The 72089-nt window shown below is 37.3% G+C and overlaps 3 protein-coding genes across 4 annotated transcripts; 1 reads left to right on the top strand and 2 right to left on the bottom strand.

Moving 5' to 3' along the window:
* Positions 1-13886: 13886 nt before the first annotated feature.
* On the bottom strand, positions 13887-18791 carry LOC127804430 (uncharacterized). The gene is made up of 11 exons (XM_052341292.1): positions 18623-18791; positions 18249-18548; positions 17959-18143; positions 17733-17850; positions 17403-17647; positions 17013-17225; positions 16818-16910; positions 16637-16735; positions 16263-16556; positions 16128-16184; positions 13887-14081 (listed from the first exon to the last, which is right to left on the bottom strand). The coding sequence occupies exons 1-10, from the start codon at positions 18789-18791 to the stop codon at positions 16167-16169; spliced, it is 1734 nt and encodes a 577-aa protein (XP_052197252.1). The 3' UTR covers positions 13887-14081; positions 16128-16166.
* A 169-nt stretch (positions 18792-18960) lies between these two features.
* LOC127804429 (uncharacterized) lies at positions 18961-22519 on the bottom strand. Its single transcript, XM_052341291.1, has 3 exons — positions 19914-22519; positions 19733-19820; positions 18961-19644 (listed from the first exon to the last, which is right to left on the bottom strand). The coding sequence occupies exons 1-3, from the start codon at positions 22517-22519 to the stop codon at positions 18961-18963; spliced, it is 3378 nt and encodes a 1125-aa protein (XP_052197251.1).
* Positions 22520-32012: 9493 nt separating this feature from the next.
* Positions 32013-61585, top strand: LOC127803314 (autophagy-related protein 13b). Of its 2 annotated transcripts, none has more exons than XM_052339440.1 (4): positions 32013-32280; positions 32526-33925; positions 34008-34189; positions 60853-61585. In XM_052339440.1, the coding sequence occupies exons 2-4, from the start codon at positions 32552-32554 to the stop codon at positions 61196-61198; spliced, it is 1902 nt and encodes a 633-aa protein (XP_052195400.1). In that variant the 5' UTR covers positions 32013-32280; positions 32526-32551; the 3' UTR covers positions 61199-61585. The 2 variants fall into 2 exon arrangements, with proteins under 2 accessions (XP_052195400.1, XP_052195399.1); XM_052339439.1 differs by having other exon boundaries at positions 32014-32280; positions 32453-33925.
* The last annotated feature ends 10504 nt before the right edge of the window (positions 61586-72089 follow it).

Genomic DNA, 72089 nt, shown 5'->3' with positions numbered 1-72089 from the left:
CCAGAACCATGAGGAAAACTACCATTCGGACTTTGATGCATATCACCTTAATTCACACTTTCATCCAAATTTCTCATGGGAAAATGATTTTGTAGCCCAACCACATGAGCACTTCCTTTCCCAGCCTCAATCATTTCAAACGAATGAAGGGTCTACATTCGATGCATATCAACCCCCTCATGGGAGTTCATTAGAAGATACCTTCAATCTATTTATGCAAGGCCAAATGGAAATTTTTACACAAATGTCCAAATGTCAAGAACATACCATTAGAGTTACAGAGGACATTAGGAACCAATTGACACAGCTAACACAGACTTTGAGCATGTCAGAGCCTGTCCATCCCAACTCACTTCAAATCCCATTAATAAAACCTATCATTAAAAGTGAAAGTCAGGAGCAGGACATAGGAGTGACTGTCTTAAGGAATGGAGAAATAATTGAGAAACTTGATGCCCCTAGGACAGTACACCCTTTGGTGCAAGAAGAGAGAGTGGTTGATCACAGTGAGGTAGATGTCAATGAAGCCTTGGAGGAAGAAAAAGACCAAAATGATGTAAGAAAAGAAGAAACCTGGGAGGAAGAAGAGGATAAAATTCGAGAGCCAAAATATGAAAAAATCATAAGTTTATCCACATTTACCCCTCAATTTCTATCTTTTAGGTTAGTCGATATTATTGAGGATCAAATTAAACCAAACACGTGTGAGATGTTTGTGCAAATTAATGTGCCATACGCGGATATAATAAAACCAACACCTCCAGACGATATATTTTCAAAATATATATGTGCATTCATGAGAAAAATCAATTTATATAATTTTGAAAATAACTTTAAAAGTGGTGTAGTGTGTAACATCCCGTTCGAGCGATAGGAAGAACCGGAACAACTTATCCTGATGGGCCTACACGAACTTCCCAGGGGGGTCACCCATCTCTGGATTACCCCAGGTCAAGCACGCTTAACTTGGGAGTTCTTTGCCAACATTCAGCCCAAAAGGTATCCAGCTGGTGTTGTTTCCTTTCTTACACTATCCTCGATATATTCTAACTTCTCTGGGCCCTCGGGGTATTACATTCTCCCCCCCTTAAGCACATGACGTCCTCGTCATGCGACCTTACAACTGGTCCCAGACCTTCTCCCCTTGGGGGCTGCCATCCTAGAAGCCTGCCAGAAGCCGCTCCTTGTACAGGCCCTTGAGCCCCGGCGCCACTCCCCGCCCTCATCGGACCGCTTTCGCCAAGGGTCGGCTCTGATACCACCTGTAACATCCCGATCGAGCGATAGGAAGGACCGGAACAACTTACCCTGATGGGCCTACACGAACTTCCCAGGGGGGTCACCCATCATTGGATTGCCCCAGGTCAAGCACGCTCAACTTGGGAGTTCTTTGCCAACATTCAGCCCAAAAGGTATCCAGCTGGTGTTGTTTCTTTTTTTACACTATCCTCGATATATTCTAACTTCTCTGGGCCCTCGGGGTATTACATTCTCCCCCCCTTAAGCACATGACGTCCTCGTCATGCGACCTTACAACTGGTCCCAGACCTTCTCCCCTTGGGGGCTGCCATCCTAGAAGCCTGCCAGAAGCCGCTCCTTGTACAGGCCCTCGAGCCCCGGCGCCACTCCCCGCCCTCATCGGACCGCTTTCGCCAAGGGTCGGCTCTGATACCACCTGTAACATCCCGCATCGAGCGATAGGAAGAACCGGAACAACTTACCCTGATGGGCCTACACGAACTTCCCAGGGGGGTCACCCATCATTGGATTGCCCCAGGTCAAGCACGCTTAACTTGGGAGTTCTTTGCCAACATTCAGCCCAAAAGGTATCCAGCTGGTGTTGTTTCTTTTTTTACACTGTCCTCGATATATTCTAACTTCTCTGGGCCCTCGGGGTATTACATAGTGAATGGGAGATATTATACGATTAGGTGGGCAACCACTCATTTGATCCTTAATTGGAAGAAAAGAAAAAAAAATTCTAAAAAATAATAAATAAATAAAAATATAATAAAATAATTTTATATATATATATACATATAAGTTGTTCCTTTTCTTCATTACTTAACTAGTGTTTCTCTATGTGCAGTCTAAATAAAATTTCTCCATACGAGTTTATGTATTGAAGACCGCCAGGTATGCCTATCTTCTATCCTTTTATTGCCAATTGAGGACAATACGCAATTTAAGTTGGGGGGTAAGGTGTCTACAAAATTTTACCTAAAAAAAAAAAAAATTAAAACCAAATTAATTAAAAAAAATTGAATTGAGAGAGACAGAATTGACGCTGGTGGTAGCCATCTTTTCTTGGGCAGTGCAATCACACTGCCCCATAAAGAAAGAAGGCACACTGCCAAATGTTGAAAACAGAGGCGCCGAGCGTTGAAAAAAAAAAAAAGGCACACTGCCAAATGTTGAAAAATGAGACGCTAAACGACGTCAAGTCTGACGGTGCAATTATGGCATGCCTCGAGTCGAGTGTAGAATAGTGATGCCCATTGCTCTATAAGAGACTCCATATCTGTATGAGGCAAGTCACCCCTCTTGAGCTCAATCTTCTCTCCTTTGTGTTATTCTCCGATCAGGTACTTTCATCCCTTTTGTAAAGTTTATAGTTCTTTACTTTCTTCTTAGTATAATTTTTTTTTTTTAAAAAAAAAAAATGGATCTTTATCTCTCAAAAATTCACAAGTACTATCCATCTCTCCCGCAGAATGATTTGAAAAAAATTTATGTTGCTAGGTGTGAAAGACTTAGGTTGTTGATGCTTAATAACATCCCTGAAGATATTCGTTGGCTGATCGAAGCAAAAGTTCGATTAGCTGGTGAAACTTCACCTAGTTTTAAGCATTTTTCAGGCTTAGGGAAGAGTAGTTTTGCAAAGAAAAGAAGAGCGAAAAGAGTGAATGGTTGTTACAAATGTGCTCGATGGACCTGTAACACACGATGCAAATCTGTGGGGTTTACGTCCATAAATCGAGAAGATAAAATTAGTTTCATAAAGGATGGACTGAGTAAGGAGTCTTTGGATGATATCCGATTGACTCTTGAGACGTATCCATGTGGAATAGTGCAAAGAGAACTTCTTGCTTTATGGACCCAGTTCAGAAGTGACCACCAACGCTATAGTCTTGGGAATCTGACTAAAAACGACCCTGTTTGCCAATCTATAAGAAAATTGGATGGGAAGCTTATCCCCGCTTCATAGAAAGTGTTTAAGCCGTTTCTGGACGTAAAACCAGAGGAAGATGTGAGCCACAATCACAACTACTTATACATACGCATGATTTTTGTTTGTATTTATTTCTTGTTGAATTGTTGTATAGCTACTTTTGATCGCCAAACTTCTTTTCAGGACATACAAAAGGAACAAACATGGAAGGCCAGTTAGTTCGTCGAATCAATACCATATGCGTACTTTGTGGCTCTCAACTTGGGAGCGATATTTGTTACGCACTTGCAGCGAACGAACTTGGTAAAAAATTAGGAGAGAAAAAAATTAATTTGGTATATGGAGGGGGAAGTCGTGGATTGAATGGTTATGTTTCACAAGCTGTACATCTTGGAAATTCATCTGTGGTAGGTATAATGCCAATCCCTTTAGCTGAACCACATATTTTCGGGATTACACGCGGTCAACTTATAGAAACGACTTCTATGTCTGAGCGCATGGCTTGTAAGATTTATCAGTCAGATGCCTTCATTGCTTTACCAGGAGGTTTTGGAACACTTGAAGAAATCTTTTGTATAATCTCCTGGGCCAAGAGTAATCTCCATACCAAACCCATTGGACTTTTAAATGTTAACCATTTTTTCGATGGGTTACTCTCTTTTCTTGATCAGGCTGTGGACCAACAGTTCATTTCTCGTTCAGCAAGAAAGATTCTCATTTCTGCATCCACCATTGATAAGCTGCTAGAGAAATTACATGCTTATATTCCACAGTACGATCCTCATGAGCCTCAGATAGACTGGTCTAAGGCAATTAGTAACAAGCGCCAAAGGGGTCCGATTAATTTAGATTTATCACTGTGAGAAATGCTCTTTATTAAGATGGCTGAGTAAGGAGTATTTTTTGTACTCTTGAGACGCATCTAGTTATTGTACACCTTGCAGGATTTTTCTTGGTTGTGTTCTTTAAAAAAAAAAAAAAACAAAACTGTGGAATGTTGTTAGCAAAGTCTTTGATAAGGTGGCTGAGTAAGGAGTACTTTTTGTACTCTTGAGACGCATTTTGCTTATCTTATGACTTGCATGAAATTTTTATTTTGGTGTGAAAATATAAATATATATATATGGTGTGCTCATTTGTTGTTTAAGTTTTAGCAGTTCACAGCAAATCTATGGACTTGTGGAGTTACAGGTATTCTTAACAACCCTAATTTATTACTGCAATTCAAGTTGGGGGGTGTAAGATTTAGTTATGAATTATTTGGTTCATATTTAACTGTGAGTTTGCTATTGCTAGTTTGTTGTCTTGTGTGAATTGATTATCTTTATCTGCTCTTATTAAAAAAAAAAATTGTGTTTTAAATAATGCTATTCCTAAAGTTTTGAAGTTATGCACTGATAGCCGGTTAAGTTTGCAATACGAAACATGGATGCATTGATTTCTTATTTGAAAACGTATGTGCATTAGAATAAGTAATTTGCATTCATCGGGGATTCAAAATTTAAAAATTGGTTATCGGTCATAAAGTCAAAGGTAACAGTAATTAGCTGATTAGTACATTGTATGATCCCTCAACAGAAGTGGAGACTATTACCCAAGTAAGTGTTTGAGCCTAATAACCATTAATTCTGAGTGAAATAACACTTACTCTAAATATGCTCTCTTGTTTATCTTATCTTTTCAATGGCTTCAAAATATCAATTCGTTTTGAATGTCTAGTATGATAATGGATAAGTTTGACTGGTTTCAAACTCTGAATTAGATGACTGAGTATCATCGTTTTGTAGAAGCATGATAGAGGGATCAATTTCTTTCATTTTGAGCTTATTAAACCTTTTTCTTTCTTTAAATTAACCTCATTTGCTATCCCATTTGAGCTATGTGTAGTACAATTTCTTTCGTTACCCTCGTTTGGTGTGATTTTGGGAATTAGTCTGTTTATCTATTTTCATATTTAAAGAGAAAAAAAAAAGAAAAAAACGAAAAAAAAGAAAAAAAAAAGAAGAAAAAAAAAGTGAAAAAAAGGGAGAAAATTCTCTTAGCTATTCAGCATAACTGTTTCAAAAGAAATGGTAAAAAAAAAAAAAAAAAAATCCCGACACACCCTTTGCACATTCTACCTTTTCTTTGACAACCCGTATTAACCTTATAGCCCCATTACAACCCATTCTGGTCCCTTTTTGATGCTATAAATCATGTGATCTCAGAATTCGAGTTTGGAGTAGGGAATCATGTTTAAATTCAGAAGTTACTCATCTAGAGCATTATTCCAATCATGAAGCTATGTCAATTTCTTTGTTCTTTCATGAAAATACGTTCCTTGTATTTGGGATGGCACCGAGTTTTGAACTTGTTCTGCATTTACTCTTATAACGGTGCACCCCTTGTGTGTACACCTGAGGAATCATTTTTATTGGAGAGAAAATCCATAGTGAGATTTGAAGTCAAAACTTCGAGAGAGTAAGTCTGTGTGTTGGTTATCCTAATTGCTATTCCTGAGATTGTATGACCTTTAACCAAAAATCTGATTTAGAATGCTAAATTACTTATTCGATTTTATGCATTTTGGTTTCGAATTTGAAATTTTTACATTCATATAGTTATTGTGAATAAAGTTTGGCAGGTGTATAATCTGATTGCTAAGGGACTAGCAATGTTTAAGTTGGGGGGTATGATTAGTGGTTAATTTTGTAAAAATTTTGTAATAATTATACCCTTCTTTCGATCTTAAAAATGGTTTAAATTAGATATTAATATATATTTTATGATTATATGCAAGTTTAAATTGAAAAATGAATAAAATGAAATTTTAAAGTAAAATTTAATAATAATAATAATAATATATAAAATTATATATAATACATATACATCATTATATGCATGCATGTAATATATATATATATATAATATAATCTAATATATATATGTTCCATGTGTAATACATATATATAATATATAATTTATTAATAACATTAAATTATTATTTTTTTTTTAGGCATGAAGAATTCAAGCCCCATGAAGAAATCAAGTCCATGAAGAAATCAAACCTATGAAGAAATCAAGCCTATGAAAAATTAAAGTCCATGAAAAATTCAAGCCCATGAAGAATTAAGGCCCAATTTGAGCAACCCATGGAAGATATTATTTGGAGAAGGCCCAAGGATTATTTTTAATCCTAATAAAGATTAAAAACTAATTTATAGAAATCTATTTTTATTTTTTATGTGAGAGCTTTATTAGGTGTGTTTTTTAACTAAAATCCATTTAACTATTAGGTGGATATTATAGCAAAATCCATTTAACTTTATGAGTGCTTTATTAGGTATGTATTTTAGTTAAAATCCATTTAATATTAGGTGTGTATTATAGCTAAAATCTATTTAACTTTAAGTGTGTGAGTGCCCATTAGATATAATTATGTCTAGTTGAATAATTGAAATTGTGTGGTTTGTATTGCATCTTGTGGCCTATAAATAGATCACTTGATTGCATTTGTAAGAGTGATTATTATTCTTGAATAAAAGTTTAGTTGTTTCCTTATAATTCTCTCTTTGAGAATTGTTCTTGTTCTTTCTCATTTTCTTTAGTACTTTCTCTTATAATCTTACTTTTTTTCTTTCTTCTTTTAAATTCTTATGTCATTTATTATTACTTTATTATTCACCGCCTAAATGACCGGTTAATTTGTGCCTTTAAATTTCTGCAATTTTAATTCTTGTCATTTAATTATTCACCGTCTAAATGGCCGGTTAGTTTATGCCTTTAAATTCTTGCAATTTTCATTCTTATCATTTAATTGTTCACCGCCTAAATGGACGGTTAGTTTATGCCTTTAAATTCTTGCAATTTTAATTCTTGTATTTTAATTATCTACCGCCTAAATGGCTGGTTAGTTTCTTCTATTTTAATTCCTGTCATTTAAATTCTGTTATTTAAATTATGTCATTTAAATTTCTGTCAATTAACTTTCAAATAAAAATGAGTAGTTAAATCTAATCTTGGGTTAAGGCAAGGACAGTGTCCAACGCCAATGATTCCCAAAGAAAGCTGCGTTTTAAATAAGTAACATTAATTTAAATTTCAGTATGAGTGTGTATTAATTATTGAAAAATCACTAGGTTTGGATTGGAGCGTAAGCCTAACTTAGAGCTTTCATGCCATGTATGAGAGTTACTAGAACTGGAAACGCTATCATACCCAAACCCAGATGATTAATTTAGTTGTTTTGTATATTAATTGTAATTGGATTTATGGTAGTTGCTTAAATTAGAATCCCGCATATCATGTATGGGGATTGCTTAACCTAGAACTATCATCATCTCTAATTGCATTTAATAACAAACCCTCATATCTAAAATTAAATTAATGTTGCTAATCTTTTATGCTAAAATTTGGGAATCAACGGGTTGGTACTGAAATTGTCTTAACTCAAGCACTATCCAAATTCATATTTTTACGTTTAATGTTTATTTCAATTTTTGCCTTACTTTATTTTCTAGTATCTGTTGTCTAAAAACAAAACCATAAAAAATCTTGTTGTCAATTTGTCCAAATGCGTGTGCGTGTGTGTGACATTCTTTTTCTTTTGCCATAAATAAATCTCTCAGTGGACGACCTGGATTCATCTAGAAAATATAAATATAAATTTGGACTACAACTGCACTCGTACACTGGCGAGTATAAACCTTTCACTAAAATAAAAAAAATATAAAAGTTTTATTATGATTTGTTTTTTTGTGTTTTAATTGCAGGGTGAGAGTGCAGCCACTTATGAGAGGGTACGATCTTGAAATGTCTAAGTACGCATGATGATCATGATGTGAACATTTCTAATAAAGAAGCATATATAATATATCTACTTGAAACTTTCATAAGCATTGTATGGTATTTATATTTGCGCACTTATTATTTTGCGCGACAGCTGTGGTCCGTGGGGTGAGAAAATGATATTCTAAAGGAGTGTCTGACGTGAGTTAAAGGGGCCATAAGCCCAATAGACAATGCTCAAGCCAAATGAATGGCTGATTGATCTTTCTCTCTCTCTCTCTCTCTCTATATATATATATATATTTATGCATGCATGTGAATGGAAGGCCTCGTGTGCCGATGTGAAGCATGTGAATGGAAGGCCTTGTGGGCCAATGTAAAGCATGTGACTGGAAGGCCTTAGGGCCGATGTGATGCATGAGAATCTATGTATTCATGAGAACTGAAATGTTGCATAAAATCCATAATGATGACGGCATAGGAATGATAATAATGATGGGGAACTAATAAGTGGTTCTTATTTGTATACGAGGAGTTAGGTGTACTCAAATTTTGGTCTATTTATGCCTTGATTCCATTGCTTCATTTGTTGTATTATATACTCGCTGAGCTTTGTGACTCACCTTACTTATTCTTGTCATTTTAGGTAAAGGAAAGGTAATTGTTGAGGGCGAGTCCAGTGAGACTATAGCCCGAGTTTAGTTGTGTATAGAGACGTCTCAGCCAAAAGGTCCTTAGAAGAGTTTTGTTATGAGGGCATGTAGTGAAGCTCATTTTGTAATTGAAATTCGCCCTTATATTTTGATTTCTATAGCCATTGAGCCCAGAGGATTATGTAAGTTAATTTGTGGTCGCGATGTATATTATGGCTCTTGATATTCAATGAGTAAGAAAAAAAAATGGGTGTTTCATCTGATTTATTTTTTGCTGTATCCATTTTTGTGACGACCTTTTAGATTTTGTATGTTAGCAGGATTATCCAAGAGAGGGCCGCTACAAGCATGCTCTGGCAACTATCAACCCAGGATATAACGGTCTACTCTAATGAACAACGACCACGATCAGCCGGATCTAGCAGAACTTGAGATGGGACTTACTTTCTGTGATAGAATATACACCAGGGAAAACTGAATATACGATGAAATTCTAAAAAATGGCGATGAGAATAGCGAGGCTCGACCAATCTTTTATATCTGGATCGAGGGCATCAAACAACAGCTGCCTTTAAAGCATCATTGATCGTCGGAGTAAAGGCCGACGCTTGGAGCAACTGAAGCGGTCTAAAAAAATTAATGGACATCTGTTTGGAATCTTGTTGGAAACCAGACCGTCGCTAGTGAAGAAGGAAAATAAAAATAAAAATAAAATAAAATAATTTTGTTTTTCTTTATATAATATATATATATAAATCAACCTGACATGATTGATTGGACGGCGAAGGCATGCAAAGGCAAAATGGTTCACCTACTCACAAAATCTAGGTGCCCCTTAGGGCCCAAACACAAGTGAAATGAAGGAGTATAAATACCATTTCCCACCTCTTTACACAACCAATGTAGGAAACACACCCACACTCACACTTATACTTGCACACAAACCCACAACAAAAAACACAACTAATTTCAAGGATTCTCTATTGCAAACTAGATTAGTTTCAAAACCAAAGAGCACAATTACATATTCTCATTACTGTTTCTTTACGTCAATTAGTTCTGTAAAAATTTTTAGAAAGGTAATTTTTTTTTTGTATTTTATTAAATAGCTCTTTAAATTTCTGTAAAAAAAACTTACAAGACCTCGCTGTTACTAATAGTATTAAATTAACTTATTATACACTCTCTAAATTTTGACATCTTAGCTTGAATACCTATTGAACTTTATTTTTTTACCAAATTTGTAACGACCCGTTGGTGGGTCTAGGAATTATTAATATTTTATTTATGAGCATTGAGAATTTTACTCTTATCAAATTAAATGTGAGAAATATTTTATGTGGCAAATGTATGTAAGTAAATTATGTGTTAAATTAATGGATTGGGTTGCCCATTTGAGGCCTAAGCCCATGTATTAGTGGGTTGTGTTTTAATTAAATGGGATTGATATTAATTGGGACCTAGGATGGAAATGGGTCACTTGGAATTTGACCATTGAAATGGGCTTTGAGCCCATGTGTTTGAAGTGGTATGTATTAATGAGTAATGAAATAAATGGGAATGATATGGATTGGGCTTTGAAAATTAGTTAGGCCCATGTAAAATTTTGTTGTATTAAATGAAGTTATAAAATTGGCCCATTGGGCCGAGTATGTGTTGAATTATTGATTTGGGTTATCCCAATTGCAAATTGTGTTTTAAATTAAATGAAAATGAGAATTGTATTAATTGTCAAAAATGGGCTTGCTTTGTGAATAAATGTGAGGGTAAAATGGAGATTGACATAATTGGTTTAACAAAGAAATTGAGAAAGAAATAAGAAAAATGCAAAATGACCAAATTGGGCATGAGATATTTTGTGTTGTGTGTGTGTGAGAGGGTATTTTGATAATTTTTGAGGGGAGAGTGGTTGCGGCCCACTTCTCCCTATCTTCCTCTCCATGCCTTCTTGTCATTCTTCATTTCCAATCTCTCTCTCTCTCTCTCTCTCGTGGCTCTCATTCTCTTTTTTCTTCTTCAATCTTCTTCTTATTGCCAAAGGTTTGAAGGATGCACTTGGAGGAGGTTTCTTCTTCTTTATCTCTTTGGTTTTCATCATCAAAGGCAAGTTCTACTTGCACTTAAATTTTATTTTGTGCAAGTTTCTTTTCCTCTCTCTTTGTTCCCATTTGATGCAAGATGTTGTCTTTTCCATTGTGTTGAAATCATTCTCGGTAAAATGGCTTCTCTCATTTGGTTGTAAATATTGTATTAATTTCTTAGCTTGTGGGTTTTTCACTTAAGATGGTTTTGGGTCTCTTTGAGAGTCTCCATGGGGTATATTTAATCCCATATTTCATTCATGGAATGGCATTTGTGGGTTAGGAAGTTAGAATGGGAGTTTTTGGGTGTTTAGTGTCCATTTTGTGTGTTTTTTTATGGATTTTTGGCCATTTTTCTTTCTTCTTTGCCAAGTCAACTCGTCTAGGAGGTCAAGTTGACTTGGGATGAGTCAACTCGGATTTGTCCCAAGTTGACTCAGTCGCTACTTGACTATACTGCGCATACTTTGCTATTTTGGCCATAACTTTTGATATAGAACTCGGAATTGCTATCTGTTTGAAGTTTCATAAACTAGACTTTGAGGGCTTCGATTTTATATATAGTAGCACATATTTTGGATATGATTTGAGGTGGTTAAGAATTTTCTTAATCCAAATTAAGTAAGTGTGTTAAAGTAAATTATTTTTAAATGCTTCCTTTGATATCTCTCAATCCTCTAAAATGATAAGATGTGATTGAAGACATATGTATGTATATACATGGGGTTCTTGAGATAAAAATGTAATTTAGTTGCATGAGGAAGCATGATGATAATTATTTGAGAAGTTAATAAGAAATGTTCTTGGTTGGCATGTCCATGGTAACTCAGGTATGATGCATGCCTACCATTATATGAATAATTTTCCTTAATTGATGTGGTAAAATCTAATCAATGTAAATTGTGTGGAAGAGCCAAGAGCTTTAATGGGCAAAAATTGAGGGTATGTGATCGTCACTTGTCATGGCATTGTTGTGGATGTATTGCATGATATTGTGTGCTATTTTATCTTATATTATGATGATAGGTCATGATTTGTATGTGATGGGTGCATTAAGCATGGCATGGTAGCTATTATGCATGCCCTTCTTCATAGTTTAAAGAAGGGCATGCATTTATTATGCATATAGCCATGGGTATACACTGTGTAAAGGGATTACATGTACTATGATAATTAGCATATGCATGCTTGATATTATAATTTGAGCTACTATTATTATTTTTACACGGCAGCTAAGTCTGCGTGTGTGGAAGAGGGTACCCTATGAGAGCCTGATGCGGGTGAGGTGGCCATATACCCGATAGGCGTTTCTCAAACCAAGAGTGACTATTGGAATTTTGGTATTTGTGTGTATATATATTTATACATCTGCATGGATGATTGGCTATTTGAGTTGTTGTGATGCATGGAAAAGTCATCCCTTTGTAAATTGAGGCATTAGCTATGCAATGATTCTTTAAAGGCATGTCCATTCAATTGAATGATGAGTATCCTTCATATTATATGCATGTATGCATAGTAGTGGCAACCTTGGGAGCCACGTGGGTTTCTCTATTATGGTTTTATGTGCATGATGATAGCAATAATGCATGGCATGCATGATGTCCATGGCATGGGAAAAAGGAGTTTGATACTCATGTGAAATGCATGTTATGATGCATATAGTTAGAGGAACCTTGTATGCCAATTGTTGTGCACGGGTATGCATACCTTATGAAAATTTAAAATGGGTTTTGTTAAAATATAAAGAAATGGTTGCCTCTGAGGAGGTTATTGTTAAGTGTAGAAGGCACGAATCCAATGGTTGTCTAGATGTTGGATAGTGATCTTCTTTTGGCTTTGAGTTATTCATGCCTTCGTATACTACTTTATTGATGCTCCCATTTGCTTTATATTTGCTGAGCTTTGTGGCTCACCCTTGTTTTTTTGTCATCCCAGGGAAAGAGGAAAATTATTATTATTTGGGACGAGTTCTGGATAGATGTGTACAGAGATATCCCACCCTAAAAAATCCATGGGTGTAATTTTGAGGGAATGAGTAAAGGGCTTCATGATGTATCTAAAGTTAGTACCCTTGTATATTTTAAAATGAATGGGTTGTAAACCTGAGCTTATGATGTAAATAAAGATGTATAATGTTGATTTTGGCTCCTATTGATAGTGAGTAAATATGGAAATGAAAAGAATTTTTGGCAGATTTTTTTTTATAGATGTCTTGTGTTTTGTATATGTATCCATCTTGAATGAGCCTTCTCATGGATTTCCTATGCTAGCGGGTAATCCGGGAGCAAGCCCTAACAACTTGGTATCAAAGCAAAGGTTGGGACGAGATGAGTCTCTGTACACATAAGAATGTCGAGTAGAGTTAGGACTGTGTTTAGTAGTCTGAAATCGAGAAGTCAAATTAAAGTGATAATTATAAATAATTGGTTATATAGTAAATGGGTGTTTGTAAAAGGCCATCGAATTGAGGCCGAGGAAATAGTACCCTATTACTTGCATTGTTGCCCCGTGGAAACTTACTAGGGATGTATGTTAGGACGATGAGCGAGTTGAGAAGCAACTCGAAAAGATGGTGGGAGAAGTCCCGATGGAGGTCTATTGGTCGGAAGGTAAATTATGTTGAGTTTTGGAAGGCGTTTGAATAGAGACCATTCACTACAAAAAAAAAGAGTTTTAACGATGGGAAAAGTGGTCGTTAAAAGTCAATTTCCCTTCGTTAAAGAGTTTTAACGACGGGAAAAATCCCGTCGTCGCCCTTCGTTAAAGCTTCCGCCGTTAAAAGTATTAACGATGAAAAAAAAATATCGTCGTTAATATAAATAATGAGGGGCATAAGTCCCGTCGTTAAAACTCATAATAACGACGAATATTCCCGTCGCTATAACAATGTGTGTGATGGTTGATAATAATATATAACGATAGATATTCCCGTCGTTATTGCAATATTTACCAATCACTAAATATAATATCAACGATGGATATTCCCGTCGTTATTGCAATGTTTACCGGTCACTAAATATAATATCAACGATAAACATTCCCGTCGTTATTACAATATTTACCAGTCATTAAATATAATATCAACGATGAATATTCTCGTCGTTATTACAATATTCACTCGTCACTAAACATAATATCAACAATGAATAGTCCCATTAGTAGAAAACAAGTTATATACAAAAAATGATCATCATTTACATTCATTATGTATTGATTACAATCATCATAAAAGCTTCTATACCCTCCACAATCATAAAAAATGAGAAAAAAAAAAACTATGAGTTTCATATTATTCTAAAATCTCCCTATAATGAAAATCAAAAAATTATTACAAGTATGGCTAGAATTCACGTATTATTCACAACTAATACCAAGAGTTCTTGCTCGACTTGTATATTCAAATACCTGCAAATTGCAAAGAAAAAAAAATTATATTACTCGCCATTCTCCATCATTGTATGATGATCTAAATTACATAAATCTCATAAGTCATAATGTAATCAAATATAAAAGCAAAAACAAAATAGACTTCAATTCAAAAGCTAATATTTAACAACTTATAATGCATCAGCTCTAAGAATAGAGATGTCTGTATGTTTGTTGCTATATGGTTTCACTACCAATAACATAGTCTAACCAAACATAAAATAAAAAAATAAAAAATAAAAACATTTCTATTTCATAATATTTAGGCCTTTAAATTGGAATACATCTGAAAGTGATTCCTAGAAAGAGTAAATGGACATCCCAATTTAATGACAATATATATATATATGCTAGAGGCCATAACAAATTGTCTTGGTTCCGTCCTGCCACAGCTGGACTCAAAAGTGAAAGTGTTCTATGTAAACTCAATCAACCAAACTATTTCAGCATATATCAACACATATATACCATTATCATAAAACTGTTCCAACTCATTCAAAATTCCGACATACTTTCAAGTGCAATATTGAGTTCAGAAGCATGCTGACATGGATATGTGGACATTTAAGAGCACAGGAACCAACAGGAACCAGTAGAAGCAAAGTAATTACCTAGTTTAGCCACCACCAAATGTACAAGCATGCTAATAACTCCATTAATGGGGAAACAAGAATAGAAGTAAAGTTTCTTTTGTTGACTAACTTACATAGCCCTATAATTATAAGCACATCTAGAACTTCAAAGGTTAACCGCTTTCCTGAATTAAATTCAGAAATCATCAACTACAGTGTATTTTTTTCAACTTTTTTTCTCACAAACTTAGTCTTTGTCAAGGTTAAATGATGTTGGCACTTTTGAGTCTCGACTCTTATATGGTAAGGTAAAAAGGGAGGAACTTTGAAGTCTCAACTCTCAGGTCAAGCTACAGTCCAAGAGGTAAAGCCTAAATATTGATCACAAAGAGTTGAACACAAATAAACAGGTGGAGCATTTTTCATATTATTTTGAAACTCAAAACTTCTTCTACTATTCTTAAACCAACACTAAGGTGAAAGCACTGTGTTTCATCTTTCATGTGTTGAAAATCAGCTTCCGGGTGTGAAGAGTAAGCCAAACTGACCTGGTCCAATAAGCTTTAATTGATTCTGTTCCATAGTAGTAACCAATTAAAATTATAGCTTTCTAAGATAAAGCTTCAACATATGCACTCTGTCCTCAAGAAACAAGGTTCAAACAACTGTACAAACATATTGGCAAATCCCAGCTAAAAGCATATTTAATTACCAATTCAAAAAAATTTACTGTCTGCACAAATAGGCCACTAGAATATTCCCCCTAAAAAAACTAATTTATTTCCAGTCAGATCAGAAACTCTCACTAAAATACATCAGTACTTCAAGAAGACTGATGGATCTTGATAATATGCTTGTCACTTTAACTAACAGAAATCCACACCATTCTCTAAGTCCAACTCCTAAGAGTCTGTCATACACTTTGAATCTGTTACTGTAGCAATATTTTCTATCTTAATGAGTTTCAAAATTTGACAAACCCATTGATTTACATGATTCTGACTAGAAAGTGAACAGCTATTTAATGTTGAAAAGCACACATAGAATTAAGCATCTGGTATTCTTTTTGGTATTGCTTCCATGCCCCGTCCTCCCCTCTCATCCATATATCTTATTATTCCCATAAACTCCACTAACTTCAAACAAATGTTTCATATAGGAGAGGGGGATAAATAGAAAAGAAAACAATGCAAAGGAAAATATAAATATAAATAAGAATAAGAAGAAACAAAGCGCATACCTGTACATGAGTCTTTCTATAAAATCCTCTTCCTTCATCCTTAGAAGAGATAGCCTGGTTTCTTCTCCAAGTGCTGACCAAAAATCTACCAATGTATCAACAGAAAGTCTGGCAGTGTGCAGGGCACATGTTTCCCTTGTGCCATGCTCTCTGCCATAACCAGAGAATGTAATACACAAAAACTAGATATTAGAAGGTTTAAGAATGTAATACCTGTTTTGTAAAAAGTTACAGAAAAAGCTGTCATATGGTTTAGCTTTGAACATTTTCCTGCAAAAAAGTTTAAATCAATTAGTTAAAAAAAAAAAAAAAAAAACTTTAGGATCAAAACTATTAAGTGAAAAGAACCTCCTGAACATTTTCGTCAAGAGTAGATGGTTTTTGCATAAAAGATTCAAGCCTTTGCAATCTGTCTTCAAACTCTATAATGCGCCTCTTTAGGATGAGATTTTCTTCATCCTTATCATTAAGTTTAGTTTGAAGCTCTTCCATCTTCTTTTTGCTAGGATCTTTAAAGTTTTTTCGTTTGATTCCACCGCCATACCCAAACACATGGCTGTGACGTTGCACTCCAAAACATTTTTCAACTACCTCAATATTAGAAATTGTTGGATCTGCTTGAATGGTCTCTAAAATTTGATCCTGCAAAATTTAAAGACTTACAATTGAATGGGAAAATAGTACTCAAAGAAACTTTAATAAAAGTTAATAGTAGAACATACATATTTTTCTTCAGTTTCAGGCTCAACCAACTTTCCATTCTTCTTTCGAGTTTCAAAAAAGATCTTTCCCATATCAGGTGGATTACCTTTTTTTCCTCCCTTTTGGAAATTATATAGAAAATTATCAAAAAAATTATATTGGACATTGAACATTGTAAATAGATAAATTGGTATTTATTACCATTTCATAAATGATTTCTCTATGAGGCTTACTACCCGTGCGATGAGGCATTGAAGATTTAGCTTTATTTTGAGAGGCTTGAGAGCTTATTTTCTATATGAGAACCAAAAAATAATTATCATTAGAGACATGTAACAGTAAAGCATCACAACATAAAGCCATTTTGCATTTGTTTTATTTAAAATTAGATCATACCTGAAAATCCTCAGTTAAAAAGTGTTTAGTTAGAAGCCATTCCCAATCCTCCTTATCCATACTTTGTGGCTTATTTTTCAAAGCCTCAGCTACAGTTTTGCAAGGTTTAACATACATAGTATTTAAACTTGATCTCCAATTCGACCACAAAACATTCATATGCTCCAATGTGTGGTCACGATACAACTCTATGTCAGGGTTCTCAAATTTTTCCTATTAAAAATGATGTATAATTAGTAAAATTGTTAGGACATCGAAGACTATCTTAATATGATATTAAATTTCTTTACATCTAATAAGACTCTAAGGCTTCTATAAATCCCTCAAAAGGATGACAATGTTTTAAGTAAACAAATAAAAATAAAAGATAGAGTAAAAAGAATAATTTACCTTAATCGCTTCCCACATGTGATTTTTTTCATTTTCCCCAATCTCTTTCCAAGCTTTCACTCGTACAGGACAAATGGTTCGATCACGCACAACTCTTCCCAAGTGCCTTGACCAAAATTGATGGTTCTCCCCCACTGCTCGATTGTTATAGAAAATAATTGGAAGTTTTTCCCCAGATTTGAGCCCAGCCACTTTCTTGTTTTGGTTTTTTCCTCGAACTTTCTTGTTTTGAGTATTAATTTCACCTTTTAGAATTTGGAAAATAAAGAAAGATTAAAATAATTATAATTAAATATAAACCAAATTAAGACTTGAATACCATATACTTACTCTCAACAACTTTTTCTGAGGTAGCAAACACTGGTTCACCTGATTTACCATCATAAGTCATAGGAGTATACTTTGCAACAATGTAATTGCCAACAACTCCTACTGGTAATAGGAATTCCTAAAGAATTTTGCAAAACCATTCAATATTATAAATCAAAATCACAAGTCAAAATCTGCACAACAAATTAATTTGAAATCAAAAAAAGTAGTATTGCATAATACATGCCTTTTCAGTGCTAGACATGCTGATCTCTTCAAGACCATCCTGAATATCTAATTGTGTAGTAGAGGTTTTATACCATTGAACTACACTAGCAACTTCAGCCCCTCCAATAACAGTGCCAGTAATGATTATTTTATTATTTACCTTGAGATCACCTTGTATCTTCAAATTTGTTGCCTTTGGAGGTTCTAGTAATTATGAAATGCATAAACAATCAATAAACATTTGATAAAATTAAAGAACATGGTAAATATAATGGTAGAATGTAGAGAATAATGTAGAAAGATATATACCAGGACTTGCATAATCATATGGCAGTCTAAAAGGGACAACATCCAATTCTCTATCTTCCTCAACATAGACATGGATGTCACTTATACCTTTGTGGTCATTAAACATAGCATAGACATCAGCATCCCCATTTAGTTGCTTCCCATCTCCATAGAAGATTTTCACACCAACTGAGTATATGTCCAAGAATTTTCCGCATATACTTAAAATGTCAATGAAGGAGCTATAATCTTGTTGGAAGTCATTGTTTATATAATGTAGTTCACCAAAGTGAACAAAAAGACGATGGGATGTGAGTTCACCTAAAAACAACAAATCCAATGCAATCATTAGAAGTTTAACAATTTAGAGAAATTAGAAGCTGCATAATATTTACCTGAACTAGCACCACTTGAACCTCCTCTTAGCAAATCTGTAGCACCATTTATATCTCTTCTTGGCTTTAATTGTTTTAATCCATGAACTTGTCCCTTAGCTAATGCACCTAGGGCTATAAACTTGTTTGCCTTGGATGGCAACCTTTTTCCAGCTCTGATCTTTTGCATCTTTTACTTAAACCTGGAATAAGACAAAAAAAAAAATACATTTTGATTTAAAAATAATACACAGAACAGATTAAAGTGCTAGAAAAAAAATAAGACTTTAGAGGACATTTTCACATATATATATATATATATATAATAGCTTACCTTTATGAAAGACAAAATGAATTTTCTAACATCTTCTTTTTCTTTTCTTTCTTTTAGTTGCCACTTCAACGGCCATTGGCTCCACATTTTCCCTTGCCCAATTGATTTCATTGTCTATTGTAGTTGAAATGGGATTTGCCTCTTTATAATTGAATGATTCCCCTTGTTGATATGCTTCACTAATATTATCCATTTCATCACAAATGTCATCCATTTGTAAAGGCAAGTCATAAGAATCACGTGGTTGTGTTTTCACAACAACCTGCCAACCTTTGTTGATAGTGTCAATGGCATAAAACACTTGGAATGCTTGGTATGCCAAGACAAATGGCTCATTTGTCTTTAACAAGCGATCACAATTTATAGTGGTGAAACCATACTCATCTACTTTGGCCCCCTTTTCCTTATCATGCACATCAAACCATTTACAACGAAACAGTACCACCCTTCTACCACCAAGATACTGCAACTCAATAATCTCAGTTAAGATTCCATAGTAATCTATATTTCCCATTTCAGACCCAATGTCACCACTCACAACCACCCCACAATTTTGTGTTCTAAATCCTTTGTCATGACATTCTACACGAAACCTATACCCATTCACAACATAACCATTGAAGCAACAAACTGATTGGGAGGGACCACGTGACAAAGAGAGCAATTCCTCTGTAATTTTATGATTGTCATGTTTATGTAGCGCTGCAACCTACAAATCACAAAATAAAGTACTATTTTAATTTCAATATATGCTTATTTTGAGTATTATAAATATGTTGAAACATGAATTTACTTACTCTAATTTTAAACCAATTAATAAACCTTCTATCACTTTGCTTATTGGACATTTGTAATGCTGCTCTAGCTTGGAGTTGCAAATACTCCCTATATCATATAAAGAATAAGATGCAAAAATATTAACAATATTAGCACAAAAGAATGTTCATAAAAGAAATTATTTTATTGATGATGACATACTCTAAAAAAGGTTGAACTGCATCACAATTCTTTAGAACAAAAAGATGAGCTTGTTCCCACTCATCCATGCGAAGATCCCGAGTCATGCCAGATCCCAATGCACGTCCAAGTTGTGAAAATATTAATAAATCACTTTTGTGTTCTTGACTTCTAGCATCATGATTTCGATTAAGGCGATTGAACTTTGTCTCAATGTTAGTGAAGTATCTTGAGCAAAGTGTCATACATTCTTTTGCAATGTAACCCTCTGCAATTGAGCCCTCAGGACAAGCTAAGTTACGAATGAGTTGTTTTAACTCATATAACTCTCGCTCAATAGGGTACATCCATCGATATTGGATAGGTCCGGCAATTTTGGCTTCAAGGGCTAAATGAATAGGCAAATGGACCATCACATCAAAAAATGAAGGGGGAAAGTTCATTTCCAATTTACAAAGAGTTGTGGCAATTTGAGATTCAATTTGCTCCAACTCCTCCACCCGTAAAGTCTTTGCACCCAAAATTTTGAAAAACAAAGACAATTCAAATAATGGTTCACATACTGATTTGGGAAGAAGACCACGTAATGCAAGAGGAAGTAAGTGTTGTAGGAGAACATGACAATCATGACTCTTCAAACCTGAAATCTTATGTTCTTTAATACTAACATAATGTGAAATGTTAGATGAAAACCCATCTGGCACTTTTAATTGCTTTAAAAACATACAAAATGTATGCTTTTCTTCATGAGTTAATGTGTAAGTAGCAGCTGGCAACACAAACTTGTCTCCTTTTTGTATTGGGTGCAACTCTGGTCTAATATTCATTGCTTCCAAATCAAGACGAGACTTAACAGTATCTTTGGTCTTCCCTTTAATGTTCATAATTGTTCCAAGCACATTATCACATATGTTCTTCTCGATATGCATCACATCCAAATTATGCCGCAACAAAAGACTACTCCAGTATGGAAGTTTGAAAAAAATGCTTTTCTTATTCCAATTATCCCTTCTATTATCATGTGAGACTTTGGTCTTTTTACTAGCATCTTTAGATAAAATGACTCCTTCAAGATCTTTCACCTGATCTAGAATGTCCTGACCAGTAAGATGTTTTGGTGGTAATCCATACTCTGTCGTGCCATCAAATGATTTCTTGTCAATGCGCCATTTGTGATTTATTGGAAGATAACGACGATGGCGCATGAAACATTGCTTTCTGCTATTGTTTAACCTCATAGAAAAGGCATCCTTGTTACAACAAGGACAAGCTAATTTACCCTTAGTGCTCCAACCTGACAAGTTTCCATATGCAGGAAAATCATTAATGGTCCATAGTAAAGCTGCATGCATCTTGAAATTCTGGAGAATTGATGCATCAAATGTTTCAACTCCTACTTCCCACAGCTCTTGTAATTCTTCTATTAAAGGTTGGAGATAGACATCAATAGCATCCCCTGGTCCCTCAGGACCCGGTATGATCATTGACAGAATGAAATTAGAGTCTTTCATGCACATCCAAGGAGGTAAATTGTATGGAATAAGAAATACTGGCCAAATACTATATGAAGTTTTGGAATGTGCAAATGGTTGGAACCCATCACTTGCAAGACCAAGTCTCACATTACGAGGCTCTGAAGCAAAATTTTCATGCATTTCATCAAAAGATTTCCACTGTAAAGAATCAGCTGGATGCCTCATTACTCCATCATCTACTCTTTTGTCATGGTGCCATCTCATAAAGGACGCTATCTTACTGGACATGAATAGCCTTTGAAGCCTCGGCTTTAAAGGGAAGTACCGCAATATTTTTACGGGTTTTCTTTTGCCATTCCTTCCAACTTTGATTTCTCCATTACAATTATCATTTTTCCATCTTGAAGCTCCACATATACTACAAAAGTCAGACTTCTCATCTTTCTTCCAATATAACATACAATTATTGACACATGCATCTATCTTCTTGTACGAGAGTCCAAGATCTTGGATAATCTTCTTTGCCTCATAATATGAATTTGGCAAAGTCGAACCATCAGGGAGTAATTCATCTTGTAATATTTGTAATAACATAGTAAATGACTCATTACTCCAGCGACCAAGGCTCTTGATATGTAATAGCTTGATTATAGTAGATAATTTTGAACTCTTAGAACCTTCATATAATGGTTGCTCCAAATCTGTCAATAGCCTATAAAATTTCTTTGCTTCATCATTAGGATCCTCTTTTTGCACATTATGGCTTGAGCCACCAAAATCTGCTCTATTTTTGTTCAAAGCATCTAAAGTAGGAAAGAAGTCCCTCATAATCCCATGAATCTCTTCCTCTCCTATGGTTTCTAATACATCATCTTCTTCACCCTCGCATTCAGATTCAGATTCAGATTCACCTTTCCTTTCTCCATGATGATACCAAAATGTATAATTTTGGACTATGCCATAAACTGTTATATGGGTTTCAACCACTTCATGACTTCTTTCATAAGTGTTATTACACTTGACACATGGACATCGAATTTCACAATCTCCCAACTTTTTTGAAGCATATCTTAAAAATTCCTTAATGCCAAACTGATATGTTTCACTTAGTCGATCATTAACAAGATTCATCCACTGCTTATCGGGTGCCATTGCAAATATCAACAATGATAGTAAACTGAGAGTTCCAACATCAAACAAAAACATAATGAGTTTTAATATATCAATAAGAATCAAATGTGTATATAAGTATGTCTAATTCAAATCTGCCAGCAATCTAAAAAAATAGTGTTTTCACTAATTTATATTCAATTCCAGAAAGCAGAAACCTTTTAGTATGGGAATGTACGTACATACGGGCACATGGTTATAGATGCATAAAGAAAGAAAGAAAGGGACAGGTGGAGATGATCATGATTCATGCTCGGTTCAAATTGAAAATTTTCTACTGTAACGCTGCTTTCATTCATTTATTCACATTCAATGCCCCAAAACTATTTAAAAACGTATATCACACTAATATTTTATATTATTATTAATAGCAATATATATATGCCATAGTATAGTATCATGCATGTAATATTCAGAATATTAACAAACAAACAGTAGATATTAATGTCAACACTATAATGTTCATTATGATAATCTATCTAATAAAAGGTTAAAATTAAAAACACAAAAGGAAATTAAAGAGCTAAAACAGAATGTTACAATATTGGCATTAGACTAACATTTTGAGCCTTACACCTAACAACAAAATCCTTCGGATTGTCCGCCATCTCTAGCTTCTTTTTTTTTACCAATATTTTATAACATATTATAGCAACCAACTTCTCTTTCACCCATCATCATCTTACATTATATATATATATATATTATTGTGTATGAGTACATTACTGGGTTGCACATGGAACGGCAGGAAAGAAAAATGGAGAAAGAGGCTCTATCATTACAATATATTATATATATTCTAGACACTTCTCAGCCTCCATCTTCCCTTTACTTACATTCACATACAAATATCTTATTCCATATATGTATTTATTAAAGCAATAAAATCCAATATTATATATATATATATATTGCATTCGGCAATCCTCACTCACCCACTTTTCCATTCCAATTGCAATTCCTCTGCAATGCTATTTATTTATTTATATATATATATATAATATCGGCAATGTTATTTATTTGTACATGAAACAAAAACATTCTGCACATACAACATAGCACTTTGACACGATACATACATTTTTTCCTTTAATATTCACACCATTTGCGGCGCTATATATGCAATTTAAACCATTCAAAAATGCAACGAAGATGAAATAAACGAAAGTAAATATATATATATATATATAAATACCTCTATTATTTTTCAAAACTTTTGTTTCCTTTTAAAAAAAACAGAAAATAAATAGCCAACATTCTTTATCATTTCCATAATTTTGAAACAAAAAATAGAAACTAAAATCAAAGGTGCAACCAAATACCCTTCTCGACACTTAAATTATACCGCTTCAGACCTACGGGTAGAGTAATCAAGACTCGCAAAGTCTTTATCCAACTGCAGAACAAATGTTATCATTGTCAACCTCACAAGCAAGTTAAAGAATATTACTACGAACTGAAAGCAAGCACCTGTTAAAGCATAAAGCTTAAAGGCAAAGAGAATGGCCTCATCACCCCAAATCTGCTTCAATTACTGTAAAATTGAAGATACGTCGAATAGCTGTGTAGAACAGGGAAAAACTATGTCCATGGCTGACGAACTCTATGGTCAAAAGCAAGCTAAAACTGAAAAATAAGTTTAGTTTCTCAGGATCTAAAATTAACAGAGTGCAGAACAGTATAGACTTTAGGTATCTTATTTTCCCAGCAACCAAACAGAGAGCATAGGAAGTGAAAGCAACAGAGAGCGGAAATGAAACTTCTTATGATGAAGTCGCCAAATATGGAAATAAATCAAAACGAATCCAGGAAGCAATATATATTTCTGGATCCAACGGATAGCCCCGCCAAAAAAAAAAAAAATCTCGAAATCACCTTCAATCGAAACCTCCAAAACAGGAAAACTTTTCTCAAATTCTTCAAGAACAAAAACACACTAGAGATCCACTATTAAACACAAATCTAATAACAAATCTTAGTTATTATGCTCTTATGATATAAATACTTCAAAAGTAAATCACGAAACGTGATTACAAATGCAATCCGATTGACGTTAACCACAGGAGAGTTCAATACATCCAAAACAATTTTAAATTTCTCAAATGCAAGACTTCAGATTATAATAGAACAGCATTGAACCTTAGGTCAAGAAGAATTCATAAAAATATATAAATATGCATTGATGTATATAAACAGCTCGAAATGTACCTACCTGGAAGAGAAAAGAGTTCAACCCTTCGCCTTCGATTTGAATATTTGTCAAAATTTCTGTGTCTCCGTAAATACGAGAGAGTGGCTGTTGAATCGCTGGCCTGGTAGTAGTTTGAAGCTCAAAGAAATAGGAAAATTTGGATTGACGGGAGAGGCAACTTCAGATTTGGATTTGGTAGCTAGGGATTTGGTAGCAAGGGAAAAGAGGTGGGGATTAGGACACAGGAAGAGGCTGTGAAGGAAGATTTTTAACGTAATGAAGATTATGAAAAAAGAATATTAAGTGTAAAGAGAAAAATTAATAAAAAATATTATCTAATTAGAACTATATATATATTTGGAGGGAAATATTTTTGTTGATTTTTTAAACTCAATAACGACTGAATTTTTAATTACTAGTGAGAAATTCAGAAAATTGTTGTTAAAAAATTAATTTTACACCACATTTAGCGAGAGTGTAACTAAGTTCTCGTTATAATTATGAAAATTATGCTTTTAACGACGGGGTATTTGTCCTCTTGCTAATTTTCTCTCGTTAAAAGCCTTTTTTTTTGTAGTGATTTGTCTCGAAAGGATTAGAGGATAAAGACCTATGGGTCTACTAAGATGGTGCGAGGTAGTTAATTGGTGGCACAATAGGAGGTAAGGATTATCTTCTTGGCTTGGTGTGCCTTTAAGTTAATGGTCATAAAGGATGAGAAAGCTACCCAGGTTTAGAAAGGCTTACGTATAGGGATCCAGTATGAGTTGGCTGGCACCTGGATTGTAGGTTACTCCACGATCACGCAGATGTCCTTAGGGCCAATACTTTTATCTTGACGCCTTGGTGTCAGGAATAAAGGCTGAAAGGCTAAAGATGAAGATTGGATCAAAGGCTTACGGAGCCAATTTGCAGGGATCAGCTTCCCTATTAGTATTATCTTAAGTTTAGCATTGTGCTATGGCTCATAAACCCCATATGCAGGGGAAGATAATTGTGATGATGGCAGTTGGAGCAGGAAGGGATTGATACCCTTTAAGGCCGTCTCACTCTATGAGAGATGAGTATGTAATAGTGTGTCATAGTTTTACAATGATTGGGTGTGGTGAAGGTAAGGCGGTCCTTGTTCCTAAGGAGTTGTGGATTTCTGGTGCATGAAGATGCTGAAGGATGAACATGATGGGTGGTGAATAATCAATGGATGTAAGGTTGGGACACACCACTGGAAGTTCTTTTGCGGAAAAGGCCACGTTCTGTGCCGAGAGAAATGGAAAAAACACTATATAGCCCCTAGGTATATGGTGTACTAATGGGGAGAAGAAAGGTAGATCTAAGTTGGAGTTCTATGAGAAGCACGTGTATTACTTGCCTTAACCATTGGTGTGATTTTAGTATGGTTTCAGGACGAGGATGGGCACAGCGAATTAGAGGAAAAAGGAAGAGTAAAAGCTACCATATGAATGCACGCGTATGTATATATATAAAACCTTGACTAGACTCAACCATTTAAAAATGTAATATGATTCATTAGTTGGCGAGAAGTTAAGGGAAAGAAAATAATAAGGTGAGAACCTATTTCAGCATAGCAACTGTTGACTGATGGTAAGGAGTTATCGATCGGTCATGAACGGTTGCTCGTTTCCTTTCGTCTGTCGACTGTGTTTTTGCTGAGTGTGATTTTCTAAAACCATTAAAATATTAATGCGGTCAATAGATATATATGTATGTATGTATGTATAGTCAAATTCGACGCGTGATATTATTATATATATCAATAGCGCTTAGATGATCATAGATCAAGTCACAAAGAGAGGAAGAAATATGGTAGTGTAAGGACGTGCACGGATAGTGGTGCCTAGAATAAATGATCATGACAAATAAGAACACCGCCAGAAGAGGATGATTGTTGGGATAACTGTTGAGGCGAGGCATTTTCTAAGATTGCCACGTGGTCTAGATGGTATCAGTGAATGGTGAGACGGGGAGGTAAGTCATCTCAAAAGTGGTATTATAGTTTTCATCAATGATATGGGGATACACCGGCTGAGTGAGGAGACTCGCCAGGAGTATTTAAGGTTTATTTTGACCAAGTTGGGAAATCGCAAGATGTATGCTATGAGTAGTAAATGTCAATTTTGGTTGAAAGAAATAGTCTCTTTGTGGATCTTGCCCAGGATTTGAACGGTAAAGAAGTGATCACTATGTATGATCGTTGCAAATATAAGGAGTCTCTTAGACAACAAGGTGTTATTGTGGATTATTAAAGAGGGATTTTCAACATCATTGTTCTGTTGTCTTGAATGACTTGAAAAAAATGGGGTCAAGCTTATTGGGAAAGACCCTTGATAGAGAGGTTTCCAAAACTTGAGCGTCGAATGACATGAGCTTTGGTATTGGCCACATCCGTGGACCTAAAGGACGCTTGGCATTTTGTCTTGGGGTCTAGGTTGAAGTCTAGTGTTGTAATTCATCCACAGTTGTCAGGCAAACAATGAGGATTATTCGGACATTAGGGGATATGCTGGGAGTGTGTGTAAGAAAGTTCCATGGCTATTGAAATGATCAGATACATTTGGTGAAAGTTGCCTACAATAATAATTACCACTCTAGCATTGGATAAGTCATCTTATGAGGAGTTTGTTTTATAGCAAGTCATGTAAATCGCCTCTGTGTGGAGGGGAGATTGGATAGCGGGCTTTGTTAGGACCCAAAGTTATTGAGAAAACATCGAAAAAATGTCCGAACCATTAGGGCCCATAAAAAGGCGACCTAGGAGAGGCAAAGGAATTACTTGGATAAGAGACAACGTGACTTGAAATTGTTATTAAAGATCGTTCATGGTAGAGGACGATGCTAGGATGGGTGTATGCTGAAGTGTGACTTCAGAGAAGTTTAGTTCCCACTACATTGATTATTTGGGAGTTTAGAGTAAATTGGATCTTTGGCATATGAGTTAGCCATGTTTGGCCAATGTGCATAAGATGTTTCGTGTGTCTAGGATAAGGAAGTTATACTGGGTCCTCAGTATATGGTCGACTATTAGACCATGAAGGGTAGGAATGAAGTGTTTTAAGAGAAAATGCTATTGTGCATTATAAAAAGGAAAGTGTTGAAGGGTCGGGTGATTCCGTATGTATCGGTTTGGTGGTAGCAGTCCCATCTAGGCGAGGCTACTTGGGAATTGAGTTGAGATGAGGCATCTCCTTCCCAGTTATGCGTATGACTAAGTTCGAATTTGGAGGATCAAATTCTTTGAAGGGGGAAGAAATTATAACGACCTATTGGTTAGGAGTTATTAATATTTTATTTATAAGTATCGAGAATTTTGCCTTTATTAAATTAAATGTGAGAAATATTTTATGTGGCAAATGTATATAAATAAATTATGTGTTAAATTAATGGATTGGGTTGCCCATTTAGGGCCTAAGCCCATATATTAGTGGGTTGTGTTTTAATTAAATGGGATTGATATTAATTGGGACCTAGGATGGAAATGGGTCACTTGGAATTTGACCATTGAAATGGGCTTTGAGCCCATGTGTTTGAAGTGGTATGTATTAATGAGTAATGAAATAAATGGGAATGATATGGATTGGGCTTTGAAAATTGGTTAGGCCCATGTGAAATTTTGTTGTATTAAATGAAGTTATAAAGTTGGCCCATTGGGCCGAGTATGTGTTGAATTATTGATTTGGGTTGATCCCAATTATAAATTGTGTTTTAAATTAAATGAAAATGAGAATTATATTAATTGTCAAAAATGGGCTTGCTTTGTGAATAAATGTGAGGGTAAAATAGAGATTGGCATAATTGGTTTGATAAAGAAATTGAGAAAGAAATAAGAAAAATGCAAAATGACCAAATTGGGCATGAGATATTTTGTGTTGTGTGTGTGTATGTCAGTTGACAAATTCCTTCCATTTGTCGATTGATCTTGTTTTGCCATCTTGTCGATTGATAATTTTCTATTATCTGTCGATCGACGTTTATATCAGGTTTTGCTAGTCGACAAATGGTGAGTAATCTATTGACCGTTGGGTTGTTTCAAGGGCTGGTAGTCGACATATCTTCTTCATCTGTCAATCGATTGAGCTATTCTTGTTGGTAGCTTGAGGAATTGTATTTTGTCGGTCGACAGATTCCTTCCATTTGTTGATCGGTCTTGTTCTAGTATTATGTCGGTCGGTAGACTCTTCCCATTTGTCGATCGATATTCAAATTTTGTTATGCCAGTCGATAGATTGTGGATCATCTATCGATCGATGGGTTGTGTTGGCCTCTGGTTGTCGATAGATACATTTCATTTATCGACCGATTGATTCCATATGTGGCTTAGTCTTTCTTTTGATGCTTTGATTTTCCTCCCAATTCTCATGTAAGTTAAATAAGATGATGCACCAACTAATAATCTTAAAAGATATACTTGAAGGGTGGAAAATCTATTCCATGGAAGTGTTGGAATAATGTTAAATGAATTGTAAATGTGCATTGTGTAATCAATAATTCCAATAATGATAATGAATATTTATTTTGATATTAACTAATACTTGTGGCCTGTGATGTTTGGCATATGCATGGCATTTTATGTATGTGAGGAAGAGGATATCCTAACAAGGTGGTGGACTTTTGTCTATTGTGGGAGCTTCGGCTCATAAGGCACGCCTAATGTAAGAATAAAACGCGAGTAGATAATGGTCCACAAGATGATGTAGATACTTTTATGCATTGCATGGCACGTAATCATAGTGATTGTGAGGTATGATGAAACAAATATATGAATCATGATAATAATTCTGTATTCCATGTTAAGGTAGTTAATCATGTCTTAATTCCTTATTATTCATTACTTGCTATATAGTGTATACTTGCTGAGTCTTGTGACTCACTATTTCCTTTATCATCATTTCAGATAAAGGTAAGACCAAAGAAGAGACTAGTTTGAGCGGGGTGTGATTAGGCATGTACAAGACTCTCCCAACCAAAAAGGTTTTGGGGTGTTTTGAGGGCAAAGATAGATTAGTTTATGTTGTAAATTTTCATTCTCGCCCTTTTATTTTTTAATGTATAGGCGTCTTAGCCCTATGGAGTTGTTAAATAATGTTGATTGTCAAAGGAATGTATATGATTTTTTGTGGTTAAGTTATTTTACCTTTTAAGTGGATGATTTTAAATTGAGATTTGCTTATACCTATACTTTTAATGATTTCTTTTTGAATTTTTTATATTAGTGGGATTATTCGGGAGATAGCCGCTATAATTAATGAAAAATAAATTTGAAATACTACTTCAATATCTAAAAGTTGTGCCCAACTAAGCAAAGAAATGTGCTAGTTTATTACTAGTTCTTGTAACATGGATGATATAATATTATAGCTTATAAAACTCATCAAATTCAAGATAGTTAAAAGGTAACACCCATGTAGGCCCATCGACTTCAATAAAAACATCGGATGTGCCCAACAGCTTTCATAGCCACATTCATTCGAGAGTTGCAGCTGCCTTAATGCATTGAAGATTCAACATATTGTTGATGTTAATTATAATGGCAACAACTAATTCATAATTAAAAACTCATATGACAACACCAAACCCAACAATCTTTCTCAATTTATTAAGTGCTCTATCAAAATTTAACTTATAGTAAGATAATGGAGGCAATAAAAAAAAGAAAAGAAAATCATCAATTGACATGATGCATGATGCATGATGTGGCAAGAAAAACCTTCACATAAAACTTGAATCTTTATTTATGTGAGTTAAAGGAACCATCACATTTCATTTATATTAGTAATATATTCTAAATAATTTTTTATTTTTAAGGGCTAAGTTATCAAAAAATTCTTGAATTTCTCTCCTGTATCAATTATATAATAAATTTTAATTATTATATTTATATATTCAAACTTTTATAATTGCAACAATTATATAACACAATCAATTTGAAATTCACAAATCAACTTCCCATCTAAAATTTAATTTTTTATACTTACAAAATTCATTAAAAAATCAAGAAAATGTGGAAATTAAGAAAAAAAAATTATTTTTTTTTGAAAAATAAAAATTTGAAAAATCATGAATAAGATGTGAAATGGGTTTTGTAAACTTTTAATGGAATGCAAATTAAGGAAAACATGATTTCCTATATTTTTTTATATTTTCAAAAAAATATTTTTTGAATTCTCTCATTTTTTGATGAATTTTTGTAAAAATAAAAAATTTAATTTTTGGATGACCTATCTTGTATAATTTTCATTTTGTTATTAGTTCTGGACCGTTCGGGCCCAATCTAGCCCTTTTTTTTCTCTCTCTCTCTCTCTCCCCAATCTCAGGTCCATCTCTTGGTCCTCAATCTCGGCCCATCTTATTGCCCCTTTTCTCGGCCCATCCCTCGTGGCTGGATCTCTGCCCATCTGGTCCTACGCTAGTCTATTGCAACATCATTGTAACCTTTACTGGGTATTCGCGTGCCCACCTCAAATCCCATACGCAGGAGGACATCTCCTTTTCCTATATCAACTAGCTTTTTTTAGAATCAAGGTATGTTTTGTCATTTGTCTACTGATATACTGTCGTTTCTTTACTCCCTCACTTACTTGAGCGTCGAAGTGTTTATAGATGCCAATTGCCCCTTAGATGGACCCGTTGTTGGAGCTCGCTACCTGTCGTTGCGATTCCGTCTCCAATCACTTTCTTTAGTTAAGAAGGAACAAGTTCACAAAACTCATTTAACATTTTACTCATGATTTTTAATTTTTATTTTTTAAAAAGAATTTTAAATATTTTTTTTGAATTTTCAATTTTTAATAAATTTTTAGATAAAAAAATATTTCATTAATTTGAAATTAAAGATATTATGTAATTGTTACAATTAAGAAAGTTTAAATATGTATTTGATAAGAGTTAAATTTTATTATATAATTAATATACGAGAGAAAAAAATATAATTTTTTTAATAATTTAATTTTCTTAAAACAACTTATTTATTATATAAGATTGTGTTTTGGTGACCTACCAGATTCATATTCTTATCACAATTTAAATTTGAAGACCCAACCCAACCCAAGTGACCCACCCACCCAGTTAATACACATCTCATCATTATCCATACATTTTTGACGATCACAACGTACGAGCTTGCTAAAATTAATAATAATACTAAGATTATTCTCGAAACTGAAAATTCAATAATCTGCCTTTTATTTTCAATTATTTTGTTCGAGAAACGGGGAAAATTTAAAATCGGAAAACAGAGAAAATTGATCCGTAAATATCACATGAGATGAGAAGGGAAGGGGAGAGAAGAGAAGAGAAGGCGAGGCGCTGATAGTGATAGGATAGATAGATATAATCAACAAAACAATAATCATCAACAGAACCATACGAATGATGAATAAATATGCGTATGGATGTATTCTGATTTCTGACCGTCTCATCGTTAGGGTTCTTCCCATTCGAAGCAAGAAAGACAGGTCCGTGTATATGTATTGGTCGTCGGAGCACTGTTGAACTTGAAACCCTACTGGTATTATGCAATTAATGCACATGCGAAGCAGTGAGTCGATCTTGCCCTTTATGCTTAGCAAACGTTATTTTTTTCTTAATCCGTTCATGATTTCGGCTTAACTTGTATTAATTTACCGTCTCCTATGCCTGTTTGTGCTTAAATTCCCTTGGTTTACTTTGCGAACGGGTGGTTTTGAGAACATTGTTTTTTCTTGTTGCAGTAATTGATGTGAAGTGGAACTTGTAAGCGATCTAATTGGCATATTATTGGTTTTCTTTCGCTGCTGTGCTCAGAATTTTGATCCTTGAAGAGTATCAGCATGGCGTCTTTCCATGGTAATATGCAGCCTGAACCGGCCAAAATGGAACAAATAATCACTGAATTCTTTGCAAAAAGTCTTCATATAATACTCGAATCAAGGTGTCCGTATGTGTCATCTCGTAATTATAGCGGTGAACAAATGATATCATCCCCATCTTCGTCTTCATCCTCATCTTCCAGTATTAGACCAAGGGATAAATGGTTTAATTTAGCACTAACGGATTGCTCCGCAGCTCTAGAGAATATAGATTTGTGGCGTCAAAGTAATCTTGAACCTGTGGTGATCGATGTGATTTTAGTGCAAAGGCCAACTGATTTGGAGCCACTGAACTGTTCTCCAAGAAGGGGCCTCGTCAGGAACTTTTCAGCAAAAGAGCAATCACTGAATTTTTGGAATTCAGAGCATGATAACTTCGGGTGTCCGGCTAAGACAGAGAAGATCCTAGAGAGATGGGTAGTGCAGTACGAGAGTCGAAAGACTGGTAGGAGTACTACTTCCGGAAGCAAGAGGTCAAGTGGTTCTAGTTGGCAAACCTCGTATAAGAAATCAATATTGCTTTTAAGGTCATTATATGCGATGGTTAGACTTTTGCCTGCATATAAACTCTTTCGCGACCTTAATTCATCTGGAAAACTTCTGACATTTAACCTTGCTCATCGGGTTTCCTCTTTTGTTGAGCCATTCACCCGTCGAGAAGAGTCAGAGATGCAGCAATTTGTGTTCACACCAGTAGACACTTTCTGTGGTAGGCTTTGCCTCTCAGTCCTGTATCATTCATCACTTATGGATGTGAGTTCTGAGCCATCAACACCTATGAGCCCACAGTTCATACAAGACTATGTTGGGAGTCCAATGGCAGATCCATTGAAGAGGTTCCCATCCCTTCCGGTTCCTCAAGGTTCTCCGTCTTCCTTTCCATTTGGAAGGCGTCATAGCTGGAGTTATGACCTTTATAGAGCCTCACCTCCTTCTGCCTTGCCCTCACCTTCACCCACATACTCAGATTCTCGTGCTTCAATCACTAAACCTAGTTCTGATCGTCTTCCTTCTAGATGTTCACCTCATCCTTTTCCTGAGACACCACTAATTCATAAAAGCACTGCAAATTTTGATGAGTATTGGCCTTCTATCTTTTCACCCTCCCCATCCTCATCACCGCCAACATATGGTCCTGAGAGTAATAAATATAAGACTATTTTACGGTCTGAAAGTGCTCCAGTTAGCATACCTGCATCTAAACTTGCTATCGACCATTCATCAATCAAGAAACAATATTTGCCGCCTTCTCCGCCACTTAAGACCACCAGATATGGTGCTTCTAAGATAGAAAGAAATTCTGGTTTGATTCATACCAACTCAACGGTTGACAAGGTATTGTGTACATGAAAATTGTAGTGTTGTGTTTTACTGCTGTCTATTTATTTCACTTATAGGTGCTTTTTGTTTGCTGCAGTTGTGCTCCTTTGTGAAAGAAGGTGGAAGGCATTCTGGGATGAAGATATCTTCCAACAGCTCACCTCAGAAATCATTTTCTAGAAGCTCCAGTAGGTTGTCTTTCCAGGATGATTTCGATGACTCTGAGTTTTCTGGCCCCTTTATTGTTGATGATGATGAAGCAGCTTATCCAGGAAGCAGGTAATATGGGACACATGTCAATCTGATATTTTTTGTAATTTACCCATCTTGCTTGCTATTCCTGATGTTGCCGTTTAGTTATAATATCATCACGTGCCCTATTCTAATAATAATTTGTTTCCTTGATGCCTATGAAACATGTTTCCTATAAGATAATTCATTCATATTTTATAGATAAAAGTGAAATTTTAACAAAAAATATTCACCTTTTAGAAACTAATGACCATATTATGTAGTTGCTCAGGCTCTTCATATTGAAAAGAAAAATAAAAAGAAAAGAAAAATAAGATCAATTTGGCCCTTGAAATTTTTGATTTTGGTCAGTTTAGCACTTGGACTTTTTTTTTTTGGCGGGGGGGGGGTGGGGTCACCCTTGAACTTATCAAATGGTTTAATTCAAGGGTGAATCTGAGTAAAAAAACTCGAGTTTTAGGGGCAAAGTGAACCAAATAATAGCATTTTAGGGGCAAAATGAACCATATTGAAAACTTTTGGGGTGAATTTGACATAAAAAAGTTCAAGGGTTAAACTGACCAAAATTGAAAAGTTGAGGGGCCAATCTGGCCTTTTTTCAACAAAAAAGAAAAAAGAAAAAAATTAAGTTCATGCACAGTTTGCTAGGTTTCCCATTCTTGGCAATGAACATCAGATTTTGTAGGAAGTTGATAATATTATTTTAAAATATATTAGCCTTGGATTGATATTGATTGCTGATTACTAGGAAAAGTATTTTATCCCCTCACTTTCAACTTCTACTATTGTTTGCTTCATTTGTGTATACTTGGAGCACTAAGATTGATGCACTTATTGTTTGATGTCCATATGTTACCTTTAATTATTTGAGGGTGTTTTATGTTACATTTCTACTGCCACTGAAGTTGCTTACTTTACTTGGTATTCCTATATATGCCATTACCATTATAGCATATTTGTCATGATGGAAGGAGGGTGGCTGTGGGGTTCATCTCTTTAAAGTTAACTTCTATATCTCCTTTACCTTTTTTATACCTGTTGAGGATATAATCACAAATTAAAGAAGATAAAGGGCCGAAAAAGAAGGAAGAAAAGCTGATAAAGATGCAGCTGTCAGTTCCTAAAAATTAGAAGAAGATGAAGCCTCTTCTTATCCTAAAGAATAGGAGAAAGTTTAGGAAATTTATCTCTACTTATCTGGTGTTGTATTTGTATTTTAAATTCCTAGATTTTAGGAATTTTTCTTCTATTTAAGTTTTTAATTTGTATCTTTGAGTGTGTGAAATTAATTGTTTCGGATTCACCTTGATTTCCTTAGAGTGTTAATCTCTAAAACTCTTAAGGTTTTTACTTTTTTCATGGTATCAAAGCCACCGGTCTGGTGATTGATTCCTTCTTTCGTTTTTTCCTTCTCCTTCCACAACAAACCTGCAACTCATGACTGGTTCTTCAACCTCTAGCGAAGGTTCATCTCGTTGTCCTACAACTTCTCAGATTATGCTGTCATTTGTTATACCGATGGCTTCTGATCAGCATACCCTTCAAATCACCCAACATCGCCTCAATGGGACGAATTACCAAGAGTGGTCGCAATTAGTTTTATTAGTTATGAAGGGCAGAGGAAAGATGGGATACCTTACCGGAGAAGTCCTACAACCAAATCCAAAGGATGCTACTTATAATGCATGGGATGTGGAAAATTCCATTGCCATGTCTTGGCTCATTAATTCAATGGAGCCAAAGATAGGAAGAACCTATCTATTTTATAAGACAACCAATGAGGTCTGGGAAACATAAAAAATCTCTATTCGGACATGGAAAACACGACCTAGTGCTTTGAAGTTAGATCGGCCATACACACAACTTGCCAAGGTAGTCTTTCAGTTACTGAATATTATAATTTGCTTTCTAGTTTGTGGCAGGAGATGGATTTATTCTATGAGGTTCGTTCGAAATGCACTAAGGATGGTGTAACTTACTCCAAGATGATAGAGAAAGAACGGGTCTTTGATTTCCTCCATGGACTAAATCCTGATTTAGATGAGGTCAGGGGGAGACTCTTAGGCTCAAAACCTTTTCCCTCTATAAGGGAATAAGAAGATTACACTATAGGAAAGGTATAGAAAAGGAAAATCAAATAAGCTGTACACTATACAAGGAAGCTAAATATACAATCACAGATTTAGAATACTTATTTAAAAACATGATCACTTTCCTAATCTTGGAGAAGATCTGTCTTGATTTTGGAAAGGTTGGTCACGATCTTTCTCCTCTAATTCTCCTTTAATCTCATGAATCATTCAACACTCCCTCTCAATCTGGTGAATGAATATCTATCATTCCTAGTTTGCTTACAAGTTCTTCAAATCTATTAACAGGTAGGCCTTTTGTTAATATATTAGCAATCTGATTTGCTGAAGAAACAAATAGTATACATACCTCCTTAGATTCCAACTTCTCTTTAATGAAGTAACAGTCAATCTCAACATGTTTTGTTCTATCATGTTGCATAAGATTGTGTGTAATGCTGATAGTTGACTGATTATCACAACATAACTTCATTGGACCATGGTTAGGGATTTTAAGGTCTTCCAGCACTATCCTTAGCCACAATAGCTCACATAGACCAAGGGCCAGTGCTCTAAACTCAGTCTCTGCATTAGACCAAGCCACTACACCTTGTTTTTTGCTCCTCCAAGACACCAAGTTACCTCCAAGAAAGACACAGTACCCTGTCGTTGACCTTCTATCCACTAGGGCCCCATAATCAGCATCTATGAACCCTAAAACCTCCATTTATTTCCCTAGTCTGAATGGTAAGTCTTCCCAGGAGTTGCTTTTAGGTCGCATAGGATCCTTCTCATGGCTTACATATGTTCCTCAGTCAGATTATGCATGAACTGACTCACCAAACTGACTGCAAATGCAATGTTAGGCTTAGTGTAAGAGAGGTAAATCAACCGTTCCACCAATCTTTGACGTCTTCCTTTCTCCACAACCGAACAATTAGAGTTTCTCGGCTTTAGGTTAGGCTCTACAAGTGTACCTACAGTCCTGCCACCAAGCATCCTTGTTTCCTCTAGCAATTCCATGGTATATTTTCATTGAGAGAGAAAAATGCCGTTCTTAGAGTAAGCCACTTCTATTTCCAAGAAATACATAAGTTTGCCAAGATCCTTAATATCAAATTCACGGGTCAGATTCTTCTTTAGCTGTTATTGTTTCTCATTATCATTTCTTGTAACAATGATATCATTTACATATACCAATAATGCCGTTGGACTATACTTCTTAGAGTGCTTAATAAATAGGGTATGGTCTCCCATACTCTACCAATATCCCATGGTCTTCATTGCCTTTGAAAATCTCTCTAGAGAGTTCTTTTAACTAACTCTCTGCCGTGAGTTCCCAAGTGGCCATGTGCAACTCGGGATCTAATTACAGTTATACAAACTCCTAATTACAATACTAACCAACCACTAATTATAGTCTTGCCTTCGGGCTATGACAACTCCCCACCCCTTGAATTATTTCTTGCCCCCAAGAAATCAAAGAAGACTGGCCACCCGGGGATATTACTGGAGTAAATCTAGTAAGTACTACCAAGTGGTGTTGTCCGAGTGCAAGTGTGTCCACTGCACCAAAACCTGTGTGATAGGAAGAGAATCCTTGTAAATCACCCTCATGTCCAGCACTGCCTTAGGCTCCACCTCCACAATCCTATCTTCCTTTAACTCTGGAACCCTTCCACTGATGTCTTCAGTTATTCCCACTGCCTTCTTCAAGGGGGATACGTGGAACACCAGGTGTAGCCCTACCCCTTTAGGGAGTTGTAGCTAGTAGGCCACTGGCCCTACTTTGGCAAGGATTCAAAAAGGTCCATAGTACTTGGGGCTAATTTTAGTTGTAGGACCCTGATGGAATAGAACTCCGCCTGGGGATGTTATCCACTGCCGGTCCCAAGCCCGGATAAAGGAGGAGGGTTGTGTTAGGTAGCTGACAGCCAACGTAAAACTTAGTCAGATCCAAAACATGAACTCTAGACAAATTATGAAAAAACGTTTGGGCGTGGGCGTAACCCTTCATAGCGATGCGCTACACTGCTCGCGTGTAGTGTCAAGTGAGCTAGGGCCGTTGTATCGGCGCTCGGATATAGTGACAAATAAGCAAGGGTTCTCGCATTTGCTTGGACGGATGTGGGTAAAGAAGTTAGTCCAACATCAAAATCAAAATCAAAATCAAAACCAAAACCAAAATCAAAATCAAAACCAAAACCAAAAACAAAATCAAAATCAAAAACAAAAGCAAATTCAAAGTCAAAGCCAAAAACAAAATCATAGATTAAGGATTGGGTCATGGAACATAGGAACATTAATAGGTAAAGCTATGGAAGTGGTAGATGTGATGATTAGGAGAAAGATTAATATTATGTGCCTTCAAGAGACGAGATGGGTAGGGAAAAAAGTAAAAACTTTGTCAGAAAATGGATATAAAATATGGTTCACAGGAAATGATCGAGCAAAAAATGGAGTGGGGATCATTATGGATAAAAGCTTAGTAGATGAGGTAGTGGATGTAAAGAGAATAGGGGATAAGATTATTATGGTGAAGGTTATTTTAGGAAGAATGACTATGAATATCTTTAGTACATATGCACCACAAGAGGGGTTAGGTGAGGAGATAAAAGCATAATTCTGGGAGGACCTAGAGGGACTCATACAAATGATACTAAGAGGAGAGAAAGTGATTATAGGAGGTGACTTAAATGGTCATGTGGGTAGAGACGGAAACGGCTATGGAGAGGTACATGGAGGGTATGGATTCGGGGAAATTAATAATGAGGGCAAGTCTATTCTAGATTTTGCAATGGCATATGGGCTCATCATAACCAATATTAGGCTCAAAAAACGGGACGAACACTTAATCAGGTGGTGGGATTTAAAAGGGGAGAAACAACTAATCTTCAAAGAAAAATTAAGGGGTAGAAGAGAATGGAATGGAGAAGGACAAACAAACCAAATGTGGAGAGAAATGGCTAATGCCCTAAGAAACACAGCAAAGGTAGTGCTTGGAGAGGCAAATGGTAGAGCCCCTAACCTTAAGGAGTCTTGGTGGTGGAATGAAGAAGTGCAGTTGAAAATTAAAAATAAGAAAAATTGCTATAAGGCTGTATATCAGTGCAACAATGAAGAAAATCAAAAAAATTATAAAGAATTAAAAAAGGCAGCAAAAAAAGCTGTTAGTGAAGCAAGGTCAGCATACGAGAATCTATATAAACGACTTGATACAAAAGATGGAGAAAGGGATATATATAAATTAGCTAAAGCAAGAGAAAGAAAAACAAGGGATTTAAATCAAGTGAAATGCATAAAAGATGAAAATCAAAATGTATTAGTGAATGAGGGAGCGATTAAGGAGAGATGGAAGGAGTATTTTACAAAATTATTCAATGATGATGACGACACAAGAGTTAGGTTGGGACATCTTAGTAACTCCGAAGGGAACGTGAGCTATACATTTTATCGACGCATAAGTCCAAATGAAATAAGGCAAGCATTAAAAAAGATGAAAAATCATAAGGCTGTGGGACCGGATAATATACCAATAGAAGCATGGAAATGCATGGGAGAAGAGGGTATCTCCTGGCTAACGAAATTATTTAACACGATTCTTAAATCAAAAAAGATGCCAGATGAGTGGAGGAAGAGTATTTTGGTCCCTATATATAAGAACAAAGGAGATGTTCAAAACTGTGAAAATTACAGAGGAATTAAGTTAATGAGCCATACTATGAAACTCTGGGAGAGAGTAATAGAGCAGAGGCTCAGAAAAGAAACAGAGGTCTCAGAAAATCAGTTTGGTTTCATGCCCGGTAGGTCAACAATGGAAGCTATATACCTACTGAGGCGCCTAATGGAAAGGTATCGGGATCATCAGAAGGACCTATATATAGTGTTTATAGATCTAGAAAAGGCCTATGATAGGTTCCCTAGAGAAGTATTATGGAGGGTTTTAGAGAAAAAATGAGTTCGAATAGCCTATATACAAGCCCTTAAGGACATGTATCATGGTGCAGAGACAAGGGTCAGAACATGCGGAGGGGATACTGAACCGTTTAAAATTGCAATAGGATTGCATCAAGGTTCTGCACTAAGTCTATACTTATTTGCTTTAGTAATTGATGAACTCACTAAAGATATTCAGACAGAGGTGCCATGGTGTATGCTATTTGCAGACGACATAGTGTTGGTGGATGAAACAAAAGAAGGAGTGAACACTAAGCTTGAGTTATGGAGAAACAATTTAGAATCTAAGGGATTTAAATTAAGCAGAAAGAAAACAGAACATATGGAATGTAAATTTAGTAAGAATGCAAGAGTGGAGGATGTTATAATAAAATTGTAAGACCAAATCTTACAAAGAAAAGACCATTTTCGATATTTGGGATCAGTGATTCAAAAAGATGGAGAAATTCACGAGGATGTCACACATAGAATTAAGGCAGGTTGGCTAAAATGGAGAAATGCATCGGGGGTGTTATGTGATGGTAAAATCCCATTAAAATTGAAAGGAAAATTCTATAGGACAGCTATATGACCAGTTTTGTTGTACGGTTTAGAACGTTGGGCAGTCAAATACCAACATGAGCAAAAGACGAGTGTAGCGGAGATGAGGATGTTAAGATGGATGTGCGGCCATACAAGAAAAGATAAAATTAGAAATGAAGTTATTCGTAATAAGATAGGAGTAGTGCCAATAGAGGAGAAGATGAGAGAGACTAGACTAAGATGGTTTGGTCATGTGAGAAGGAGACCAAGAGACGCTCCTGTGAGGAGAGTTGATGAAATTGAACAATTAATCAAAAAAAGAGGTAGAGGCAGACCTAAGAAGACTTTGGGGGAGACATTAAAGTTTGATATGAAGTGTATGGATCTCAATGAAGATATGACAAAAGATAGAAATACATGGAAGTCTAGAATTCATGTAGCCAACCCCACATAGTGGGATAAAGGCTGGATATGTTGTTGTTGTTGTTGACCCTGATGGAATAGGTGTTGTTGGAATCGCTTGACTTTCAAATATACCTCCTCCCCTACCTCAAAGGTTCTATCCGTGCGGTGTTTGTTAGCCACATGTTTCATCCCCTTCTAAGCTATGGTTAATTCCTTCTTTATGACTTGTAATGCCTCCTATCTTGCTTGTAGATATAAGTCAGCTGAGGTTTCAGCTGGTGTGTTGTGCATGACTGTTGGGCTGTGTATGGAAGTTGGTGTTATACCACCACTGGGCCAACGATATCCAATGACTCCGACTCCTGGGTTTTGTAAAGCATAGGCACCTTAGATATGTTTCCAAGCACTAGGGTTCATCCGTTCTATTTGACCATCAGTCTCCAAATGGTAGGCTGATGACAATTGCAGGCCTATCCCCAACCCTTGGAACAAAATTTTTCAGAATTGACTTGTGAATATTTTGTCTCAATTTGAAACCACAGCCCTTGGTAGGCCATGTAGTTTAAATACTGAATCCATAGGTTTTCTCGCCACCTCTGTAGCAGTAAATGGGTATGCAAAGATAATGAAGTGACTGAATTTTGTCAATCTATCCACTATCACCAGAATAGTATCAAATCCCTCTAGACTTAGGTAATCCTTCAATAAAATCCATGGAAATCTGTTCCCAGGCTTGTGAAGGTATTTCCAACGGTTGGAGAAGACCTGGATAGGGTACCTGTTCATGCTTGCATCTTTGGCAGACGATGCACTGCAACACATACTTAGTTACATCCTTTCTGAGCCCTGGCCAATAAAAGAGTTGCCTTGGCGGTATGTCACATTCAGTCCCGAGTGCCTTCTTATAGAGGAGTTATGTAGTGATTGCAAGATACGCCTCCTTAGCTGAGCATCTTCCCATATAATCACCCTGCCCTAATATCTCAGCAATCCCCCCTTGAAGGAATAACTTGACTCCTCTTGAGGTTGTATTGCCAGTCTGGTTAGAATCTCCTTAATCTATGCAGTTTGCTCATAACTACTTGTTATACCTTGTACCCAATCGGGTACCAAGGATGAGATGGCATGGTAGCTAGATATGTCCTCCCTTCTTGATAGGGCGTCCGCTACTTAGTTTTCTTTTCCTCTCTTGAAGAATTGTGTAGTCAAACCCTATCAACTTGGTGATTCCCTTCCGTTGTAATTGATTGTGTGCTCTTTGCTGGGACAAGAACTTTAGACTTTTGTGATCTGTCCTTATGATGAACTTCCTGCCCTCCAGGTAATATCTCCACTTTTGAATGTCATGACCCAAGGAGCATTAAAGGGATAATATAGTAATAGGCTTATGATAATTGTTCGAAAATATTTTAGCAATTAGTTAGAAGTATGGGGGTGGCTATGCAATCAGATATGTTTATATAAAGGGCTACTATAATCAGATGGAATCATGCTTGAATTGATTGAATGAAATTCTCATTTCTCTCTCTAGATTTTTCTCTATTGAGTTATATGGTTATAGTCTAGGGTTAATCTTATATTAGAGCCTAGAGCCCATGGCCCATGGCCTATGGCTCATGGCCCATTGTATTTTGTATATATATATATATAGGTGTATAGTCTATGAGTTTAATTAATGGAATATACATATTAAAAGCTACGATTTTCTTCCTAAGCTTCACATGCTATCAGAGCCAAAATACAAACCCTAGCCGTTGCCGTCACTGCCTACATCACCGACGACCACCGTCAATTGCATTGCCATCGACTGCCGCAGCCTACTGTGCCACCGTCGTCGCCATCCACTGTGTTGTCGCCGCTTGTGCTACTAGTCTGTAGCGGGTCTTCACTATCCGGCCACCGATCACGCACATCGCCACCGCTGTTGTGTTCGCCGGCTTCTGATCTATTGACCCTCGGAGGCCCATTGCCGTTGTCGCCTCTCTCGCACTGTTCATGAAGACGTTTTTACTTCGATGTCTCTCTCCAGTGCTCCGATCGCAATGTCGTCTTCACCATTTGACTCGTTTCCTTCAGTCCATCCCAATCCTGGTGGTTTCGTCGCCATCCGCTGTCGCCGGTCATCGACGTCCGCCGTCTACAGTCGCTTCAGCGCACCTCCACGCTTCATTCTCCGTGCTAGATCATCCAACCTTTCTTTTGGCTGTTTTAACCCCTTTTGTTTTAGATCTGTTGATCTTGTAGGGCTCCCTTTTGTCCAACATGGCTTGTACTAGTAAATCTGGCTGATTCTCTGGTATTCTGTCTCCCGGTCAAGATAAATTGTCTGCTCGGTCCATCAAGTGCATTTTTCTTGGTTACTCTCACCTTCAGAAGGGTTATCGGTGTTATTCTCCTGACACCCGCCGTTATTTTCTTTCGGCGGATGTTACCTTCTTTGAGTTGTCTCCTTTCTACTCTTCACCTCATTCCGAGTGTCAACCCATTTCTGAGGCAATCCCTCTTCCCATAAGTCCTCTTGCTCCTATTCTCCCTATTCCTTCTTCTACCCCATTGCAGGTTTATCATCGGCGTCATTAGTCTCGGTCTCCTCCCGGTGGAGTTGTTGTTCTTGCGCCTTGTCCCGTGTCTCCTACTACTTCAGCGACTCCTGCTGCCTCACATCCTGCTCCAGTCTTTTCACCTGCTGCAGTCATGCCTCTAAGGATCTGCTTCCTATTGCCTTTCAGAAAGGTACCCGTTCTTCTCGCAATCCTCACCCCATTTATAATTTTCTTAGCTATCACTGTCTCTCGCCTCTTTTTTGTGCTTTTGTGTCTTCCTTATCCTCTATTTCAGTACCTAAAACTGTTAGTGAGGCACTTTCTAATTCGGGGTGGCAACAAGCAATGGTGGATGAGATGACTACTTTGTATTCCAATGGTACTTGGGATTTGGTTCCTTTACCCCCAGGGAAATCTCTTGTCGGTTGTCGGTGGATCTATATTATCAAGGTTGGTCCTGATGGGTAGGTTGATCGCCCTAAGGCCCGTTTGGTTGCCAGGGGGTATATTTAGGTTTATGGTCTTGACTATGGCGACACTTTTTCCTTTGTTGCTAAGATGTCCTCTGTGCGTTTGTTTCTCTCTATAGCACCTATGCGCCACTGGCCGTTGTATCAGCTAGACATTAAGAATGCCTTCTTACATGGTGAGCTTCAGGAGGAGATTTATATGGAGCAACGTCCTGGATTTGTTGCTTAGGGAGAGTCTGGGTAGGTTAAACTCCGTCGCTCACTATATGGGTTGAAGCAGTTTCCTCGAGCCTGGTTTGGTTGCTTTAATGCTGTCATTCAAGACTTTGGTATGATTTGTAGTGAGTCTGATCATTCGATTTTTTATACACACATCACAGGGGAGGTGTATATACTTGGTTGTCTATGTGGATGATATTGTTATTACAAGTGATGATCATGATGGTATTGTTCAGTTGAAGAAACATCTTTTTCATCATTTTTAGACTAAGGACTTGGGGTTACTTAAATACTTTATTGGCATAAAAATTGCTCAGTCCAGTTCTGGTGTTGTTATCTCTCAACGAAAGTATGTGTTAGATATTTTGGAAGAAACTGGGATGCTTGATTGTAAACTTATAGATTCTCCTATGAACCCTAATGTAAAGCTCTTACCAAGACAAGGGGAGCCTCTTGCTGATCCTGGGAGATACCGCAGGCTAGTCGGAAAACTTAATTATCTCACTATCACTTGCCCAGATATTTCTTTCTCAGTCAGTGTTGGCAGTTAGTTTTTACAGTCTTCTTACGATAGCCACTGGGATGCGATAGTCCGGATTCTTAGGTATATTAAGGAAGCTCCAAGTAGAGGACTATTGTATGAGAACAAAGGTCATACTCAAGTAGTCGGATATTCTGATGTTGATTGGGTAGGTTCTCCCTCTGATAGACGGTCTACTTCAGGATATTGTGTTATGGTTAGAGGAAACCTAGTATCTTAGAAAAGTAAGAAGCAGGAGGTTGTTGCTAGATCGAGTGCAGAAGTAGAATATCGTGCTATGGCCTTGGCAACGTGTGAATTTATTTGGTTAAAACAATTACTTCAAGAGCTCAAGTTTGGGGAGATATCATAGATAAGATTAATTTCTGACAATCAAGCTGCATTACATATTGCTTCCAATCCAGTCTTTCATGAGAGGACCAAACATATCGAGATAGATTGTCACTTCATCCGAGAGAAGATTTTGTCTGGCTGTATTACCATAGATTTTGTCAATTCCAATAACCAGTTAGCAGATGTCTTCACTAAGTCTCTCAGGGGCCCTTGAATTGAGTATATTTGTAGCAAGCTTAGTGCATATGATATATATGCTCCAACTTGAAGGAGAGTGTTGAGTTATATGGTTATAGTCTAGGGTTAATCTTATGTTAGAGCTCGTGGCCCATGGCCCATTGTATTTTGTATATATATATAGGTGTATAGTCTATGAGTTTAATTAATGGAATATACATATTAAAAGTTAGGGTTTTCTTCCTAAGCTTCACACTCTCCAATCTCTTTGTCGTCTTTCTCCGCTATTCTCCCTCATTTTTCTCTAAATTCTTCCCCATTTTTGTCCAATCTCCCCCTAATTCCCTTTGTTCTTGGACTTAGCTCTATCAGATCCTTTCGGCTGCCAATTCAAACCCTAGGTACGTGACAAATGGTATCAGAGCATCATTCCTTGGCCGTTTTTGTTGCTGATTAAGGTCTGTAGGATGTCGCTGGTTACTATCTAATGTAGTGGATTCACGAAATCTAAAGGTGATTTTGGAAATAGGCAGCAGCAAGGTATGCTGTAATCTTGGGAGATAACCTAAGTGATTCCGGTTACGTGATCGAACGACGATTCGGTGAGCCAACGACTGTAACAAAATCAATTACTAGTGATCGCGATCAGATCTAGTGGTAGTTGATCCATAGCGATCAGTTGTAGTGAATTCTGCGGTTGGCGGAAAATTGTAGACTACTGATCCACAACAAGTGGTGCGATTGGAGTCTTCGTGATTGTGATTTTGATTCTGGCCTGAACGGTGATTGGGCGAGAAGGAAGCGTCGGTTGGGGCGATTGTGAGTCTTCGTGATTGCGACTTCGATTCCAGCGAATTCTAGAGTTTCAAAAATTTCCAAGGCCTTAGTGTTGATAGGCGAGTGTGATTAGTGACTCCAACCTAATTTGAGAGGGAGATAGTGGCGAATTGGAGGAATGGATACAGAGGCGGCTTGTAGAAACTAGTGGAACATGCCAACGATTCTTGGCCGTGATTTCAGACAAGCTGGGCGAACTTTGGTCGCGATTTCTGGCGAGCTAGGTGAACTTTCTTATCATATCCATTGAAGCCACGCTAGCTGATTTACGACGGTGACAAAGGTGGATTCAGGTTGCTAAGCAAAGTCGTAGCATCACAAGCGATTCCAGTGGTGAATTCCGGCGATTTGGGTGGACTTCCAGTGAATTAAGTGAAGAGGATCTGGAGTCCAATTATTCTGCTGAATTGAGGCTGACATAGTCACATAGGCAAGTTTACAACAGTTTCTTTGGTGACTGCTGACATAAGTGACCTTAGCATCGAGTCTGAGTCGAATTGGAAGATATGTGGCTCATCTTGCTGAGAAATTGAAGGCCGCTGAGTGTTGAGAGGCAATCGTTTATCCTAGGTGCTTACTGTGAAGCAGATATCGAAGGGAGATAAGGGATTCAATGTACGAAACTTCTACCCCTTGGTCTTCGAAGCGTACTATTCAGGAGATGTCAACCATGGGGAGCAGTGCATACATGAAATAGATGAGGTCACAATTGCAGCAAAAGAATGTTGCATTTTTAGTTGGAGGTAGACATCATGAGGAGTTTGGCCAAAAGCCTTATGCATGGGAAAAGAAGTTTGAGAATGAGATCAGCCACTTGGACAAGGAAACAAGAAGTGTGGTACATGATACGAGCAAGGAATTCGGCCGTATGTTACATGAGTAGTTGCAGGAGTTTGTGATGATACTAACTAAGAAGTATCACTACAACTTTCTCACTGAATTCTTCGATGATTATCATGTAAGTTTTAACAAAGAGAAATTCCTTAAAATGGAACAGCCGAATGAGAAGTCGAGATGGCAGGAAACAGATTCACTGCCTATTTCTAATGTGGAGTGGAAGAAGTATACCAGTTTTAGCAGAATTATTAAGGAGGAGGAATGCAACATCAATGATGATATTGGTGGTGAAGGACATTATCCAAAGGGAATCTGTAATGAACAGATTGATAGGGCAGCAAAGGCAAAGAGACAATCTGATATTGTTGAAAAAGAAGTTCATATAGAGGGAAATTCCAGCAAACACAAGGAAGAAGGAGTTGCTGAATTGTTTACATGGAATCAAGAGGTTTCGACTGAAAATCCACTCAATATTAAAGAAGAGAGTGCTAGAACTGAAGTAGATTTGTCAAGGGTAGTGCAAGGTCCCGAAGAAGAAAGGAAATTGGATAAAGAGATCTATGTAGACCACATTTTGCAAGAGTAGGAAGTTGAAAATTTGGTTGAGGATCAGTCTACAAATTAGATTGCAGATGAGAACTGCTATGAGGTTGGCTTTCATGCCTCTGATAGTTCGGATAGGAGGATGGTTTCCTTATATAATCTGGCTACAAATCATATTGGGGATGAAGGTTGGGATGGAAACCATGTTTCAGCCATTGAGGAACCTATGGAACCTACACATCCCTTCCTATACAATTAGTATGACCATACAAGAAAGAAAATTGTTGGGAGGGACATTGGGACACCATTGGAGAAGAAAATTGCGAAAGATAAATCTGGGGTGTACGGCAGTGAGCAGGAGACAACTAGGAAGGATAAGAGGAAGACTGCACCAGCAGGAGGAAGTCTTGCTAATCCTAAATGGTGTCATTGTGTTGTTGTCATTTTTGAAGATGATGAGAGGAGGGGAACATATGTGGTAACCCGTTAGATGGGTGAATTTCAAAATGAACATCATTTGAAGGCTTTAGGGTTGCAGGTTTCAATTGCTACCTATGACAGAGAGCGACTAAATTCATTGAAAGCACTTGATGTGGACATATTAACAGGCTTTGGCATCATAGTGGATCCTCAGACTATGTGTACTAGCAATCTTAATTTGATAGCTATTGCAAACCTAAGGGAAATAGTTTGTTACTCTTTGGAGGTTGATGCAGTCTTGACTGCAATGATCATCATTTTTGTTCTAGTTGATGAGAACCTAAGAACGAAGAAGTGGCCTAGAAGGAGAATGAAAGAAAGGAGAATAAACTAGATGGAAAGGCTGGAATTGGATGACTCAAGGTTATAGTAATAGGCTTATGATAATTGTTAGGAGATATTTTAGCAATTAGTTAGAAGCATGGGGGTGGTTATGCAATTAGATATGCCTATATAAAGGGCTATTGTAATCAGATGGAATAATGGTTGAATTGATAATGAAATTTTCATTTCTCTCTCTAGATTTCTCTCAAATCTCCCTCTCATTTCTCTCTGCTATTCTCTCTCATTTATCTCTAAATTTTTCCCCATTTTTGTCTAATCTCCCCCTAATTCCCTCTGTTCTTGGACTTAGCTCTATCGGATCCTTTCAGTTGCCAATTCAAATCGTAGGTACATGACATTCTATTGCCATCAACACGGCTAACAACTCCTTATCATGTATGCTTAGGCTTAGGTGCCTTTGTGCCAAGGCTTGGCTCAGGTAGGACACTGGTCTGCCCTATTGGCTAAGTACAACTCCTATCCCCACATCACAGGCATTCATCTCCAATACAAATTCCTTAGAAAAGTCAGGTAGAACTAGAATTGGGGCTTGAGTCATGGCTTTCTTCAACTTCTCAAAGGCCCCATTTGCCTCGGTACCCCAGTGAAAGCTGCTCTTCTTCAATAGAGTTGTGAGAGCCTTACTTATCACTCCATAGCCCCTGATGAATCTTCAATAGTAGCTTGTGAGCCTTAAGAATCCCCTCAGCTTCTTTAGGGTTTCGGGCTTAGGCCAATGCTCCATAGCTACCACTTTCTGGGGATTTGTGCTCACTTCTTGTCCTGATATAATATGACCCAAATATTCCACTCTAGGTTCTGCAAAGGTGCACTTAGACCTTTTCACATAAAGTTGATGGCCTTTGAGGATTTCAAATGCCTTTCTGAGGTGGGTCAAGTGCTGGTTAGGTTAGGGCTATAGATTAAGATGTCATCAAAGAATACTTTCTAAGGTAAGGAGCAAAATTATGGTTTATTAGGGGTTGGAAAGTTGCAAGAGCATTACTGAGGCCAGATGGCATTACCAAGAACTCATAGTGTTCTTGGTGGGTTCGAAAGGCTGTTTTGTGGCAGTCATTGGGGTTCATCCTGATCTGATGATACCTGAGGTGAGGTCCAATTTGGTAAAAATAGATGCTTTTGTGATTTTATTAAGGAGATCCTCAATGATGGGTATTGGGAATTTGTTTTTGATGGTTAGGAAGTTCAATTGTCTGTAATCAACATAGAATCTCCATGATCCATCCTTCTTTTTTACTAGGAGAACCGGGGAAGCAAATAGGTTTTGGCTCAGTTGGATGAGGGATTTGTCTAGCGTGTCCCTAATTAATTTTTCAATTTAAGCTTTTTGGATAGGAGAGTATCGATAGGCTCTTAGATTAACCAGTTCACTATTGGGTTTGAGGTGAATAGAGTGATCAAGGAACCGGTGTGGGGGAAGGGTTGAGGGGGTGGCAAAGATCTCCTCAAACTCCATTAACAATGAGTGAATTTGGTCATGTGGGTGTACCTGAGTGGTGCGTGGCACTAGGGCCTTGGCCTTAGGCTGATCTCCTCTCCTCAGCTGGTTGATAGGACTGGCCTTCCCCATGTCTCTATCCCTCTCTAGGGCGTATAGGGAATGTAATTGCCTTATCACCGTCCCCCCTTGTTCCAAGAGTTTTTGTAGCCTTTTTCGTGACACTACCTTGCATTCTCTTGTCTCTCGACACCCCACCAAAGTAACCTTCTGGCCTTTCTTATCAAAAGTGACCTCTAAGTTGAAGTCAAACACTAGAGGACTCATTGTCCACATCTAGTCCACCCCTAGCACGATGTGGCATCTCCCAAGCCTAAGAATCCTCAAATCAACTGAGAATTCTTGACCTCCCATCACCCATCAGAATTCCTTACACTTATATTGGCTCACCATCCGGCTTTCATCGGCAATCAGCACAGACAATGGGGGTCTCTCCTGCATTTCACACTATAGGATAGTGGCTGTTTCCTCATTAAGGAAACCGTGAATGCTATCACTGTTGATGAGCACCACGAGTTTCCTTTTTCCCACTATTCCCTTTAACTTTAATACCCTGCTTGAGGCACATCCTTGCAATGCATGCATGGATATTTCCCTCCCTTCATTCCCCTCAATCTGCTCCTCTTGTTCTTCCACTCCTTCATTTTCCAATTTCCTCCTCCCCTCGGCCTTCCATTGTAAGTAACGTTCGCTTGCACTGGTGCCCCGGCCCAAACTTCTCCCCGCAATGAAAATAGAGCCCCAATTGCTGTTTCTAATTCATAGTCAGGGCCTTAGCTGGGGTGGTGTTGGTTAGTGCCTCCCTATCAACCTAATTCTCTGCCAGGGTTGAGTGCTTCCGTTACTCACTGCTCCATAGGAATACTCTCCCGAAATCCTTTAGGAGACAACCTGTGTCTTTTGGCAAAAGCCTCCAAGGCCATCTCATGAAGATGAGCCTGCTCTATTGCCTGCCCTACTGATGTGGGGTAGAGCATCTTAACAGTGGGGTGGATTTGATCATCCAACCCACTAATGCAGCTGGATATAAAATAGGCTTCATCTAGGGAGGGGTGGGATAAGGACAATAGGGATTTGAGTTCTTCAAATCTCACCTAGTACTCCTTTATGGATCCCTTTTGTTTCAATTTATTGAATTCTTCTATGACATCTGTTCTAGTCTTTTCCCCAAACCGGTTGCACAAACCATTCATGAACTCTGGCCAACTCCATTCCACCCTCCCTCTGCTCCAATTTTGGAACCATGCATCTGCTACATCATCTAAATAGGCCCCGACCATGTTCACCTTCTCCCTTTTTAGCTACTATGTATTGGTAGAATACCCTCTCACACCTCCTAATCCACCATTGATGTCTGTCCCGTTTAAACGCGGGAATGTCCATTCGTGGCCCTAGAGGATTGGAGTGGTTGCCCCTAATTCCTCGGGTTAGATTATCTTCTTCCACTTCCATCCTATCCCTTGCTTCCATTTGTTCATTAGGCCTCTGCCTCGCTCTCGGCATTGTTAGGATTGGCGCTGATGAAGCATGGGGAGGAAAATCCGTTGGGAGGCTGACATTGGGCTGCCGAGCAAACATGCTTAAGGCTACACTCACCTGTTGACTTATTTGTTGGCTTAATCCAGCAAATTCCTCCTTGAGCCTGCTAACAACTTGATCCAAATTAGCCACATTCTCCGATTGGCTCTGATTGATCTCTTCTTGAGTATTTCTAATTCCCAACTCCGACGTCTCTATGCGGTCTTCTACTTGCTCTTGGTTCTGTCGCATCCCAAATTCATTGGCATCCAAGCTGGATTCCATTTGCTTTGCCGCGTGCCCTCAGCCATCTCTACTGCTTCGACTAGGTTGCTGGCTTTGATACCAAATGTCAGATATGAGATTTGACAAGGGGGATTCTTTCGTAATTGAGGAAGAATAGAGAATTGGCGAGAAGAAAGAGAACACGAGAATTAGAGGGAGAGAAATTGGGAGGAATGGAGGGAAAGGATGTGTGGAATAAACCTCACATAATCCCCATCCTCGCGAGAAGCTTTTTATTTATAGGAGATGGTTACACTCTAGAGAGTTCTTCTAACTCTCTGTCGTGAGTTCCCAAGTGGCCACGTGCAGCTTGGGATCTAATTACAATTATACCAACTCTTAATTAGTAATTACAATACTAACATGATAGGATCTCACAATCAAAACAATAGAAATCTCCGATTACAAAGCTATGGATGAACAAAAAGAAACAAAAGAATGGCCTATTCGAGAGGTCCCCCTCTCCCAAAACTTCTTCCAAATTGTCTAGCTACCTTCTCTCTCCTTTCCCCCCTCCCTTTTATATGTGTTCCTCAGTCCGTTGCAGCCACGTGAGTTGTTATTTCCTTCCTTAACCGAATGTGACTCTTCTGCCCTTGAGCCATTGTCCTTGGATGCCCCTACTTCTCCCCTCCTTTAACGTTGCTAGTAAGTGTGACTAACAGGGGTCCTAACATTACTCCCACCCATGAGACTCACCTTGTCCTCAAGGTGAAACTCAAGGGATTGATGCAGGTATCTGATGGTATGGCTCCCACGTGGCCTTAAGGGGTGGCAACCCCTTCCATTGGATAAGAACATCAATGCCCCTTAAGTTCTTTCCCGTGCCAGGTCTTACCCCAGTATGAATTCTGGTTCTTCTACCATCTCTAGCTCAGTAGTCCCAGGATGTAGTGTGATATTGTGGTCGCGCCTCCGACGAGGGGAAAGTCCACACGGCTCCTCGAAACCCTCCCTAAATTATGCTAACACTCTTGTAACCCATCAGGTACTTCCACCCTTACTTCCATGAGGTCAATAGACAAACTTCCCAATTCTCGGAGCATACCCTCTCCATTTTCACGAAACGCCTTCATCACCGACTTTAAGGATACCAATGTCTTGCTGAGACTAGGATCACCTTGCAAAGTAACAGTAGTGTCCCCCACTCAAAATTTCATAACCAACGGTCCTCAATCCACTCGTGTTAACCCAAGGGTGGCTAACCATTTCATTCCAAGAATAACATTTGAGCTCCCCAATCTAACGACAAGAAATCCTCAACAATTTCCACATTTTGCAACTTCAAAGTCACCCCTTACATATTCCAGCTCCCTGAACCGCCATACCCAGACGCATGATCACACCGTAGCCACTAGTGTGCGTTCATATCAACCCCAATTTCTATACCAGATCGACTACTATGAAATTGTGGGAGGCTCCACTATCAATTAAGACTACCACATCCAGCCCTCCAATTTTCCCTTTTACCTTTATCGTCTGTGGTGGAGTTAGGGCCACGGAATGCAACGACAATTCCACCATTTCCCCCTCCTTAATCGTGTTCTTCAGTTTGTCTAACTTCTCCACTATCTCCTTTTCTCCCATCATTCCCTCTTCTTCCTTCTCTCCCTCATATATGACCATCTCCTATAGCTCCTTATTCTTGCATCTGTGCTCAATCGTGTATTTCTCATCATAGTGAAAATAGAGACCCTTTGCACGTTCGGCTTGTAGCTCGCTTTCACTAAGCCGTTTAAAATGTGGGTTGTTCAATTTTCCAGCGACTGGAGGCCAGTATGACAAGGCGGGATGGGTGTCGTCGATTTTGGGAGAGGAGGCGAAGGTGGAAGAATCGCCACTCACTAGTAAGGTGGAATCGGGGTTGAAGGGGCCTGACCTTTGCTTGGGCTGGATCCAAAAGTATCTCCATGGATCACCCGATTCCATTCCTCAATCTTTTGGGCTAGGTCCATCATCTGCTCCAACCTAGTTGGCCTCAACACCTTCTTCTCGGCCTAGATATTCGGCCTCAACCTGTTGATAAAATGGCCAGAGTCTCGAAGTAGAGACAATACTCCTTGACGGACCCCCACTGCCGGAGCGCGAGGAACCTCTCCTCCATCGTGCCTTCCTGGGTGGACCAAAATCGGCTCCTTAGCATCGCCTTGAGCTCTTCCCAACTCCTCACTCATCGTCGCCCTTGCTTCCACTGGAACCAAGAGAGAACAGCCGCTTCAAAATGCAGAGCTGCCGACTCCAATTTCTCCGGCTTCATCAGCTGGTTTTCAGCAAAGTAACGTTTAGCCTGGAAAGCCCAACCATCTTGATCATCACCCTCAAAAGTTGGCATTTCCAAGCGCCAACAACGTGTGTCCTGTCACCCAATTCCATCGACTCCACTGCCTACTTCCCCATTCCTCCCTTTTGTTTCCAGTGTCAGCTCAATTGATAAGGAGGAACCTGAAGGTTTGTCTCCCCCATCGCGCTTTCCCTTCCTCTCTTTCTCTTGCTCCTCCCATTGCGCCATCAAGAGGTTGAATTGGTCCAACATCACTGCCATGTTCTTCTCTATATTTTGCACCCTCTGGAATTTAGTCCTCATCGATTCCAGTCCCTCCTATAGACCCGCCATCTGCCCCTCCATCTATTTGTGGTAAGGATAAAGTTCAAAGGTCTGGCTATACACAAGTATGTCATCAAAAAAGACAAGGATAAAGTTCCTTAGGTAAGGTTCGAATATTTGATTCATCAAGGATTGAAATGTTGCTGGGGCATTGGTAAGGCCAAAGAGCATTACCAAGAACTTGTAATGTCCCTTATGTGTTATGAAAGCAGTTTTTGGTATACCTTAGGCCTTTATTCGGATTTGATGATAGCCTAATCTGAGATTAAGTTTAAAAAAAATGGTGGCATGTTTCAGCTCATCTAATAGGTCCTTGATGAGGGGAATGGGAATGTCTTTAAATGTCATGGCATTTAATTGGCAGTAGTCCACACAAAAGCGCCATGACCCATCTTTCTTTTTGACCAACAACACAGGTGATGCAAAAGGATCGTGGCTTGGTCTGATCAGGGATTTTTGAAGCATTTCCTTGACCATTTTTTCTATTTCTATCTTTTGGGTGGGAGGATAACAATATGTCCCGACATTGATAGGTGTTTTAGGTTAATAGAATGGTCAAGGGTTCTATGCGGGGGTGAGGAGTTATGCTCTACAAAAAGATCCTCAAATTCAACTAATATATTAAGAAGGTTATGTTTGTGTGCCTCTAAATCAACTTGGGGTAGGTTGCTGACAATTAGCATGAGATCTTCCCCCAGCTCCTGGTCTTCTTTCTCCATCCCCTCCATGGCTTGAAGGGAAAATAGCTGGGCCACCCGAGTCATCTTCTGCTTGAGCGTCTTTTGTAGTTGCTTCCCCATTATTATCTTACATATCCCCATCGCCTTACTGCCTATGAGGGCCATTTTCTTACCCTCTTTCTCAAATGTCACCTCCATCTTACTAGAGTCAAAGCAAATTGGACTTACATGATTCATCCAATCTACTCCCAACACCCCATTGCATCCCCCTAATTTGAGTAGCCATAGGTCGGCCTCAAATTCCTCCCCTTGCATCTCCCAATAGAAGCCATCGCATGCTGACCTGCTTATCAGTTTATTGCCATTGGCCACCGTTATCGATAGCGGTTTGAGTATTAACTAGGGTGCACTTCAATCTCCGGGCTGTTTCTTCTAGAAAGCTGTGGGTACTCCCATTGTCAATCAAGATCATTAACCTGCAATCCTCCACCTTCCCTTCCACCTTGATTGTTTTACTATTGGTCAACCCTCTCAATGCATGTAATGATATTTCTCTTTTAACTTCCTCTCCTCCTTCATGTACATTAGTTATCTCTTCCTCCCCTACCTCTTCTCCTTCCTCCCTTTCTAGTAGGAGCAGTTGCTTCTTGCATTGATAGCCCGGGAAATACTTGTCCCCACACCGGAAACAGAGTCCGACTTGCCTCTTCTGTTCTATCACCTTACCTCCTTGAGTATTAGGGGCTAGTAGTGTCAAGCTCCTAACTCCTTGCACCCCTCTACTCACTTCCTTGCCGAAGCCCTTACTCCCTTGTGGCAGCACGTGATGAACTCCCCCCTTGGCCAATAGCCTTTGCCTTTTCATTAGAGCCTTGATTGTCAACTCATGCAACCTTGCACTTTTTGCTGCATGCTTGAGGATCTTAGGTTGTAACACCTTCACCATTGGTCTCAATTCTTTGTTCAAGCTGCTTATAAAGCTTGAAACAAAGTATGCTTCAGTTAGGTGGGGGTTATAGTTCAACATGAGTGCCTTTAGTTCTTCAAACTTGAGCTAGTATTCCAACATGGTTCCTCCTTGTCTAATCTTATTAAACTCATCCACTATGTCCATCAGACCTCGATCTCCAAATCTTTCGCATAACTCCTTTGCAAATTTGGCCTACTTACAATCCTCCTTTACCTCATACCACCCCTGGTACCATGCATCTCCCACATCATTAAGGTAGGCCGCAACTAAGGCCACCCTTTGTTGATCTGGGACACCATACCACTCAAACATCCGTTGCACCTTCTTACGCACCACCTAGGACTCATGCCATCACACATAGGGATATCAAACCTTGGCATAGAGAATCCTGCACCACTGGCACTTCCTGTCTATGCCCCACTACATTTTCCCCTATCTCTGCCAGATCTTCCCCAAATTCGGACTTTCCAAGTGCCCTTTGATTCATCCCATGTCCGGGAAGAATCGGGTCAGATCTCTCCCTAGGAGGAAAGTCAAGAGAAATTCTTATTGAATTCTGTCTAGCAAACATCACCATGAAGCATGAAACCTTTCAATTGTTCTCTGATTTGGCTTCCCACCTCCTCATGGATCTGAGTAATCGCTCCATCCAACTTCCGGTCTATTAGAATGATCACCTCGTGGTTTCGGTTAGACCCGATCTCCAACTGATCCACGTGAGCTTGCAAATCAGCCACCATCGAGCCAAACTGTTGCTGCTGCGATTCAAAATTTTTCATCTGAGTTCCATCAGCCATCAAGTCGAATTTACAAGGAATTTCTCGACCTAGGACGAGCTCTGATACCAAAATTGTTAGATCTTAAGGATTTGGCAAGAATTCTCTCCACTCCGGATAAGAATTCAGTGAAACCAGAGGGGTTGAGAGGAAGAATGATTGAGGTGGGGGGGGGGGGGGGGGGGGGGGGAGAGAATTTCAGAATTGTATTAAAATGAATCTTCTGGATGCCTTCCAAAGGTGAAATCAGTTTATTTATACTGATTTCCCCAAGTCACACGGAAATCTCTTCCCGCCAAAAACCTTAACCGTCGAAGTACAACTATACATAGCATCCTCTAAGTACAATGCATATCACCCTGTAACTACCCTTATTCACGTGTTATTGCCCACAGGGCAGGCACATGACACTAAGGAAAGAAACCAGGAAAATATTGTTGGAGAGATTTCAGGAATTCTCCAACAGAAAGGGTATCCACAATATATAGAGTAGGTGGTTCATCTCTTGACAAATAGAAATTTAATGATTCTTGCTTTATTTTGCCCTGCCTACTTTCTGGTGCCAAAAAAATTACCCATTTCTGTTGGACTTTTGGTTCCTAGCACCATGGGAAAAGTACAACTATTCAAGATTGATTGCGCCTCAATAGGGTATCTGTTGCTTGGTGTTCTGAAATCTTGGAGGTAGCAATTTGCATAGTTTCTGCAGTGCCCTGTTCTGTTATTGTAAGCGTTGGATTCATTTTCTCATCCTCATGGACATCTTTTATAGACTAAGTAGAGCAGTATGCAGAAAATGAGTCTTAAGCATAATTGCCTGGGTTTTTCAGTTATTTGAATGTATTTGTTGGTATACCATATGTGTCTAACTACTGATATTGAACGTATATTCCATAACATAAATCAAATGTAAAGGGTCTGACACCAGTGTATCACAAGTTTAGAAGTAGCATGGATTTAAGTTAGTATCTTTAATGGGCAAGCAGCCTAGCTCTTGAGGTGTCCCCCAAGGGATGAGCAGATGTGGTTTTGGATTGTTCACATAATCAAACTGCCTCCAATACTGAATTGATTATGGTGGTGTTAAGTGGAATTAAAACTGGATACAAGTGTTAATTCAGCATTGTGTAATTTTAGTGCAGCAAACTCCCGCAAGTTATCTTTGTGGAGGCATCAATTATTGGTTTTTGGAATCTGTTTGTTCTCCTTTTCTTTTCAGTTGTCATATGTTTCATGTTCTTATTTTTGTTTGAGAAATGGTGCATTCTCAGCAAGAAGGAAAAGATTATATGTGAAGGGAAGAAACAGAGCTCTACCTCTTATTCAAACTTGTTTAGAACTACAGTTCAACATTTTCTTAAGGAAAAAAACCAAGAATTTTCAGATATCACTGACACTTATTGTGCATGATTGATAAAATGCGTTCAACTTGCATATGGTTGGTGTGTTTCATTGCAGTTTATTTATTTTTTAAGCTATAGATTGGTTGCTCACTAGTTTTCCTGTTAGATTTCACAACTTTCTTGTCAATCCAATTTGTTCCCGTATACTTTACCCAACTCCAATTGTGTGATATGTTTCACAAGATGACATTAAGAAACCAACCAATTGTTGCAACTATTTATAATTTTTTAGTACTATGCTATTTGTCAGGGGAACAAATCTGTAAGTCACCCAAGTCAATTATTACTTTATAATTGATGCAATTGAGAAGTGAGTGCTTTCTGACACAGACTTGTGTTCAACAAGACCCTAGAAAAAAGGAATAGTCGACCACTTTAACTATAGAAAATGTTTCTCCCAAACCATAGCTGAGGTCTAGGCCCTTGCCGGTTGGGTTCCTCAACCTGAATACTTATCCATTATTTGAAAAATAAAAAATATGTTTCTGTTGGATTGCATAATGAATAAGCGGTTTCTACAATTGGAAGACCCTTCTTTAGAGCATGTTTTCACGTCTTAATTTGAGGATTTTTTTGAACCCCCTTTCTATTTTTTGAAAACATTTCCCGTAAAGGCCATTTGGCAACCCTTATAAATTACATTTTGCTTTCAAAACCATTATTTGCTTGACCTTCCATTTCCATTTTTTATTTTCTCCAAATTCACTAGGGATTATTCTCCTACATGACGGTTAGGGAGATTACCTCTAGTGGCCTTGTCCTTCCACCTAAACTCTTGTGCTTGGTTTAGTTTATCAAGGTGGGGTCTTTATGTGCACATTTATTTTAATAGATCAAACCTAATTTAATTTGTAACTCATATTAATGAGTCCAAATTTTCAATTCGTTCTAAAATATTGAATTTAAAAGGAAAAAAAGGTTTTTGGGTGTCACAACCAAGACTACAACCTAAGATATGAATGTAAAATTCGTCCATTTCCACCAAAATACAATGATGTTCTTTAAATGAAAACTTAGTTCATACAACAGGTTTAGCATGCTTTATATTTGATTTCACTAGAATAAAACCTATACATGCTTCTAGTTTGCCACATAAAAATATGCATATGGCATGCCACAAAAAAACAGGACCTCACATCTCCCTCGCACCTAGTAATGGATGAATTGACTAAAGATATTCAGACAGATGTGCCATGGTGTATGCTATTTGTAGACGACATAGTGTTGGTAGATGAAACAAAAGAAGGAGTGAACACTAAGCTTGAGTTGTGGAGAAACAATTTAGAATCTAAGGGATTTAAATTAAGTAGAAAGAAAACAGAATATATGGAATGCAAATTTAGTAAAAATGTAAGAGTGGATGATGTTATAATAAAATTAGAAGACCAAATCTTACAAAGAAAAGACCATTTTCGATATTTGGGATCAGTGATTCAAAAAGATGGAGAAATCCACGAGGATGTCGCACATAGAATTAAGGCAGGTTGGCTAAAATGGAGAAATGCATCGGGGGTGTTATGTGATGGTAAAATCCCATTAAAATTGAAAGTAAAATTTTATAGGACTGCTATAAGACCAGTCTTGCTATATGGCTCAGAATGTTGGGCAGTCAAATACCAGCATGAGCAAAAGACGAGTGTAGCGGAGATGAAGATGTTAAGATGGATGTGCGGACATACAAGAAAGGATAAAATTAGAAATAAAGTTATTCGTAATAAGGTAGGAGTAGTGCCAATCAAGGAGAAGATGAGAGAGACTAGACTAAGATGGTTTGGTCATGTGAGAAGGAGACTAAGAGACGCTCCTGTGAGGAGAGTTGATGAAATGGAACAATTAGTCACAAAAAGAGATAGAGGTAGACCCAAGAAGACTTTGGGAGAGACATTAAAATTTGATATGAAATATATGAATCTAAATGAGGATATGACAAAAGACAGAAATACATGGAAGTCTAGAATTCATGTAGCCGACCTCACATAGTGGGATAAAGGTTGGATATGTTGTTGTTGTTGTATATATTATGTACATATACATATATATATTTTCACACACGCACATATATTTCTTTTGTTTTCTCTTATATATATATATGTATATGTTACTTTTTCTATATATATATGTATATATATTCACTTGCCCTTTTCAACCTATTCTTTGATCAATTAGATAAATCCCTAATTTCTCACATGTATTTACACTTTTATGTATTCAATTTGATTTCACGCACTCACTCAAATTTTACCAACAATCCCGAATTTTCTCCTAATTAAATTCGAATTTATTTTCTTAAACCTGCAAATATTCTAAAATTATTTGGGGTGTTACAACAATGGTCATGTTGTGATTTCTGTGATGTAATCTCTGGAAGTTAGAAGAAAGCAAGTCTGAAATGTCCAAGTTTCTAGAACTGTGTATTGTTTGTTGAGGTATTATTTTTTAAAATTTGTGAGAACTTTTACATATAATGAGGTCTCAATTAGGAATATTTTCTAACGATTGACATTCTTGCTTATTATGTAACCAAATCTACTGGTATACTTCAATTTGGAACAAGTTCAACGATACAAGTTGAATGGGCGAGGAACATCATCATGCCTGCAATTGCACTACTTTCAGTGTCCTCTCTTTGTTTCTTCATCATGGGATATATTAACTATGTTCTTACTGCATTTCTCAGACCCAGATCTTTCGATCAGAAAGAACATCCATGTGAGCCACTTGAGCCTGGAGGAATGTTTCCCATCAGGAAATCCCAAGACGCAGCTGTTGGTGCTCTTATCCATATGTTGAAGAAAGCCCCACCTCTGTCTCAGAATATCTCCGGTTCTGTCAACTTTTCAGGAGCTAAGCTATCAGGGGCTGCCTCGAGTAGCTGCACTGGGGAACCAGAGGTTGAACCTGGTTCTTCTGCAAGCATGGCGGAATCTGTACGCGTTGGGCCGAAGACAATAGCTGATGCACTAGAAGAGCTCCAGAGCTATAGAGGGATGAAGGCCTCGCTGCTTAAGCAAGGAAGGCACTAGATACTAACTCTTAAACCAAACTATATATATGAGCGGACAAAGAAGGCTCGTCTAGTACTTACTGTTGGGTTCATGCGTTTAAAACCTGGGAAGAGATTTGTGCTGGATTTTGACACGGTTGATGATGCTTTCTGTTCTGGTCTTTCCTGTAAATATTTAATTGTGAAGTGCTTACACGTACATATATATATATATATATATACATATGTATATATATAGAGGTAATCTACACAGTAAACCCACCCAGATATGACACAGTTTGTTTATGCTTGAGTTGTATATATGAAGCATTATACATATTCAGGCTGTTTGGAAGTTTATACAAATATCCAGAAGCCACATGCATGCATGTGTATAGAGATGCATGTTTCTTCCATCTCCTCCTTATTTTGTTGGTGTTGCATGGTATCTCTGTTGAGAACCACTCCAATCCATCCATCTGCTTGTTTGCTTTCCACGTTTGAATTTATTTTTGATTCTGACATAATAGCTGCGTCTGTGGTTTTTTCTTTTTGGCTGGGAAGAGCTTCATGCAAAGATTTAGTTTAATCAGGCGAAATTTAAACTAATTAAATATTAATCAAGTTAAAATTTAATTAATCAAAACTATATTTAATTGCACACACCTAAGGCGTACCCATCCCTTCAGTCTCTAAGTTGGTGTCTGTTGTCATTTGAGTTGAATTTATTTTTTGAATTTTTAGTTATATTTTTTTGGGATATTTATGTATTAATATTTTATATTTTTAATAAATTTATATAAAAATATCATAATTAAATATTTAAAAAAAAATAGTTTTGGACACATGGGGTGAGATAGAGCATAGAGAGAGATGATTTAAGAGGAGGAAGCAATTGTTGATGACGTTGGCTAGAAAACATTTCTAGCGATGGCTCCAGTCTGGTAAGTTTTTTATTTTTATTTTGACTAATTTGATTCAATTTTTATTTATTTAGACTTAATTAATATGTGTGCAAAAAATAAATAAAATGTAGGTAGATTTTTTTAATTTAAATTATGTATAAGAAAATTTTCTAAGGTTTAAAATTAGTCATAGAAGGAATTAGAACCTCTTTTATCCATTTGCTTTAAAAAAAAACTAATCTACCCTAAAACTTTCCTTTTTTTTGGCCCCGGGGGGGGAGGAGGACTACTATATTTTTATAAGGGGTAAATAAAATATTTTACTTTTAGATTTGTGACAAGTTAATTATTATGATAAATGTCATCTTAATGCTATCAATGATTTTTAAATTTATTAATGGCGTCAATTCTATTTCAAATGAAGCCATAGTTGAAAATTAAACTCAAACTCAATTCTAAATGCATTAGACATGAGAGTCTTCTACTTGTGATCTAGGATTCTTGCATTGTGAGGCATTTATGATTGTGTGGGGTATTTGAATACAAATTTGGGTTTTGATTTGAGTGTTTGAAATTTTGTGGGTCTTTTCAAATCTTGATTTGGGGTTCTTCAAATCTAGATTTCGGATTTGATTTAGGCATTTGTGATTAATCTTCGAAGTTTGATTGTGATTGAGGTGGATTTGCGTACGACTAAGGTTAATGGAATCAAAACATCGTTCACAAAATTAAGAGACATTTACCAAAATGGCTTTGGTAAATTTCACACCTCACCATTAAGGTTTTGCTAAATTCACTGATTGCCTATGTGTTTTTGAAAATAACATGCACGTCCCTTAAAGTTTATAAATGTGGATTATTTACCCCTATAGTTAACAAATGATTATTAATATTTTTTTTAAATTTCTAAAATGCTCATCTCCATTGTAATTATAGAAAAACAAAAAAGAAAAAAAATTAAAGAACAATTACAAATGGTCAAATATATTAGTGATAGTGCCCTAAATGCTAGATTACATTACATGGGATGTATAAGAATGACACTTTTGATTATTCTTGATGTTAATAAAATGTCACATCCTCATTATATCTCTGTAATCTAGAGTTTTGTGAATTCTGTGTTATGAGTAAATCTCATGGATGCATGTGTTATAGGTGGATCTCATGTGTTGTAGTTTTATTACTTTGTCAGTATAGTTCTTTCCATGTTCCCTATTTTTTTTTCTAGGGCCTAATATGTTTATTTCCTTTGTTGGTGGATATTCTGGAAAAGATTTGGGATATTCTTCTTTAGGTAAAAAAATGAATCTTTTGAGAAGTTTAAGAAGTGGAAAATCTTAGTTGAATATCAAACATGAAAGAGGATTAAGTTTGAAGAATTGATAATCGGCATAGAAATTAATATGTCTAATCTCATAGGATTAGTCAAACCTAAACACACTAATGATGTTTAGTTTAAGGTGGAAATGTGCAAGGCTTAAGGTGGAACCTTAGGGAATGCCTTGTCTAATGTGTCAACCCTAATATACCTTGATCATAAAAGGTATGAACAGAAGCCCTAGTTGGGCAAGAAGAGAACTCATGCAAGCAAAGCAATTTGAAAATTTGGTTTGTATCTTTTACTTTTAACTCATAGGGTTTGAGTGTGAGAGATGTTTAGAAGATTGGTTGTGAGAGAGTGTTGTAATCGCTGGTTTGACTTAGTGTTGTATTCTCGGTTTGTATTATCTTTCGATCCTGTTGTCTTTAGAGACTTTGTATTAGCTGAGTCTGTCTCAAGTCACAAATTTAAGTAGTGCAATTTTTTTTTTTTTTTTGGCTCAAATGTGCTCCCAAAGTAATCGTGAGAGTTGCAGAGGTCTCTAGTAAAAAATTCACTATTTAATCAATTCTTGAATCAAGATGAAATTTGTTAAATAAAGTTATTCAAAATGCATTAAAATGATTTTTATCATTTATGTTTTCTATGTGTATTCTATTTGCATTTTCTTATATGCAATTGAGTTTTCATTTTACTTACATTTAAATGCAATTTATTGTGTATATATATATAATCTACTATTGATAATTGTGCTGATTAATATTATGTGCCAAAATCCATTCTTAATGTGGGCCGAGATCTATTATTGAGCCAAGTCCAAGTATGGCCCATGTGTGTTTTTCTTTGGCCCAGCTCGGTTTCTCGCTACTATATAATGGCTCTTTGATGCCCTAATCTACAAATTGGCTCATTCCTCATTTTGAAAACCCTACTTTTTGGTGCATGAAGAGAGACACACTCTCGTGAATTCCTTTATTCGATCGATTGGCTTGTTATTGGTAAGATCTATTTGTAATGCGTAATCTCTATTATAAATATGCCTGAGGCGTGAGGAATTGTGGTGAAGAGACTATTTGTAATACCCCATGTTCGTGTGAGCTGCCATGTAATTTCGATGAGTTTAGGATATCGAAAAATTGATTTTATAGCAATTTCAGGTATCGAATCAACTGCAGGGAATGCCTCGGAGTGAAATTGTCTAAGAAAAATTATATGGTCTCGACGAGCGTATCGAGATAGGATTTATGATATCGAAAGAAATCGGATCGAGAACAGTTTTCGGTACAGCTAAAATACAGCTACTAATTAGGCTGTAAAACCGAATCGTTGTAGGAGACTCCCGAAAAATCAACGGAACCCTAGGGGGGCTTCGGTTTTGTGTAATGAGCAACCCTTCAGTGGTTTTAGGATGAAACGACAGCCCGGTGAAGACATTGGGACAAAATCGTTTAAATCGAGTAACCTTAAAGTTATTAATTATAGATTTTCAGTATTTAAATGCAATTTAATTCAGCATTTGAGGGGTGTATTTTGCTATTAAGAAATTGTTCAAGTGATATTATGAGAAAATTAAGATTTAAAGCATAATTTTATATATATTAATATAATATAGGATATATAAATATATATATATATGTATATATGTACACGCATGGCAGAGGCCATGCCTCTGTAAAATGCAGCCCATACCTTGCTGCAATCGGCCACGATTTATGGAGTAATTCATGCAAAAATCTAAATCTCCAAATCTCTGCCACGCCGCTCTACAAAATTTGGAAAGCTTCGCACGCAATAGGTAATGGCAAGATGATTCGGCAGTGAGATAGGGGAGCGTTCGGTTGCCTATAAATAGGCAATGAGCTTGATCGAAGAAAGGCAACAAAGTCGAGAGCAATGTGAAAGGGAGATCGAGAGAGAGGGAGAGAGCGAGAGCTGAAGCCAAATGGTGGCTGAAGGAAGCAACAACAAGCGGCCATGGCCGTGAACAGCAAGCCGCGGCCATGGCAGCTCGGTTAAAGGCAAGCAGCAAGGTCGGTGGGGTCATCTGAGGCTCGAGAAGCGACCGGCGATGGCGATGGAGGTCGAATGCGGCCAAAGTGGCCGTAAGCTCGCGGCGGCAGCCATGGCCGCGAGCTCCAGCCATGGCCGACGCAGTGAGCTGGGCCGCGAGCAGCGGCTGGGCACGGGGTCGCAGGTGGCCGCGAGGAAGACTGCCGGTGGTGGCAGCCGAGATGTGCGGCAAGGGCGGCCGCGGCAGGCGGTGGCGACGGTAGCGGCGGCGGCGGCGGCGGCGCATGGATGGTTCACAAGTGCAGGCGCGGTGAAGAAGAGGAAGAAGAAGAAGAAGAAGAGAAGGAAGAAGAAGAAAAGAAGAGAAGAAAGAAAGAAGAAAAGAAAGAAGAGGAAATGAAGAAGAAGAAGAAGAAAAAGAAGAAAAGAAGAAAAGAAAAGAAAGAAGAGGAAATGAAGAAGAGAAGTTGCAGGTGCGTGAAGGGAAGGAGGAAGATGAACACTAAGAAGAAAAGAGAAAAAGAAAAATAGAAAAGAAAAAGAAAGAAAAGGAAGAAAAAGAAAAGAAAATTGGGAAAAATGCTGAAAAGTCCTAGAAAAATCCTAAAAAATAAGAAATGAAGATGTAATGATATTTCGGAGATTTTGGTGAAAAAACAGCCCGGGCACGCGTTTCAAGGATAGGGCACGCATACTGAGGAAATCCGAGATGCTAAGTTAAGGTGAGTAAAATTTCTTAAAAAATTTCAGAAATTCAAGAATATTATTTTATGAATTATCGTAGTGAAATATTTGAGAAAATATTTTAAAAATATTTAATCTGGATTTATTGAGAAGAAATAGGAAGAAATAGAGAGAAAATTATAGAAAATGCCAGAAATTATGAAAAAATAGGTTTTAATGTTTATTTAAATAACTATGGTGATTAGGGTGCTTTGAGGAATAAGCTGAAGTGACTTGTCGAATTTTGAGGTTGGCACGCAAATCGAGGTAAGGCACGGATATCGAGGTAGCCCGATAAGCTTGAGAAGGTAAGTGGTATTCCCCAATTAAAGTTAGTTTTACGGAAAATGCTTGGTTAGCAAGTGGTTTATGTTTCCTCGAAAATGTTTTCATCATATTGACATGCCCTGATATGAATCCATCACGTAGATTGCATACATGACATAATTATGAAATGCATAAATACACGTTGATATCATTGATCACTCGCATATGAGGCCGTAGGGAGTATGAACTGGCACCGCTGCCTTACTAAGGGTGCACTCATACACCTCGACTTCGAAAGAAGGGGGCCGCTAAAATGGTAGGTAGCATGAGGGGTGCAGTTGACACCTACGATGAAAGACATTGCATTCATACACGAAATATGTTTTCTGTACCCTTACTTAGATGATTCATCATCTAATTTGGGATTTGCCCCTGGAATATTCAAACGTTCCAGGTGGAGATTGTAGCAGATACGAAGATAAATGAGGCATGAAATGGCACTTAGCTAAGTGCATGAGAAATGAAATGTATGTAACGTAGCCCCTGTATTTAAGTTCTGCTACTTTAGATCTTGAACGTTTTGAGGAATATTGAAAATGTAAGAATTTATTTATGATTAATGTTAAGATATTAGGTTTCGATCTTTGCTTCCGCATTTAATATGTATAGTGATTCTCTTACGAGAAAAATAATTGGGAATTCTGGGACGGATTCAAGGTATGATGTGGTTTAGGTTTAGCATTTGAAAAAAAAAAAAAAAATTATTGTTCCGGAATTGTCCCAAGTTTATAACGCGCCCGTAAAAGCGGGGTGTTACACTATTTGTACAAGTAGTTCTGGGTGTTTAAATAATTTGTACTTGCTTTCAATTTTTCGATTTTCTTTGCAATACTATATTTTTTGAGTTCTTGTTATAAGCCAATGTAATTTATTGTAATCGATAAAGTCTTCAGTGGATTGACTAGAGGCGAACCTTCTGTAGTGAGTAGGATCCTCTTTACAAATCCGAACATATAAATCTCGTGTCCTTGTACTCTTTATGTTTCTGATTTGTCTTGTTCTTTCGATTTGGCCGAGACTCAAGTTGTGTGAGAAACCAATAGATTGCTGGAAAATCAACCCACTGAAAGCTACCACACTGTCCAGCAAATCACAGCCAATAGAAAAGAGTAAAACAGAACTTCCAAAAATCACTAAAGAAGCTTACACTAAAACGAGGTAAGAAAGGGAAATGGAAGAATAAAAGCAACGCTGGTACCTCCAGCTTGCTGCCAAGAAGAGAAGTAAAAAGAGAGGACTTGTAGCTTTAACCTGCTGCTAGAAAGATCCACCAAGAACGTCACCTAATCGGCAAGGAAGAAGAATGGAAGAATAAACGGCGAAGGCTTCTCCCTTTTCTCTCAATTTTCTCAAGCTCGGAACCTCTCCAGAAATTTCTCCAAGGCGGTCGTGCTCCTCTCTCCTGAATTTTCCACCACCTCCAGCTTCTCTCCTCCTATTCCCTTATAACACGTAGGGTAGGGTGTGTTTGATTGGAAAAAGATGAAATTTTTTTTTTTTTAATTCTATAGAAAATAATTCTCACCTCCCTTAGTTCTAATTTTTTATGAAAAATGGGCCAAGACATGCTTCAATGTGTTATACCATGAAAATTTTCTATAGAAAATATAATAATCAAGTATACAAATATGAAAAAATTTTCCTTATGATATTTTTTATAAAAAATAATTTTAATCAAACACACCCATACCCGTACCCATGTATTATATTCCCTTACTTATCACATTATGCTGTATTTCCATGATATTTCTTTTCATATTCTACTCCTTTGTATAACACATATATATTATATTCTATTGTATTCTTCATGGGCATCGCATGGATGGATACAGGGCTAAGGGTTCATGGAGGAAGAGGTGCTCTCTAGCGGCCAATATGCTGGATAATTCCACCAGTTTACTTGCTTTCCTATTTTCCATGTGTATTAATACAATAACCCCTAATATTATACAACACAACATTCCAGGTTATCAGAGTCGGTCTGGATATTCCAAGGCTCATGGCAGATTTTCTCAAATGTGTCTTTTTATATAAATTAAATAAAAAAATAAAAATTATTAATTAATTAATTTTATTAAAATTACAAAAAATAAAGAAAAATACTCTATGGCCTCATTAAAACCTTATTTGGCGAAGACCCAATAAGATAAAATCCCAAATGAAGAAAAAAGAGTACCCCACATTATAAACATTGCATTAAAAAATGAAAACTACATATTTGACTAATAAAAAAGTTTGTTTTGATTCCTCATATTTTGTTTATTTATTTTATATTATATTATATAATTAATAAGAGATTTTTCTTCCTAATTACATTTCTTATTGAGATTGAGAATTAATTGATTGGCTTCCCTTTTCATTGACAGGATAGAGACGATAACTTTTTTTTTTAATTTTTTTTTCTAATTTTTTATACACATATATACATAGATTTAAAAAATTTTTTGAGCCCCTTTTAGTTGTGGGTCCCAGGCTATAGCCCTGGTAGCCCTGACCTAGGGTCGACTCTGCATATTATATATATATATTTATTCCTTGCACTTTGGCAGCATCCTTATTTCAATTTTTAATTTCTCCTAATTAATATATATAATATTCACATAATACAACATAAAACGTAATATTTTTATAATTTTTAATATAATGTAATAGACAATTTATAACTTTTCCCCGGCTTAATATACCACATTAATATAAAAATATTTGATGACGTAGTATTTACCTTAATATTTTCTTTCACTTTTTCACATGACCACATCACTTGCAATTAGGGGTGTTCACGATATGGTTTGACCGGTCTGAATCATTTTCAGCACATTAAACTGCTAGTGTGGTTTTTCAACTAAATCAGACCGCGATCTGATTTAGGTTCAGCCAAATCGCGGTTTGAAATGCTACTTAAAATCACTAAAAACGATATTTAAAAATGATAAATAAATACACAAATATTGGTAAATAAAAATAATTAAATATAAATAAATAAGAGCAAAAAATAAAGACAAAATAGTGTAAAAAATAAATAGAATGGGGCTGTCAATTATTAGATTTTTATAATAATAATTTTTTTTATAATTTTTTTTATTATTTTCTTGGGCAGTTCGGTTTAAAACCGAACCGCCAACTGTCCAAACTGCAAACCGCACGGTTTGGACAGAATCCAAACCGTTTTCAACCGCAAAAAAAAATAAACCGATCGGTTTGGTTTGGTTCGATTCGGTTTGGCCGGTTTCCGCGGTACACCGATTTTTTTGAACACCCCTACTTGCAATCTCTATTACTTTGACCATCAACGCACGCCTAATTTCCTTTGGCTTTCCTGACTTCCACCAGCCTACCTTCTCATTACCCACATATAACACAATATATAATATTTGGTGTTATTACAATACATGTTCCCACCATTTACAAATTATGCCCGTCTTCACTCTCCAACTTCCCAATCGCGTTCCCTTACTTGGGCTTCTAATTATTTTTCTCTTTTTTAATATCTTATGGGTTCTTTCACCTTTAATCCATACTGATAATTTAATTCTTATTAACTCTTAATGTCAGGACACATTTATTTGCATAACAACTTTAAAACAGACATTTCGACCACTATTTACATAAGCTTCCATAACATATTATTACTTATTATCGGGTTATTACATAATAGGTTTGTTGGAACATCAAAGCACTCGCCAGAATCTTGGCTCAAGTCACCGAAAAACAGTCAAGTAAGTTTAATTTAAGCTTATTGGGTAAAGGGAAGAAAGAAAGAATCGTGGGCTCAAACAGGATTGAAATGAAGTTAGAATGAGTGAGAAGATGACAAAAAATCAAGGCTGATCGTCATTGTGTTGGCTGTCGCCAAAGAAGATGTAGTACCCCAAATTTTTCGAGAGTGTTATTGTAATACCCGATATTACATGGCGATAGAAAAAGATAGGATTTCTAGTAATTTTAAAAGGATCTTGGGTGGTCCAGGAAGCCAAATATCGATTTCGAGGAATTAATTAATAAAAAATTATTGATTTGACGATAGGTGCCCTGGGATTTGAATGTTTTAAGAGGAAATCATGAGATTGGTAAGCGTTTTAAGGCAAGGCTAATGACGCTAGAACTAGTCAGATCGAGAATAATTTCTAAAATAAATTTCGTATAAGTCCGAATGAGTGTTAATACAGAATGGTCATAGAAGATATTCGGGAATTTGAGGGGACCTTAGAAATGGTCCAGATTTGAAAGTAAAATAATTTTGAAGTATTTTTGGGTAGAAAAAAGGTTCTACACAAGTGTAGGGACAAAATCGATATTTCCGAGTAGATGTCGATTATTAATTTTGGAGAAATCAAGGATTTAAGTGGCTTGATGTAATTAATTTAAACTTTGGAGGGTTCAAATGCAATTATAAAACTCTCAAGTGTAATTAATAATTCCTCTAGTGAAATTAATGATTTTTGAGGGATTAAATATGATATATATATATAGATATACACGTGGATGCGTGAGCTTGCTGGGCAAGCTTCCAACAGTGCCCCATTCTCCAAAATGTGAAATCTGAGGCAGAGATGAGAAGAGGCTCGAGAGAGACCTAGTGCGAGAAAGAGAGAGATCGTGAGAGAGAAGTGAGATCGAGAGAGAAAGAGGCGGAGGCCGATTGCTGGCCGGTTGCAGCGGCCCGAGGACGTAGCGACGATGGCGGGCCAGCAAGCTAAGATGGCGCATGCGGAGGTGCCCGGCGGCGTGGTCGCGGAAGGCAGCGTGGCGGTGGCCGGTGGAGGCCAGGTGAAGGCCGGAGATGCTGCACCAGCAGCAGTGCGTAAGGGGCTGCTCGCGGCGGTGGCTGTGCATGATAACCCTTGTGATGCGTGATTAAAATCAAATCGCCACCGATGTTGTAAATATAAGTTGAGAGGACATTCGGGGTGTTACAAACATGGTTGGATAATAACTCAAGAAGGCCATATCGCTACCATATCCTTTTTGCCAATGGACTATACCATAGGAAACGAAAGTCACTTCTCAATGAATTAGCCAACTAAAGTCTTCTGCTAGTCTTAATCCTCATGTTTTAGTCCTTTTTGAGGCCTGGGACATGGGTCACTGATTTTTGTATATTTCCTGATCTCCTGGGTATGTTTATTGTACAGTTCTTTTGATCAATATATTTACTCATCTATTGATAAAAAAAAAAAAAAGTGTTCTGCTAGTCCTCTGTTCCTTCATCAACCACATCAGCCGAATATTTCACCATTGGAATATCATCGATCAAGTCTTGAGGCGGGAAAGACTCCCATCTTTTTGGGAAAATGTGAGCCCCGAGACTTCGAAACGTCGGCCCATGACTTCTTGATACCCTCTCTGAGTGTTACTAGAGATATTTCCAACGGGCCACCGTTGATTTACGTCTTTTTTAGCCATCTTGCCCAACATTCTATTCACTAAATTCTCACGGACTCGTCGTTGGAGTTCCTTGGACTCGCCACCAAGTCGGCGACGCCTCCAGTTAAGTTATTCTGGTAACTCCACTCATTTCCAGTTTCGCCCTTTTTGCCCTTTACACTCGAGAAGCTTCTCTTCTTTTTAATTTGGAAGTGATATTCCAGGTACTGACCTTGTGAAGCAAGCCTTTGATTGTGTGATCACTCCTATATAAGGAATAC

Source organism: Diospyros lotus, chromosome 6 (genome assembly GCF_014633365.1).
Source record: "Diospyros lotus cultivar Yz01 chromosome 6, ASM1463336v1, whole genome shotgun sequence".
NCBI classification, from domain to species: Eukaryota; Viridiplantae; Streptophyta; class Magnoliopsida; order Ericales; family Ebenaceae; genus Diospyros; species Diospyros lotus.
This window is presented reverse-complemented; position numbering and strand designations above follow the sequence as displayed.

Coding starts and splice junctions, on each gene's coding strand:
- LOC127804430 (XM_052341292.1), bottom strand. CDS start 18,791: ATGCAAAAGATCAGAGCTGGAAAAAGGTTGCCATCCAAGGCAAACAAG. Junction 17,226..17,402: donor ACATGTGGGAAGCGATTAAG/GTAAATTATTCT, acceptor CATTTTTAATAG/GAAAAATTTGAGAACCCTGA. Junction 16,557..16,636: donor CTGAAACTGAAGAAAAATAT/GTATGTTCTACT, acceptor TAAATTTTGCAG/GATCAAATTTTAGAGACCAT.
- LOC127804429 (XM_052341291.1), bottom strand. CDS start 22,519: ATGGCACCCGATAAGCAGTGGATGAATCTTGTTAATGATCGACTAAGT. Junction 19,821..19,913: donor GCAGTTCAACCTTTTTTAGA/GTATGTCATCAT, acceptor TATATGATATAG/GGAGTATTTGCAACTCCAAG. Junction 19,645..19,732: donor TTAATTGGTTTAAAATTAGA/GTAAGTAAATTC, acceptor TGTGATTTGTAG/GTTGCAGCGCTACATAAACA.
- LOC127803314 (XM_052339440.1), top strand. CDS start 32,552: ATGGCGTCTTTCCATGGTAATATGCAGCCTGAACCGGCCAAAATGGAA. Junction 33,926..34,007: donor CCAACTCAACGGTTGACAAG/GTATTGTGTACA, acceptor TGTTTGCTGCAG/TTGTGCTCCTTTGTGAAAGA. Junction 34,190..60,852: donor GCAGCTTATCCAGGAAGCAG/GTAATATGGGAC, acceptor TGCATTTCTCAG/ACCCAGATCTTTCGATCAGA.